The sequence below is a fragment of the Theobroma cacao genome, chromosome 7 (assembly GCF_053813885.1).
Source record: "Theobroma cacao isolate CCN51 chromosome 7, ASM5381388v1, whole genome shotgun sequence".
Taxonomy (NCBI): domain Eukaryota; kingdom Viridiplantae; phylum Streptophyta; class Magnoliopsida; order Malvales; family Malvaceae; genus Theobroma; species Theobroma cacao.
This window is the reverse complement of record NC_142645.1, coordinates 11,003,354-11,074,815: the sequence shown is the minus strand read 5'-3', so window position 1 is coordinate 11,074,815 and position 71,462 is coordinate 11,003,354. Positions and strand designations below refer to the sequence as shown.

At 33.0% G+C, this 71,462-nt stretch overlaps 6 protein-coding genes and 1 pseudogene across 23 annotated transcripts; all 7 read right to left on the bottom strand.

Annotated features, from left to right (window-relative positions):
* Positions 1-24,707: 24,707 nt before the first annotated feature.
* Positions 24,708-25,226, bottom strand: LOC18594571 (MADS-box transcription factor 1-like). The gene has a single exon (XM_007022175.3). It carries the CDS (start codon positions 25,224-25,226, stop codon positions 24,708-24,710), a length of 519 nt encoding a protein of 172 aa, XP_007022237.2.
* Positions 25,227-30,846: 5,620 nt separating this feature from the next.
* LOC18594569 (elongation factor 2) lies at positions 30,847-34,593 on the bottom strand. Its single transcript, XM_007022173.3, has 4 exons — positions 34,476-34,593; positions 34,074-34,124; positions 33,884-33,971; positions 30,847-33,535 (listed from the first exon to the last, which is right to left on the bottom strand). Exons 2-4 carry the CDS (start codon positions 34,074-34,076, stop codon positions 31,095-31,097), a joined length of 2,532 nt encoding a protein of 843 aa, XP_007022235.1. The 5' UTR covers positions 34,077-34,124; positions 34,476-34,593; the 3' UTR covers positions 30,847-31,094.
* Positions 34,594-35,510: 917 nt separating this feature from the next.
* Positions 35,511-38,353, bottom strand: LOC18594568 (PHD finger-like domain-containing protein 5A pseudogene; annotated as a pseudogene). 9 transcript variants are annotated; one of them, XR_016027501.1, is made up of 7 exons: positions 38,243-38,303; positions 37,894-37,973; positions 37,629-37,774; positions 36,962-37,386; positions 36,654-36,861; positions 35,756-35,992; positions 35,511-35,621 (listed from the first exon to the last, which is right to left on the bottom strand). The product of XR_016027501.1 is annotated as a PHD finger-like domain-containing protein 5A pseudogene, transcript variant X5 (transcript). The 9 variants fall into 9 exon arrangements; XR_001928895.2 differs by having other exon boundaries at positions 35,511-35,992; XR_016027502.1 differs by lacking the exons at positions 35,511-35,621; positions 35,756-35,992 and having other exon boundaries at positions 36,450-36,861; positions 36,962-37,002; positions 37,344-37,386.
* A 521-nt stretch (positions 38,354-38,874) lies between these two features.
* On the bottom strand, positions 38,875-40,506 carry LOC18594566 (protein WHAT'S THIS FACTOR 1 homolog, chloroplastic-like). 2 transcript variants are annotated; one of them, XM_007022169.3, is made up of 2 exons: positions 40,282-40,506; positions 38,875-40,070 (listed from the first exon to the last, which is right to left on the bottom strand). In XM_007022169.3, the coding sequence occupies exon 2, from the start codon at positions 39,994-39,996 to the stop codon at positions 38,965-38,967; it is 1,032 nt and encodes a 343-aa protein (XP_007022231.3). In that variant the 5' UTR covers positions 39,997-40,070; positions 40,282-40,506; the 3' UTR covers positions 38,875-38,964. The 2 variants fall into 2 exon arrangements, with proteins under 2 accessions (XP_007022231.3, XP_007022230.3); XM_007022168.3 differs by having other exon boundaries at positions 38,875-40,506.
* A 2,254-nt stretch (positions 40,507-42,760) lies between these two features.
* Positions 42,761-45,222, bottom strand: LOC108662943 (V-type proton ATPase subunit e1). Of its 2 annotated transcripts, none has more exons than XM_018124942.2 (4): positions 45,087-45,222; positions 44,515-44,642; positions 43,959-44,006; positions 42,761-43,114 (listed from the first exon to the last, which is right to left on the bottom strand). In XM_018124942.2, the coding sequence occupies exons 2-4, from the start codon at positions 44,610-44,612 to the stop codon at positions 43,048-43,050; spliced, it is 213 nt and encodes a 70-aa protein (XP_017980431.2). In that variant the 5' UTR covers positions 44,613-44,642; positions 45,087-45,222; the 3' UTR covers positions 42,761-43,047. The 2 variants fall into 2 exon arrangements, with proteins under 2 accessions (XP_017980431.2, XP_017980432.2); XM_018124943.2 differs by lacking the exon at positions 45,087-45,222 and adding an exon at positions 45,056-45,079.
* Positions 45,223-46,308: 1,086 nt separating this feature from the next.
* On the bottom strand, positions 46,309-53,561 carry LOC18594565 (Per1-like family protein). Of its 7 annotated transcripts, XM_088808390.1 has the most exons (9): positions 53,426-53,561; positions 51,806-51,880; positions 51,320-51,681; positions 50,998-51,095; positions 48,784-49,045; positions 48,473-48,669; positions 47,341-47,528; positions 46,744-47,036; positions 46,309-46,623 (listed from the first exon to the last, which is right to left on the bottom strand). In XM_088808390.1, exons 4-8 carry the CDS (start codon positions 51,093-51,095, stop codon positions 46,750-46,752), a joined length of 1,032 nt encoding a protein of 343 aa, XP_088664516.1. In that variant the 5' UTR covers positions 51,320-51,681; positions 51,806-51,880; positions 53,426-53,561; the 3' UTR covers positions 46,309-46,623; positions 46,744-46,749. The 7 variants fall into 7 exon arrangements, with proteins under 7 accessions (XP_088664516.1, XP_088664514.1, XP_088664515.1 ...); XM_088808388.1 differs by having other exon boundaries at positions 46,309-47,036; positions 51,801-51,880; XM_088808389.1 differs by having other exon boundaries at positions 46,309-47,036; positions 51,320-51,635; positions 51,801-51,880.
* Positions 53,562-64,093: 10,532 nt separating this feature from the next.
* On the bottom strand, positions 64,094-65,849 carry LOC18594563 (transcription factor JUNGBRUNNEN 1-like). Its single transcript, XM_018124609.2, has 3 exons — positions 65,599-65,849; positions 64,698-64,999; positions 64,094-64,589 (listed from the first exon to the last, which is right to left on the bottom strand). The coding sequence occupies exons 1-3, from the start codon at positions 65,780-65,782 to the stop codon at positions 64,200-64,202; spliced, it is 876 nt and encodes a 291-aa protein (XP_017980098.2). The 5' UTR covers positions 65,783-65,849; the 3' UTR covers positions 64,094-64,199.
* Between the last annotated feature and the right edge of the window lie 5,613 nt (positions 65,850-71,462).

The following is a 71,462-nucleotide window of genomic DNA, read 5'->3' as shown; positions in this document are numbered from 1 at the left end:
ACGACTTGTCTCATGAATTACTAAAATTGCTACATGGTTAAAAAAAATAGCAACTGTAGTTTGTTTTACAAAACGCCATGAAATAGCCATACCTCTATATGTGAATAAGTAACCTGTCTGAGATCGAGTTTTATGTAGATCGGATAATTATCCTACATTTACATAACCAATTAAATCTGATTTGGATACATTTAAGTAATATAAGCCCATACCTATAGTCCTTCAAAGATATCAAAGTATATGTTTAATTTTATTCCAATGTTTTTGAGTTGGAGCAAAACTATATCTTATTAATAAATTTACGGCAAAAGATCTACCAAGTCCAATTGCACAAAGATATGGTATTTCAGGATCAAGAAGTTTTTCATCATTCTCTTGAGGTCGAAAAGGGTCTTTTTTCACATCTAGTGATTTTACAACTATTGGTGAACTCAATGGATATGCTTGGTCCCTATAGAATCGTTTTAGCACTTTTACTACATAATTTGATTGGTGGACAAAAATTTTATTTGTCATGTGCTCAATTTGAAGACCTAAATAAAATTTTGTCTTTTCAAGATCTTTCATTTCAAATTCTTTCTTTAAGTAATTCATAGCTTTTGATAATTCTTCACGAGTTTTAATAATGTTCAAGTCATCAACATAAATAGCAATTATAACAAATTCATATTCGAATCTTTTATAAAAACATACGGGGTATATAGGATCATTTTTAGAACCTTCTTTTAACAAATATTCACTAAGGTGATTATACCACATGAGTTTACATTGCTTTAATCCATACAAAGATTTATTTAATTTAATCGAATAAATTTTTCAAGAATCCAAATTGTGTGCTTCAGACAATTTTAATTCTTCAAGAATTTTCATATAGAGATCGTTATTAAGTGAGCCATATAATAGGCTATAACGACATTCATTAGACGCATTTCAAGTTTTTCATGTATTGCCAAACTAACTAATATTGAAATGTAATTGCATTCACCATAGAAAAATATGTATCTTCATAATCAATACTAGGCCTTTAGGTAAAACCTTATGTGACAAGCTATGCTTTATATCTCACAATTTCATTTTTCTCATTTTTTTTCTATACAAATACCCATTTATATTCATTGGTTTTACATTATTTGGTGCACAGACTATAAGTCCAAAAACTTCATGTTTTGTAAGTGAATTTGATTTTATCTTGATTGCGTTTTTCCACATTGGCTAGCCATTTTTATTTTTGCATTCTTCAATAGATGTTGATTCAAGATCTTCATTTTCATTTATAATGTTGAGCACTACATTACATGCAAAAATATCATCAATGTTTATTTTATTTTAGTTCCGTCTTTTTCCTGCCATGACTTAATTTATTGAAGTCCCTTTATTTTCATTAAGTTCAAGTACCTAAATCTCTTCTTGAATTATGTCAAGAGTGTCTTCTAAAGTTTTTGTTTTCTCTTTTGACTATCTTGAATACTTGGTCTTTTTCTTTTTCGAGGATTTTTATCTTTGGAACCAATTAGTCTTCCACGTTTTTAGCATGCTCTAGACTCATTAACAATAGCAAGTTGTCCTTTAGGGATATTAATTCTAATTGAAGCATTTTCAGTTAATATATGAGATATAGTTATTCTCTTTAGGTCAGTAAATGCATATGGCAATTGATTTGTTATATTTTGGAAATAAATTATCTTCTGAACTTCAAGTTTACCTTGATTTGTGTGAGGATCAGAACTAGATAATGATAATTCATTCCAAGAAATTTCCTTTTCTAGCTGTTTATTTTCTCTTCTTAATGTTGGAAAAATTGTTTCATCAAAATAACAATTGGCAAACTTTGCTATAAATAAATTTCCTGTTGACGATTCTAGTTATTTAATTATGAATGGAGATTCGTACCCAATATATATTCATAGGCTCCTTAGAAGACCCATCTTTGTGTGTTATGGTGGAGCAATTAAAACATATACCGCACATCCAAATATTCTTAAATGGGAAATATTTGGTTCTTGATCATAAACCTATATTATAGGGGAGAATTTATGATAACTTATTGGCTTGATGCATACAAGTGCTATTACATGCAAAATGGCATGTCTCTAAGCATAAATGGGAAGTTTGGATTGCGTAAGTAATGACATTGCAATCAGTTTGAGGCGTTTAATAAATGATTTTGCTAGACTATTTTGTGTATGAACCTAAGTAATAGGATGTTCAATGATTATTCCAACTGACATGCAATATTCATTAAATACTTGATAAGTAAATTCATCAGCATTGTCAAGACGAATTGTCTTGATTGTATAATTAGGAAAATGTGCTCGTAGGCGAATTATTTGTGCAAGTAATCTTTCAAATGTCAAATTACGAGTTGATAATAAGCACACAGGTGACCATCTTATCGATGCATCGATTAAAACAATAAAATATATAAATGGTCCACATGGTAGATGTATGGGTCCACATATATCACCATAACTACGTTCCAAAAATGTAAAGGATTTAGTCTCAACTTTAGTTGGTGATGGCTTTACAATTAATTTTCCTTGAAAGCAAGCAGCACATGAGAATTAATTAGATTGAAATTTTTCAATGGATGATCACATTAATTTTTAATGATATTTCGCATTATTATTAATCCGAGATGGCTTAATCGGTCATGCCAAATATTAAAATCATTAGTAAAATTTTGATTTACGAGAGTTTGAGTTTCAATCATTCTAATATTTCTGTAGTACATTCCAAAGGATAAGGTGGGTAATTTTTCTAATACACATTTTTTACTTGAGATAATAGATGTAATGTGGAGATATTTTGTATCTTTTTTATTTGTTGTTTCAATATAATATCCATTCATATGAATATCCTTTAAACTTAACAAAATTCTTTGAGACTTAGTAGAAAATAATACTTCCTTGATTATATAACTCTTGTTTCTCTAGGTAGTAAAATATTGGTTCTTCCGAAGTCTTTAATTAATCTTGCACCACAAGATATTGTATTCACATTGGCTTCTTTTAATTTTAATTGAGAAAAATATTCTTATTTTTAAAAATAATGTGTGTTGTAGCACTGTCTATTAAACATATATCTTTATTATTGATCTTGAATCTAACAAAAGGAATATCTATATTTTCTTCAATAAAACTAGACATGTAATAAGAATTTATAAATTAACATAAAAGAACATTATATATTTTAATGTATCAATATATCATTTACACCTAACAATCACATAAAGAAATGCATTTTCCTAATAGAGTAATATTAAAACATACTAACAAACTGATTAATAAATTTCATTTTTGGAAAATTCCATCACCATCACCAATCATAGCATTACCAATCAAATGACTAATTCGTTCTTCAAAATGGACAAAAAAATCAGCAACATCTAAATGTATTACATCAACTTGGCCATCATTTTCAACAAAATTTGTTTTGATATTTTTTCCTTTATCTTTCAGTGATGCTTGATAAAGTTCAACAAAATATTTCGACGTAGGACAGGTATATGACCAATGACCTTTCATGCCACATTGATGACAAATATTTTTCGTATTCTTTTTATTCTGTTCACTTTTGTCTTTTTCTTGTATCCCTCCACTATTCAACCACTTCTGATAGTTAAATGCATTCTTATTGTTAGAATAATGATTATTAGGACTACTATTGTAACACTTCGTATTCTCGTATAGTAGTCAATGTAACCATCCTAGTAAGACGAAGGATTAATTGATGCGAATTTATGTGTTAAAAAGCGATAAAGAGCGAAAGGAATGCTCAAGAGTAAAATATTTTGCACGCGTGGAATTAACAATTAAATAATAATATCCTTGTCGAGGATGAATTAGCAAGCTAAAAGATGAATTAGAAGTGAATCGGGACATAATAAGACGTTTCGAGACTAGAGGAGACACGTGAAAATTTTGGAATAAAATAATATTTTATTTAATAAATTAATATTAAAATATTAATATTTAATTAGAGGTTGGAATTAATCATAAAGAAGGATTATATGGTCAATTCAAGTGGGGGAGAAGAAGTATGAATAAATTTCGGAGATAAATGACGTAAGTGAGACCCGTGTGTTTTTATTAAATCGAGCTAGCGCGGGTAAGTAAATATTTAAATATTATGGTGATACCGCGTTAAAGTGCAACTTCAATATTTTGATTGTATACGTGAAAAGAAAGAAAAATAGAAGAAAATTAAAATTTAATAAAGGTTCAAAGGACCAAATTATAAAGGATGAAAGTTCGGAGGGTCACACGGTAAATAAAGAATAAAAATTAAAACTAGTTTGTATGAAATTTGATTGGTGCAATGGTGGTCAAATGTTGGAAGAATAAAGTGGGGTGATTGTGGTTTGGATGGGACCATGAAAGAATAAATAAAACATAAAGTAGAAATGGTGTAAAGGTTAAAAGAATAAATAAATGAGGAAAGTTTAACATCAAGAAAATGAGCATGCCTTGGGAATTCGCCCATGAGGAAGATAAAGAAGAAGAAATAAATGGCAAATTTGGAACAAAGGTGGAAAGGGTAGCCGCCCATGTGCTAATTGTGTCAAAAAATAATAAAATAATAAAATAATAAAATAGTAATAAAGGGAGAAGAAATGATGATGATGGGGCTAGCCACTTGAACAAAAAGGAAAGGAAAGGGAGAAAAAAGGGAGAAAAGAAAAAAAAGAAAGGTGTCGGGCATAAAAGAGAGAAAAAGCAGAATTTTAAAAGAGAGGGAGAGCAGCGGTGTGTTGGAAGAGAAAGAGGAGAGAGAAGAAAGAAGAAAAAAGAAAAAGAAGAAGAAAGAGAAAGGGGGAGCGGTGTGCCAAAGGAGAAAAAAATAGAGAAGAAAAAGAAGAAGGAAGAGAGAGGGGGAGCGGCGGTGCTGGAGGAGAAAGAGGAGAGAAAAGAAAGAAAAAAAGAAGAAAAAGAAGTAGAAGAGAAATGCCAGCTTGAAGAAAGGCCGGTAGCAAGGGGAGAAAGGAATGGAAGAAAAAGAATAATAATAATAATAATAATAATAATAATAATAATAATAATAATAAAAGAGCGGGAAAGAGAAAGAAAGAAACGGGAAAGGAAGAAAAAATAGCTAGATACACGCACAAACCAATAACGAAGTAGCGTCCTGCTATTGTGAGGTCAGTGGATGCTAAATTTCAAAAACTATATCCCTATAAATATATTATATATATTACATTTGATGGTTGACGAAATTGTAAAAAGCATGAGTTGGTAGAAAGTCTTAGGTTGTTTGTGATTGCAATCAAGGATTTTAAATTCGTTTTTTATATATTATATATAAGTATACATCTACAAGGTTTTAATTACAGGGAAACAAACCTTTGACTGGCTTTTTGCTTCAAAATCATACCTTGCAAGCTTGTGTGATGTTTGGGCCAATGGTCATTACTTGATTCATGGGATTTGATAAAAAAAAATTATTGAGCTGATTTGATGGATATGCCATGCTTTGAAATAAAATATGCATAACATTCAATTTATGATTATATTGCTTTTGATCTGTCATGTTTTGCAAATGCATTAAATTGCAATGATTTTCATTTTAACGTGATTGAGAAACTCTGTGTAAAACCTGACCCTATAAACACATGTCATGACATACATGCACTGAGTAACATGTTATTACGCTAGGAAAGCCCCTAAGAATAGACGAAATTCGGTATTGTACCTAACGGTACACTTGAGTTGATTTAACCTCGAACTAGTTCAAATAGGAATCGTAGGATGAAATTTAACATTTTACAGTCCAGGAATGACTAAAAATGATTGTTCGGAGTTCGAGGGTTCATTTGTAGAAAAATTAAAAATTTTGATGTTAAGGGACAAAATCATCATTTTACCTCCTAAGATAATAATTTGATCATGGAGTGAAATTTTTGACCAAGATTAACTATTTGGAGTATAATTTAACGATAGGAAGTGAAAATTTTCAATTTTCGGCAATTTTTGGAACATAGGGGTAAAACGATAATTTTGTCACCCCGAGGTAAAACCATAATTTTCACCACCAAAAACTTGTCAAAATCATAGGATTTATTTATTTTTGGTATGAATAACTATGGTATTTTAAGTGGTGAAAAAATTAAAGTTTAAAGGATGAAATTTAAAAAAAACGGGCCAATAGAAAAGTGATACATAGCACTTTTTAATGATTTAATATTATTTTCAAGGAAAAATCAGCCCATTTAAACCTCACATCAGGTGATGGTTGGCCATAAGGAGAAAATAAGAGAGAAAATAGAGAGGAAAGGAAGAAAAGAGAAAAACCAAAGGAAAACTAGAAAATTCAAAGGGGAATTCGCGTTTTTCGTCCGTTTAAGCGTCTAACGATAAGATTTTTCGACTTTAGCTTGATTTTTACCTTTCCTATGCCTTTGTTTCCATTTAGCATGCTTGAGGAGAGAGATCAAAAAGTGATACCAAGGGTTGGCCGAATTTCAAGGGGAAGGATTTTGAAATTTTTATGTTTTGATTCTTAGTTAAATTGGTAGTTTTAGTTAGTTAAATGTGTATAGAAATCAAATAAGGCAAGAAAGCATGAAATTCTCACAATACCCACCCTTGGCCGAATATTCAGTGATGTACAATGATGATGAACTGATTTTTATTCTAAGAGAAATGAAGAGAAAATGATGAAAAATGGTTAAATGTGATAGAAAAAGAAAGTGGAAAATTAACCGAGTTAATGTCCCATTTTTGACTGAATTTTCCAAGGAGGAAACTGAGCTGATTTTGGTGATTTTAGAGGGTTATTGGCTGATATTTAATGGTTAGAAATGTTGGAGAGAAAATGGGACAATTTAGAGCTAAAATGGAGCGCGTTAGCAATTTATCGGATAAAGTGTCAAAAATAGATTAATACAGCGTTTAAGCCGTTTTAGGCTATTGCATTTCATACCATGCATTAGTATAGGATTTAAGTCAATTATATAGTGATTTAGCATCAATGTGGTGAATTGTGTAATTTTTGCAATGTGTCTAGGAGGAGAGCCTTCCGATAAAGGTAAGGAAGTCGTACCCGACGAACAATGATCTGGGCACCTAGAAAGCATTTAATTTGTACAAACTGTGAGTAAACCTATTATTATTGTAAATTATCTAGAGTTTATTTTTAAATGCTCTTTATGTATTTTATGAAACGAAAATGAGATTAAAATGAGACTTTTGATGTTTTAGAAATAAATGTGACAAATAAATATATTGTATTGATTATCTGAATTAAGAAACTTTTGATAATGAAATTGAGTAATTGGAGGCTGCCAATTATCTTGAAAAATATATTTTCCTATGAATGGCTTATGATATATGAGTATATGTGGCTATATTTTATAATTGCATTGGGAATTTATGTAAGCTGTCTTTTACTATGCATGCTAGATAAATAAATAAAAGTCACGTTATACTGTCAAAATTTTATTAAAATTGGTGGGTTTAGTCACTGTAGTGACTGGTTTTCGTGGACTGCTTATTAGAAGGGTACGGTAAACCCGATTGCATAGTTACTCCGGTTGTAGAGGCTAGGAGGGTAACTCTCGGAATAGTGTTAGAGCTCACTTCACGTCGAACCCCCACGTGAATGTGTAACTCGACCAACGCCAAGGAACGACTTGTTTTCAAAACTAACATGTGTTTAACATGTAAATATCTTAACAACCTTGGCGGACTCGGTTAGATGCCTCGGCCAAGGTATCCCCGAGGACTAGTTTTTGGCTTGAGCCCTGTTTCTAATAAAAGTCATAAGCCTTAACAACTGTTTTGGTAAATTACAAATATTTTATGGTTTAAGAAATAAATTGAAAACCTTATGAAATGGTTTGTGATTTGTTGTTTAAACTTGCCTTTAGATATTTATAATAATGTCTGTTTACTCATTGAGATTGTAAAATCTCACCCACCCCCTTTCCAAATATTTCAGACCTGTGGTAGCTTGTAGATACCCGATTTTGTCGAGGATTCCAGTTGACCCCTCTATCTCAAAGACAATAGATTAATATCACCAACACTTGGTGTATTTATGGGCCACTTGTCATTGTAATTATTATTGTACATTATAACTTTGTAAATTATTGTATGTATGAATTTATTTTAGTTCCACGTTACAAAAGATTACTTACACATGTTTCTATAAATATTGTTTTATATAAAAATGATATATTTAAATCAATATTTTGAATAGTAATATTTGTCTATAAATTCTTTTAAAAAAAATAATTTTTGTTTTTTGATTTACTTGAGTCGGAAACGACTGGTAATTATTTAAAACGGAATGTTTAACAACGATTGCTCACAGGAAAGGCAAGAAACTGATACGTAAGCCTTGAGAGGTTTCGATTGGCATTCTAGGTAATGAGTGTCAATCGAGACGTCGCGGCGGTAGTTATGGGCCCGATGGAGGTTCTGGGTCGTGACAATTCGGTTGGTATCAAAGCTTTCGGTTTAAAAGCTTATGGTTTTGAAAGAAGTTTTTGATTTTTAAAGTTCTTGGATTTAAAGTTATTTTAAAATAATTTACAATGTCAGTGTGGCCCAGTTAAGATTAGTTAGTTACATGTAGTTGCATATAGAGTCTTAAGTCGTCTAAACCAATTTCGTTCTTTTTGTAGATCATTATGCCTCTTCGACATGAGCTACCACCTATCACTAGATCTACCGGTAGGGGAAAAGGTCGCCCTAGACAAAGTCGGCCGGATTCCATAGAAGAGGAGTCAGCTACTTTTTCTTTTAGAGCAACTCCTATTGTTGAGTCTACTGACATTCCTATACCTCCTCCACCACCTGTTGCTACTCTTGGCGTACCTTCCATGTCACCCGAGGCAGCTCAGGCATTAATGGCTTTTCTCGCTGCTCTTACGGGCCAGGCTCAGACTGGTCCAGTTCCACCCGCTGTTTTCCCTGTAACAGCCCCAGTACCACCACCTCCTATTCCACCCCAGACACCAAACGTCTCCATTTCTAAGAAATTGAAATAAGCTAGACAGTTAGGTTGTTTCTCGTTTACTGATGAGTTAAATGCGACCGTAGCTAGGGATTGGGTTATTCAGGTATCAGAGACACTGGCAGATATAGGATTAGATGATGAGATGAAATTAAAGGTGGTTACACGGTTATTTGAGAGGAGAGCCCGTACCTGGTGGAGTTCAGTAAAGTCTCACTCTCCTATACCGCTGACTTGGACGAATTTTCTCTGAGAGTTTGATGGTCAATACTACACCTATTTCCACCAGAAAGAGAAAAAGAGAGAATTTCTAAGCTTGAAACAAGGGAACATGACCATTAAGGAGTATGACACTCGTTTTAACGAGCTAATGTCTTATGTACCTGAGTTGGTGAGATTGAAGACCAGGTAAACTACTTTGAGGAGGGACTCCGTAATGAGATACAAGAGCGTATGATAGTGACTGGCAAGGAGTCGTATAAGGAAGTTGTGTAGATGGCCTTACGGGTTGAGAATGTCACGACCCGAAACCTCCCTCGGGCCCATGACAACTGCCGTGACGTCCCGATTGACACTCATTACCCGGAATGCCAATCGAAACCTCGTAAGGCTTACGTATCAGTTTTTTTGCCTTTCCTGTGAGCAATCGTTGTTAAAAATTCCGTTTTAAACAATTACCAATCGTTTCCGGCTCAAGTAAATCAAAAGACAAAAATTATTTTATTTATTTATTATTTTTATTTTAAAAGGATTTATAGACAAATATTACTATTCAAAATATTGATTAAAATATAGCATTTTTATATAAAACAATAATTATAGAAACACATGTAAGTAATCTTTTGTAACGTGAAAGTAAAATAAATTCATACATACAATAATTTATAAAGTTATAATGTACAATAATAATTACAATGACAAGTGGCCCGTAAATACACCAAGTGTTGGTGATAGTAACCTACTGTCTGTGAGATATAGGGGTCAACTAGAATCCTCGACAAAATCGGGTATCTATAAGCTACCACAAGCCTAAAATATTTGGAAATGAGATGGGTGAGATTTTGCAATCCCGATGAGTAAACAAACATTATTATAAATATATAAAGGCAAGTAAAATGGAGGCAAGTTTAAACAACAAATTACAAACCATTTCATAAGGTTTTCAATTTATTTCTTAAACCATAAAATATTTGTAATTTACCAAAACAGTTGTTAAGGCTTATGACTTTTATTAAAAACAGGGCTCAAGCCAAAAACTAGTCCTAGGGGATACCTTGGCCGAGGCATCTAACCGAGTCCCCCAAGGTTGTTAAGATATTTACATGTTAAACACATATTAGTTTTGAAAAAAAGTTATTTTTTGGCGTTGGTCGAGTTACACATTCACGTGGGGGTTCGACGTGAAATGAGCTCTAACACTACCCCAGGAGTTACCCTCATCGCCTCTACAATCGGAGTAACTATGCAACCGGGTTTATCGTACCCCTCTAATAGGCAGTCCACGAAAACCCATCACTGCAGTGACTAAACCCACTAATTTTAATAAAATTTTGATAGTATAACGTGACTTTTATTTATTTATCCAGCCTGCATAGTAAAAAACAGCTTACATAAATTCCCAATGCAATTATAAAATATAGCCACATATACTCATATATCATAAGCCATTCATAGGAAAATATATTTTTCAAGACAATTAGCAGCCTCTAATTACTCAATTTCATGATAAAAGTTTCTTATTTCAGATAATCAACACAATATATTTATTTGTCACATTTATTTTTAAAATATTAAAAGTCCCATTTTAATCTCATTTTCGTTTCATAAAATACATGAAGAGTATTTAAAAATAAACTCTAGATAATTTACAATAATAATAGGTTTACTCACAGTTTGTACAAGTTAAATGCTTTCTAGGTGCCCCGATCACTGTTCGTCGGGTACGACTTCCTTGCCTTTACCGGAAGGCTTTCCTCCTTGCCACATTGCAAAAATTACACAATTCACCACATTGATACTAAATCACTATATAATTGACTTAAATCCTATACTAATGCATGGTATGAAATGCAATAGCCTAAAACGGCTTAAACGCGGTATTAACTTATTTTTGGCACTTTACCCGATAAATTGCTAACGCGTTCCATTTTAGCTCTAAATTGTCCCGTTTTCTCTCCAACATTTCTAACCATTAAATATCAGCCAATAACCCTCTAAAATTACCAAAATCAGCTGACTTTCCTCCTTGGAAAATTCGGTCAAAAATGGGACATTAACTCGGTTAATTTTTCACTCTGTTTTTCTATCACATTTAACCATTTTTCATCATTTTCTCTTCATTTCTCTTAGAATAAAAATCAGTTCATCATCATTGTACATCACTTAATATTCGGCCAAGGGTGGTTATTGTGAGAATTTCATGCTTTCTTGCCCTATTTGATTTCTATACACATTTAACTAACTAAAACTACTAATTTAACTAAGAATCAAAACATAAAAATTTCAAAATCCTTCCCCTTGAAATTCGGCCAGCCCTTGGTATCACTTTTTGATCTCTCTCCTCAAGCATGCTAAATGGAAACAAAGGCATAGGAAAGGTAGAAATCAAGCTAAAGTCAAAAAATCATACCATTAGACGCGTAAACGGACGAAAAACGCGAATTCCCCTTTGAATTTTCTACTTTTCCTTTGGTTTTTCTCTTTTCTTCCTTTCCTCTCTATTTTCTCTCTTATTTTCTCCTTATGGCCGGCCATCACCTGATGTGGGGTTTAAATGGGCTGATTTTCCTTTAAAATAATATTAAATCATTAAAAAGTGCCATGTATCACTTTTCCATTGGCCCGTTTTTAAAATTTCATCATTTAAACTTTAATTTTTCACCACTTAAAATACCATAGTTATTCATACCAAAAATAAATAAATCCTATGATTTTGACAAGTTTTGGATGGTGAAAATTACGGTTTTACCTCAGGGTGACAAAATTACCGTTTTGCCTTATGTTCCGAAAATTGCCGAAATTGAAATTTTTCACTTCCTATCATTAATTATACTCCAAATAGTTAATCTTGGTCAAAAATTTCACTCCATGATCAAATTATTATCTTAGGTGGCAAAATGACGATTTTGCCCCTTAACATCAAAATTTTCAATTTTTCCTCAAATGAACCCTTAAACTCCGAACAATCATTTTTAGTCATTCCTAGATTGTAAAATATTAAATTTCATCCTACGATTCCTATTTGAAGTAGTTCGAGGTTAAATCAACTTAAGTGTACCGTTAGGTACAATACCGGGTTTCGTCTATTCTTAGGAGTTTTCTTAGCGTAATAACATGATACTCAGTGCATGTATGTCATGACATGTGTTTATAAGGTTGGGTTTTACAGAGAAGCTCGCCATTGAGAATAGATGGATCCGAGCTGAGTTTGTAAAGAGAAGGAATCTGCCTACGTTCCCAAGTCAGTCTTCAAAGAGAGGCAGAGATTCGACATCTACTGCAAGAAGTACTACCTCAGCGTGTGTGGCATCCACTAGACCTCCATCTTAGCAGTCACAGCTGAGATCTTCTAGATTTGATCAGCCAGTGATGAATAGCCAGGGGGGGACTTCAGGAGGATTGAACAGATGCCGTAATTGCGGAGGATTTCATGTTGGGTCATGTAGAAAGCCTGTAAAGTGTTTTCAATGCGACCAATAGGGGCATATCAAGAGAGATTGTCCTCAGTTGAGACGGGATACAGTAGCTACTTCTACTCCTCTGACTCGTCCTAGTATACGGCGGAGAGACACTTCGGGATCACAGTCCAGACAGGGCCCAGTGATACGGTCAGGCATGGGGAGTAATACCCCAGAGCAGCCATCTTCCAAACCGCAGCCCCAAATTTCGACTGGGGTTTTTGCAGTGACTGAGGATGAAGCCCGGGTTCGACCTAGCACAGTGACAAGTACTATGATTGTGTTTGATAGAGATGCACATGTTTTGATAGATTCGGGCTCCGATAGATCATACGTGAGCATATCATTTACATCATTCTCAGATAGGAACCTGTCACCATTAGAGGAAGAGATTGTAGTGCATACTCCTCTAGGCGAGCGGTTAGTAAGAAATACGTATTATAGAGACTGTGGTATTAAAGTTAGGGAAGAAGAATTTATGGGTGATTTAATCCCTTTGGAGATTCGGGACTTTGATCTGATCTTGGGTATGGATTGGTTGTCCACTCATCGAGCAAAGGTGGATTGTTTTAAGAAAAAAGTGATTCTTCAAAGTTCAGAGGGAGCAGAAGTTGTATTTACGGGGGAGCGTCGAGTACTACCGTTTTGTGTAATCTCGACCCTCAAAGCTTTGAAATTGGTGCGAAAGGGATATCCGACATACTTGGCTCATGTGATTGATATATCAAGGGAGGAACCTAAGTTAGAGAACGTCCCCATAGTAAGTGAGTTCCCTGATGTATTTTCTGATGAATTACCGGGACTTCCTCCCGATCGTGAGTTCAAATTCACCATTGACTTACTTTCAAGTACTGCCCCTATCTCTATTCCTCCATATAGAATGGCTCCGGCAAAGTTGAAGGAGTTGAAAGTACAGTTGAAAGAATTAGTGGACAAGGGTTTTATACGCCCTAGTACATCTCCGTGGGGAGCACCGATTTTATTTGTGAAAAAGAAAGACGGTACACTTCGGTTATGTATAGATTACCGACAACTTAACAGAATGACCATTAAGAACAAGTATCTGTTACCGAGGATTGATGATCTTTTCGATCAATTATAGGGAGCTACAATGTTTTCTAAGGTTGATCTGAGGTCTGGGTATCATTAGTTGAGGATTAAAGAACAGGATATACCCAAGACAACGTTCAAGACTCGGTATGGTCATTATGAGTTCTTGGTCATGCCTTTTAGGTTAACTAACGCACAAGCAGTTTTTATGGATCTCATGAATAGGGTGTTCCACCCTTACTTGGACAAGTTTGTTATTGTATTCATTGATGACATCCTAGTTTACTCGAGAGATAATGATGAGCACGCTATCCACTTGCGTATAGTATTACAGATTTTGCGGGAAAGACAGTTGTATGCAAAGTTTTTGAAGTGTGAGTTTTGGTTACAGGAAGTGGTATTCTTGGGACACGTAGTATCAGGAGCTGGAATATATGTTGATCCCAAGAAGATAGAGGCAATTTTACAATGGGAGCAACCTAAGACAGTGACGGAGATTCGTAGTTTCCTCGGATTAGCCAGTTATTATCGGAGGTTTGTTCATGGGTTTTCCTTAATAGCAGCTCTTTTGACCCGTCTAACTCGTAAGGGAGTTAAGTTTAAGTGGGACGATGTGTGTGAAAGTTGATTTTAGGAGCTGAAGAACTGGTTAACATCTACTCCAGTATTGACACTTCCTGTGAGTGGTAAGGGATTTGTAGTATATAGTGATGCCTCAAAGTTGGGGTTGGGGTGCGTACTGATGCAGGATGAAAAAGTTGTGGCTTATGCTTTTAGACAGCTAAAGAGGCATGAAGCAAATTACCTTACCCATGATTTAGAGTTAGCAGCAGTGGTGTTTGCTTTAAAAATCTGGAGGCATTACTTGTATGGTGAGCATTGTCGGATATTTACGGATCACAAGAGTTTAAAATATTTGCTCACTCAGAAAGAGCTTAATTTGAGGCAAAGACGATGGTTGGAGCTGATAAAAGATTATGACTTGGTGATAGACTATCATCCGATAAAGGTGAACGTTGTAGCTGATGCCTTAAGTCGTAAGTCTTCATCGTCTTTAGCTGCACTTCAGAGTTGTTATTTCCCAGCATTATTAGAGATGAAATCTCTTGGGGTCTAGTTGAGAAATGGTGAGGATGGATCCTTATTGGCAAGCTTCATTGTGCGACCTTTGTTACTTAATCAAATTAAGGACATTTAGAGGTCTGATGATGAGTTAAGAAAAAAAATTCAAAAATTGACCGATGAGGGAGTCAGTGAGTTCAAATTCAGAGAGGATAACGTCTTGATGTTTAGAGACCGAGTTTGTGTTCTTGAGGGAAACCAGCTGAGATAGGCGATCATGGAAAAAACCCATTCATCTGCCTATGCATTACATCTTGGAAGCACCAAGATGTATAGGACTATCAGGGAGAATTATTAGTGGCTAGGTATGAAGCGAGACGTAGCAGAATTCGTAGCAAAATGTCTTGTATGTCAGCAAGTTAAGGTTGAGCATCAGAGGTCAGCAGGTACACTTTAGTCTTTACCTGTTCCTGAGTGGAAATGGGAGCATGTAACTATGGATTTTGTTTTGGGACTGCCACAGACATAGAGGGGAAAAGATGCGATCTGGGTGATCGTAGATCGGTTGACTAAGTCCGCTCACTTTTTAGCTATCCATAGTACATACTCTATTGAGAAGCTGGCTCAGCTCTATATAGATGAGATTGTGAGGCTACATGGAGTTCCCGTTTCTATAGTGTCAGACCGAGATCCTCGATTCACTTCTCGACTCTGGCCGAAATTTCAAGAAGCTCTCGGAACCAAATTGAAATTTAGCACTGCTTTTCACCCACAGACTGATGGTCAGTCAGAGAGGACTATCCAGACTATGAAAGATATGTTAAGGGCTTGTGTCATGGATTTTCTTGGGAGTTGGCATAGACACTTGCCGTTAGTGGAATTTGCTTACAACAACAACTTCCAGTCTAGCATTGGTATGGCACCGTACGAAGCTTTATATGGAAGGAAATGTCGTACTCCACTTTGTTTGGATGAAGTGGGTGAAAGAAAGTTAGTTAGTGTGGAATTGATCGATCTAACTAATGACAAGATCAAGGTTATACGAGAGAGGCTAAAGGTAGCCCAGAATAGGCAGAAGAGCTATGCAGATAAACGGAGAAAAGACTTGGAGTTTGAGATCGATGATAGAGTTTTTCTTAAGGTTTCTCCGTGAAAAAGGTGTGATTTTATTTACGAATCGGGGAAAGCTTAACCCCGAGGTATATTGGACCATTCTGAATCATTGAGAGAATTGGACCAGTGGCTTATCGGTTAGAACTACCTCCAGAGTTAGATCGGATCCACAACGTTTTCCATGTCTCCATGCTTAAAAAATATGTACCAGATCCCTCTCACATCCTCGAAGCACCTCCGATCGAGTTGCATTACGATTTGAAGTTCGAAGTGCAACTTGTGAGTATCTTGGATCGAAAGGATCGAGTATTGAGGAACAAGAGTATTTCATCGGTCAAAGTGTTGTGGAAAAGTGCTCGAATGGAGGAAATGACATGGGAAGCATAGCATCAGATGAGGAACCAATACTCGCATCTATTTGTCGAATCTGGTAAGTGAAATTTTAAAGTCAAAATTTTATTTTAAGGGGGGTAAAATTGTAAAACCCGACCCTATAAACACATGTCATAACATACATGCACTGAGTAGCATGTTATTACGCTAGGAAAGCCCCTAAGAATAGACGAAACCTGATATTGTATCTAACGGTATACTTGAGTTGATTTAACCTCGAACTAGTTCAAATAGGAATCGTATGATGAAATTTAATATTTTACAGTCCAAGAATGACTAAAAATGATTGTTCGGAGTTTGAGGGTTCATTTGGGAAAAAATTAAAAATTTTGATGTTTAGGGGTAAAATCGTCATTTTGCCACCTAAGATAATAATTTGATCATGGAGTCCAATTTTTGACCAAGATTAACTATTTGGAGTATAATTTAATGATAGAAAGTGAAAATTTTCAATTTTCGGTAATTTTCGAAACATAAGGGTAAAACGGTAATTTTGTCACCTCGGGGTAAAATCGAAATTTTCACCACCCAGAACTTGTCAAAATCATAGGATTTATTTTTTTTTTTGTATGAATAACTGTGGTATTTTAAGTGGTGAAAAAATTGAAGTTTAAAGGATGAAATTTTAAAAAATCGGGCCAATGGAAAAGTGATACATGGCACTTTTTAATGATTTAATATTATTTTAAAGGAAAATCAGCCCATTTAAACCCCACATCAGGTGATGGTCGGCCATAAGGAGAAAATAAGAGAGAAAATAGAGAGGAAAGGAAGAAAAGAGAAAAACCAAAGGAAAACTAGAAAATTCAAAGGGGAATTCACGTTTTTCTTCCGTTTACGCGTCTAACGGTAAGATTTTTTGACTTTAGCTTGATTTCTACCTTTCCTATGTCTTTGTTTGCATTTAGCATGCTTGAGAAGAGAGATCAAGAAGTGATACCAAGGGCTGGCCGAATTTCAAGGGGAAGGATTTTGAAATTTTTATGTTTTGATTCTTAGTTAAATTGATAGTTTTAGTTAGTTAAATGTGTATAGAAATCAAATAGGGTAAGAAAGCATGAAATTCTCACAATACCCACCCTTGGCAGAATATTCAGTGATGTACAATGATGATGAACTGATTTTTATTCTAAGAGAAATGAAGAGAAAATGATGAAAAATGGTTAAATGTGATAGAAAAACAAAGTGAAAAATTAACCGAGTTAATGTCCCATTTTTGACCGAATTTTTCAAGGAGGAAAGTGAGCTGATTTTGGTGATTTTAGAGGGTTATTGGCTGATATTTAATGGTTAGAAATGTTGGAGAGAAAATGGGACAATTTAGAGCTAAAATGGAACGCGTTAGCAATTTATCGGGTAAAGTGCCAAAAATAGGTTAATACCATGTTTAAGCCGTTTTAGGCTATTGCATTTCATACCATGCATTAGTATAGGATTTAAATCAATTATATAGTGATTTAGCATCAATGTGGTGAATTGTGTAATTTTTGCAATGTGTATAGGAGGAGAGCCTTCCGGTAAAGGCAAGGAAGTCGTACCCTACGAACAGTGATCTGGGCACCTAGAAAGCATTTAATTTGTACAAACTGTGAGTAAACCTATTATTATTGTAAATTATCTAGAGTTTATTTTTAAATGCTCTTTATGTATTTTATGAAATGAAAATGAGATTAAAATGGGACTTTTGATGTTTTAGAAATAAATGTGACAAATAAATATATTGTATTGATTATCTGAAATAAGAAAATTTTGATCATGAAATTGAGTAATTGGAGGCTACCAATTGTCTTGAAAAATATATTTTCCTATGAATGGCTTATGATATATGAGTATATGTGGCTATATTTTATAATTGCATTGGGAATTTATGTAAGCTGAGGCTGGATAAATAAATAAAAACCACGTTATACTGTCAAAATTTTATTAAAATTGGTGGGTTTAGTCACTGTAGTGACTGATTTTCGTGGACTGCCTATTAGAAGGGTATGGTAAACCCGGTTGCATAGTTACTCCGGTTGTAGAGGCGAGGAGGGTAACTCCCTGGGTAGTGTTAGAGCTCACTTCACGTCGAACCCCCACGTGAATGTGTAACTCGGCCAATGCCAAGGAACGGCTTGTTTTCAAAACTAACATGTGTTTAACATGTAAATATCTTAACAACCTTGGCGGACTCGGTTAGATGCCTCGGCTAAGGTATCTCCGAGGACTAGTTTTTGGCTTGAGCCCTGTTTCTAATAAAAGTCATAAGCCTTAACAACTGTTTTGGTAAATTACAAATATTTTATGGTTTAAGAAATAAATTGAAAACCTTATGAAATGGTTTGTGATTTGTTGTTTAAACTTGCCTCCATTTTACTCGCCTTTAGATATTTATAATAATGTTTATTTATTCATTGGGATTGCAAAATCTCACCCACCTCCTTTCTAAATATTTCGGGCCTGTGGTAGCTTGTAGATACTCGATTCGTCGAGGATTCCAGTTGACCCTTTTATCTCACAGACAGTAGATTACTATCACCAACACTTTGTGTATTTATGGGCCACTTGTCGTTGTAATTATTATTGTACATTATAACTTTGTAAATTATTGTATGTATGAATTTATTTTACTTCCACGTTACAAAAGATTACTTACACGTGTTTCTATAAATATTATTTTATATAAAAATGGTATATTTTAATCAATATTTTGAATAGTAATATTTGTCTATAAATCCTTTTAAAATAAAAAATAAAATAATTTTTGTCTTTTGATTTACTTGAGCCGAAAACGACTGGTAATTGTTTAAAACGGAATGTTTAACAACGATTGCTCACAGGAAAGGCAAGAAACCGATATGTAAGCCTTGCGGGGTTTCGATTGGCATTTCGGGTAATGAATGTCAATCGGGACGTCGCAGCGGTTGTCATGGGCCCGAGGGAGGTTTCGGGTCGTGACACTCTGAGTAGGACCTGTTACTACACCAGGTTAAGTGTGGTCTTTGTGCACAAAGTAGTGATTGTTGGTTATCGATATTTGATTGTAAAGGGCGACCTGAAGCCTTGATTCATATTGGGTGGCGTGGGCAGTTCCCACGAGTAGGTAAAGGGGGACCTGAAGCCTCGATTTATATATGGTGGCGTGGACAGTTCCCACAAGTAAGTGATGATATCTGAGAGAGTAAGCCTAAGGGCTATACTAAACCTACCCGAGGATGATGCTCACTTATGAATTTTTATTGCACAATGCATGGCATTAACACTTGAAATTTACTATTGAATGGCAAGTGAAATTTACATATTCATTGGTGATCAGTTATTTTGCATTTTTGTGTTTGAGACTTTTCATTTTACACTTGCCATTGGATTTACTGTTGACTGGATATCGAAGTGAAAGATTTTCTAGTGCCTTAAATACAATCGTTTTCATATTTGTTTACTTGTGATTTATTACTTTTAAGACTTGCAAGGTATAAAAACAAAATCTCTCAATTTAATGGAGTGTGTTTTCTACGCTTACTCTTGGATTTATTAACATTCCATCTTTATGTTTGTTTCCCCTCCTCGCCTGCTCACAGGGTCAATGATCACTGAGTTTGTGATACTCGCACCCCTCTTATTTTCCCTTTTGCAAACAGAGATTGGCCTAGCGTGTAATCATCGGTGCGTACGATCTACCGCAGATAGGTAAAGGCATCTCATAGCATTTTATCCCAAGTCACTCCGCTGTTAGAGGTCGAGTCATAGCTCTTTGTTCATTAAGTTGTAAACAGATATTGATGTTGATATAAGTAAATAATTGGAGATGTGGATTTCAATGTATAAACTTGTGATTAAATGGTTTAAAGCTTGAATCAATTATTATGTTTATGGTTCAAGTCACGATATGAAAGTATTGTTTTAAGTATCAATATGAAATGGTGATTGTATGTAGAGAACTAATGAGCATTTCGAGAAAGGCTTGTTTGGGACTTGACGGGTCTTTCCCGGAGGTCTCGGACATCTGTAGCGACCGGAGAGGGGTCGTTACAACTACGGTTGAAATAATTATGACAATCTCTTCCATGTCTACTTCCACAACCATGGCCACAACCATAGCCACGATCATAATTACAAAATGATGTCATATTCACTTCAAGGAATGAAGTAGAACCAGTTGGACAAGATTCATGATTTTTATAAGTAGCTCGTTATTTTGCTCAGCCACGAGAAGACATGAAATTAGTTCAGAATATTTCTTAAAGCCTCTTTCACGGTATTGCTATTGCAAAAGCACATTTGAGCCGTGAAAAGTAAAAAGTATTTTTTTTAACATGTCTTCATTAGTAACATATTCTCCACACAATTTTAATTGAGAACTAATTTTAAATATTGGTGAATTATACTCGCTTACGAATTTAAAATCCTGAAATTGTAAATGTATCCAATCATAATGAGTTTTTGGAAGAATTACTATTTTTGGGTGATCATATCTATCTTTTAGACTTTCCCAAAGGTTTATAGGATCTTTTATTATGAGATACTCCGTTTTTAATCTTTCATGGAGATGGTGACGAAAGAAAATCATTGTTTTTGCCTTATCCTGATTGGATGCTTCATTTGTCCCTTTGATTGTGTTTCCAAGGCCTATATCATCTCAATGAATTTCAGCATTTAAAGTCCAAGATAGATAATTCTTGCCAGTAATATCAAGAGCCACAAATTCAAGCTTTGTAAAATTTGACACGGTGAAAACTATTAATAGATAAAAAAAATAAACTATTGTTATCAACAAGCAAATAAAAAAAATTGACTGATAATGAAATTAAAATAAAAAATTGACTAATTATAGATTGAAATATGAGTAAAGTAATAAAGCGACAATTGAATTTAAAATGAAAATTACCTAAAAGAATGCAGCCTTTTAACTTTGAGATGATGATGGAAACTAAATGATATCAAAACTTAAAGATTAGAGTTTTGTGCTGATAAAGTGTTGTAAAATATAATTTTGAAAGAAAAATATTAGAGAAAAGTAATGAAAAGGTAAGAAGATCTTCTATTTTTATTTTTTTTCAAATGTGTATACCATCAACTATAATGCATCTATTTATAGGCTTACATGGATGGAGGGAGAATAAATTTACATAAATAGGGAGAATTTACATAGATAGGAATGTACATATACTGAATGGATCTAGAGGATAGAGATGTACTTACATAAATATGGATCTTAGATATGAGGGGATATACTGGATATGAGAAGATATATTGGATACGATGCAAATACAATAGATATTCACATATATTCATAACATGTTTGACTATTTTCACATTAATGGATAATAAAGATGTTTTGGCTTGGGGAATAATATAATAAATTTAAAATCAATTATTAATTTGTAAAAGGTTAATTAAAATTTGCAACAATAGATATATTTTAAATTAATTGATACAATGTTAATTTATTTTAATAGTTGATCAATTTGACAATAATGAAAAATTAAGAATTAAGAGGACTATTTTCTTGGTTCGAATTAACTTAACAAGTCTAAATGTTCGTTAACAGATTATTTGTTTAATAGTAACCTTACTAACTATTATTTATAAATTATAACTTATAAACTATATGAAATCATAATATTTAAAAGTTAAAATTAATTGATATAATTTTGAACAATAATACTAAAAAAAGAAGAGATTTTTTGGTTGATTTAAATTTTTACACTTGAGTTCTTGAGTATTGATTTTATTTTATATATAAGAATAAAGTATTTAAATTTTATTTTAAAAAATAAAGCAGTAAGTCTAATTACTTAAATACAATTAATCATAATATTCATCAATTAAAGTAATTGATTATTTTAAAATTAAATCTAATTGTATTTATATTCTTACTTATTAGTATACTTTTTAAATATACTTTAGTTAATAAGTAATAATTATTATTTTAATTAAATTTGAAATTATGGTAAATAATAAATCAATCAAAATTTAAATTTAATTAAACAATTCACTTTTTTTCCCCTTCTTTTCCCATTTCCTTACTCTAAAAAATTAAAGTCTAAAAGTAAAAAAAGAAAATAAAAAATAATAAAAACAAAATGGGCAGCCAATGAAAGGGGGAAAAAAGGCCTTTCCAAAAATTTTCCAATTCCTAATTTCTCACTTTTGGAATTTAAATATTCAAATTTCAATTTAATAATATCATTTTTATAATTAATTAGTTTAAATAATAAGGGTAGCAAAAAACAAAAATTTGATACTCATATTTAATGTATCTTAAATTAGTTTCCTAATCCAATTCATAAATTTAACGTTGAAAATGTTGAATATACATTACTTATGTAATTGTATAATAATTTTAAATAATATTATTTTTAAAAAAATATAAAATTTTAAAAATTTTAATTTAAGAAAAACATTATCATTTAATCATTTACACATTTTGGATAAAATTATTTAATTACAATTTGGATATTTTTGAGTTAAAAATTCACTAATTTTCAAGTTATAAAATTTGAGTTTTTACAAGTTTAGGGTTAGATTGGTCTTGAATTTCGGGTCATTATGAGTTTGGTTCACTTCAGGTTCGAGTTAAGTCAAATTTGGATTATGTTGAATTCGGGCTTTTTCAGGTTTGAGTCATATTGTTTTGTATTTTTGAATTCTTTTGCAATCAATTCATATCAGACCTAATTCGACTTCGATTCATCGTTAAGAAAATAACGTTGTTATAAAGCATTGCAATTTCCCATATTTTCCAAAACAAATTAACTAATAGAACACAAAAAATTTTTAATAGTGGCGAATTGTTCATCTATAACTTAGTTAGTTCGTCATAAAGGCTAGAAGAAACATATTTGGTTAATTGATTGATATGTTAATTCGTGTACAAAGGCATAATATTTGTAATTTCCGAATTGATGTATGTAATACATAAGTTAGTGCTGCCCAAGTCCTAAACGATGTCGCATTAATTGTGCAAACAAATTCTTTTATTTTAATTTTTTTTCATCTTTTTAATCATTGGTAAGCAGTTATGTCTACGTTAGACCAACTTATTCCCCATAAAAGGCACTGAGGCTAGCCCCTTTACTTGGTCCACAATTCATAATTCTTTCATATGTAATTACATTGCGCAGATCGGTTGAAGTGGTAGAGTCATGGGTTTCACTCGTCTATGGTTGGCATTCTCTTTGGCTTCTCCTGCCATTGCTAGTCCTCGCTCCTGCTGGTGATCATGGTATCTGAATATGGTTACCATGGGATACCAGCTGTCAGCCACAAGGAGAATATAAGCCTTGCTGTGGTACAAAGCCACAAGAAGAAAAGGCCAGTTATGGTGAAAAGCCTGGTTATTAGAGGAAACCAGAAGGCGAAGAAAAGCCTAATTATCTCACAAAACAATACATTTAGAAACAAGAACCCAAAGCCAGAAGGAAAGCCTGGTTATGACATGAAGCCAGAAGGGGAAGAAAAGCTTAATTATGAAACAAAACAATACAATTACAAGCCAAAGCCAGAAGAAAAGGAAAAGCTTCTCTCGGTTGGTGTTGAAGGGCTTTATTTATGTGAATCAGGTCCCAAGTATATATTATCCAGTTCAAGGTAATGTCTCTTTGAATATTGTCGCTTTCTTTAAGTGAAGGTTTGAGTACTCTGATTCAATTCCATTCATATTTTTACTAAAAATTTTCTCAATTGCCATCTGTAGGGGCTTGAGCAGAGGTAACATGTCAAGCTGCTGGTGAGATTGGGGTTGAGAAAACTCAATCTATTTGCAGCGTAGCAACTGATGCAAAGGGTTACTTGTTTGCAATGCTGTCTTGTACATAAGTCTTGGAAGCTTAAAGACTGCAAAGCTTCTCTTGAAAGCTCTCCATTGGAAACCTGTAATGTTCCTCAACAAATTAAGGGATTAGCGGTGCTCCTCTTTGAGTTCCGTGGGACCTTTCTTCTTCATGTTTAATTACTACTTCTACCATGGATTTACTCTAAAAATATAGACCTTATAAAAGCTTTTGGAATTTTTGTTTAATGGTGGCTTAATTAGTAGGGTTGTTCTGATGTAATGGTGAGGAGTTGGATTTGGGAGAAATGGGATCTCTCTCCCTGTCTCATTGCCATTGTTATAAATGTTGTATCTAATTCTAAAATAACTATAATTCTACAAGTGTCTTAAAAGACCCTAATATTAATTCATAACCATAAAAAAAACTCACTAATTTAGGATCAAATAAAATTTTATTAATTAATTAAAACTTGGTCATCAAGAACAAGACTTGATATATAGTAATCAATGAAAATTTCTTGAAAATCCAAGTAAACCAATTAACTGGAGTTGCAGAATATACCAAGTAGAAGGATTGAAATTTTCTCCGAAAGAAGCATAAGGATCTAGTCTCTACTCCCCTAGTCAAGTTATATTGGATTGTCAATTGTCATAGAACTATAAACCATTCCACTATCCAAAAGCACCCATTGTGCTGCCTTTCAACAAAACTGCTCATCAGGGGTTTTATTCAGATCAAATAAATACTCCTTACCCTTTATCTCCTCCATTCTTGCCGCTACATTGTTCTTCAAATCTACCAAAGCCTCTCCAAATACTTCAATCTCTTGCAAACTCAATTTCCCATCATCCATCTTCTGAATGTCAACCGGTTGTGTCCTCCAAAACCCATCGTCCATAACCCCTTTTCCAGGCTCTTTCTCCTCATCACCCATCATGTCATTATCATCTTGTCCATCATATTTGATGGACAGATACTGATGGATAACAGCATCAGCGTTATCAGAAGTATAAACCCTTCCTTGCTCTGAAATTACGATGACGCCGATTTCTTCCCCACTCAGCATCGAGAGCTGGGCAGCTTTCTTTAGCAAACCCTTCTTACGTTTGGAAAAGGCTACCCAACGTCGGCGTTGGTTCTCAATTTTCTTGATCTCAATCCTTCTACGGCCACTGCCTTTTCTCTTTAGTCTGCTCTTACTTGTACTTGCTCCATCCATGGCTAATACTGATCGATAAAGATGAAACAACCTAAAGAAAACCAGAGAGGAAACTCTCAATTTGCTAATCAAGAAAAAGATTTTAGGGTTTAAACGTGTATTATATAGTGATCAAAAGGTTTGATTTCGTTAGGACTCTAATGGCTTATAAGGAAACACTATTTCAATCGGGCTAAATACTAAATAAAATTTTGAATTATATTAAAAAAATTAATTAAATCTTTGTATTTTTATTAGATTCAATTAAATCATTACTTGTTTTATTTTAAATCAAACAATTCTTTTTTATTTTAAATCAAATAAGTCTTTTTTCACTTATGGTTGATTAGCATCCTTTAATCAATCACACAATTGACATTTTTATATAATGTGATTTGGCATGTGACAAGTTGATCACGTGTTGATATGTGGCGTGGCAATAGAATTTGTCACGTAAAACTTATGTGTTTACCTTTTTATCCCATTATGTGTCTAAAAAGAATTAAAAAAATTAAAATAAATATCCTGGATGAATTCAAAATCCTGATAGATAGCCTTAGACAATTGAAATTCTGAAAATCTCCATGGAAAGTTCAGAGCTTTTCTTCTTAAAATACTTAGATGATAAAATTTTAAATTCCAAAACATAATTAATGAATTCCAATCGATCAAGAGAGAAAACTTATAAATTTGGGAATTGTTCAATGTCCCGTGACTAAAAATAAGAAACAAACAAGAAAAGTATCAATCAAACCAAACAAAAAAAGAAAAAACAAACTGTTGAGAAAACCAAACCAAATAAATATTTTTTTTATTTTGAAAATTTTCAGAAAAAATTCTTAAAAATGAATAGGATAATAATGAAGACTTAGTTTGATGTTTTTGTTTTTTTAATTTTTCATCCAATTATTTTTGCATATGTGACGGGACAAATAGTAAACAGATAACTTTTAGGTGACAAGTTTTATTGTCACGTGGTATTGATGTCATCAAAATGACACATCAATATGCCATTTAGTAGATGACATCGACTAATGAAAGCTAATCAACAATTAGTGAGAGATTTATTTGATTAAAATAAATTTCAAAGATTTAATTGAATATAATCAAAATATAAGAGTTTAATTAACTTTTTTTTGGTATAACTCACTAACTTATTTAGGTACTTAATCTTTCATTGAAATAAGATTGTGGCTACTTTTCCAAAAATAATTAAGAATTATTTCTAAACAACGTGTCAGATAACTTAAGATCAACCTATCATTTTTTAGATAATAATAATAATAATAATGAAGAAGTAATTAAAGCTTAGTCTATTACTATTGTCTTTGATCAAATTATGCATTTAGTAACTGTACTTTATCAAAATGTTGAATTTAGTCTCGTAAAATAATTTGTAAAAATTGAATCATTATATTTTTTAAAATTAAAAACATCAATCTAATATTTTTAAAATTTTTTGTTATCTATATTGATATGACATTTGATTGAGCAGATATGATATTTTTTTTTGTTAATATGACATTGAATCTTATGACATGGTAATAATGATGTGACAATTCACAAATGATATAATAGTAGTGTCGATATTACGTGACTAAGTATTGATATAGATTTTATAAGTGTGGATATGAATTTATCCAATGTGAGCTAATGGTTTTAAATATGATTGAAAAAAAAACAAATAAAAAATATGAATAAGGTTTTAGGGTTTAGGGAAAAAGTGTTGTGAGATAGAGAAGAATTGAATTTCTATATTCCATAATATAAAGTAATGAAAAGAGTGTTATGAAGTAGATAAAAAATGCCATGTTATGATAAATTATAATATTCAATGCCATATCAACAAGAAAATGGTATGTCAGTATAATTAATAAAAAAATATTAATATTTATTAATAATTGGATGGAAATTATCAATTTTTTAAAAAGTACATCACTCAATTTTTACAAATTATTATTCAGATATTAAATTTACCAATTTATCAAAATAAAGGGACTAATTACATAATTTAACTGTTATTTTTTTTTTATCTTGAAGGACAAGCTATATTTTAGTAATCTTAAAAGTCTAGTAAAATTAGTAAACCTATTATTCCTACTCCTATAAAAGGAGATGGGTAGAGGCCCTTTTAAGCTGAAATTGAACTTATATATATATATATACCAGTACCATCAAATCAGGGTTTCTACGGTTAACAGACTATGGGGAAGCAACAAAAAGCGGGCAAAGCAGGCACCTCCAAACGTCAAGGGAATTTGTTCAAGAAAGCAGCTGAGCTTTCAACCTTATGCGGGGCACGAGTCGCCATAGTTACCATCTCGGAGAAGGGGAAAGTATCCACGTTTCCTGATTCGGACACCGTTATCCGACGTTATCTCGCCGAAAAAGTGTCTTCGCGATCAGCTTCCGGCGGTAATGCATTGAGGGATTCGGGTAGAAAGGGGTGCAAGGAAGGAGGAAAGAAGCAAGGCGTCGAGGAGGGTGCGGGTGCGGGCGAGATGAGGCAAGGCAAGGCCGGAGTTTGCGACGTGGCGGCAGAGGAAGGTGGTGGATTAATGTTGAAGGATCTAAATCAAGCTTGGGATGAGCAATGTGATTGAATTTATTGTTAAATTAGTTAGGAAGTATTAGGAATCTGATTAAAGTGCATATAGTTGATAAATTGGTCCCTAGGAAATTAACAACTTCATGTTTGAATCCTGGGAGTTATGATTAGGAGAGTGCTACCTCTTATATAAGAGTGCCTCAAAAATTATTATATATATAAACTTGGAATTGTTTTTTCTGTGGATTTTCTTTATTCTTTGTGATAGATTATAATAAAAAGGTTTATTAATTTGCTTTCCTTCAAAGACACTTCCACTGGACTAAAAAGGTTGCAAGTGAATATGATGATGAAGCTCCAACCTTCAAGTCCTCTTCAAAACCCAATGATGATGATGAGGCTAATTACCAGCACTTGGCAGCATGCAGCCAGGTAAGCCTTACTGCTGCCTTGTGCAGCAGAGGATGTCAGCACTTGGCAGCAGCAGCCTTGCTTTCTGTATTCTGTAGCAGTCATAAGGCTGCCAAAACTTGGCAGCAATCATTCAAGGCCTGTAGCTGCCGGGTGCAGCAGCTTGAGAATGACTATTAAAGCAGAATTTGGTAGAATGAGCAATGAGCTTAAACTCAAAAGAGCAGCCACTCAAGACGTCACTACCCTAATACCCCTTGAAATAAACATATCTAATTAGCCATTATTACCTGAAATCCTATTGCAATACTAGCGAAATTCTTGTCTGGAAACGTCCTACTCAAGAAGTCCTACAAACATGGCGAATTGAGACTGCAACTGCAATCTACTTGCTCTCTCTTGTTCCTAGTTAACTCTCATAGTTATCAATTAAGCAAGCATTGACTGCACCTCAGCATTCTGTTGACAAGGAATCAGTAGCAGAACAACTAGATGGAGTCCAATTCATCCCTAAGCCAAAAAATTACTCAACCAGGACATTCTTTCTCCTTGACTTTGGTGAAGATTAGGTATTCCAAGTTACCAGTGTCATCTTCAGATCCCTTACTTGATTGAGATCACCCAACTATAACTCCCTCACCTTTTCTTATGATACAAGCACGAAAATTTATTTAAAAAATACAATCAGTGATGAAATTTCCAAAAATTTTGCACTCACAGATAGCCATGTTGTGCTTCCACATTCATTATTTTTGTGAATGCCTCTTAAATATCGCAGTGCGAGTTAACGAAAATCTAATTTTAAAAGTAGTATTGTTAAAGGTTAGATGCTCAAATGACTTGGCAGTTAACATATTTTAAAATTTGGTTGTTACACGTTATCTTATAAATAATTATTACACGTCATGTTAAAAATTTAATTGTTATATTCTCGTGTTGAAAAATATAATTATTACACGTCATGTTGAAAATATAATTGTTATACATCATGTTGAAAATTTAATTATTGCACGTCATATTAAAAAATATAGTTGTTATACATCATATTAAAAATTTAATTGTTATATACCATGTTGAAAATTTTAATTATTACACCTAATGATGAAAAAGTTGTTACATGTTACGTCATAATTTGAATCATTTTAACTTAATAGAAAAGACTTTTTGACAAAATTATTCTTTCGTATCTTACACAACAAGTGAGCGTCCATATCATTTACATGTCTTACATGCGTCAAACACTTCTTACCTTAACCGTTAATTATAAAAAACAAAAAAGATTTGGCCTTTGATTGCTATAACTGAAATATTTGATCTTAAATTGACAAAAATTCAAAAAATTTGACCCCAAATTAAACATTTATCCTATTATTAAATGTATCTTCAACCTCTCAGTAAGCAAGAAAAGAAAATCTTTTTAAAAGAAAAATTCTCTAAAATTGAAATAAATTGAAGAAAAAAAAAAAGAAGAAATTATATATCTTACAATATTTCAGGCGACACAACTTTCTTCTTCAATGTTGTAAGTTTAGTTATTTTAATTAATTATTATTTCGTTTTCCATCATTTGTATTTATTTTGAGTCAAGTATAAAATCATATAAATAAAATATAACACAGAATTAAAGTGAAAGAAAAGAGAGAGGATGGCAGACCTGAAATGGCGAAGAAGAAGAATTGAGAAATCCAGGGATGAAACGGCGTTGGGAGGAGTGAAAGACAGCTGTTCGAGGTCATCTAAAACAAGCCATAAATCTGCAGATTTTAGACTTTTTCCGATTACTTGATGTAAAACGCCGGTGAAGAACGACATTTTAATGTTGTACTACAGTTGAAGCATGACAAACGACAAGGAGTGAGGGATTTAGTTAGTAAAAGCTCGCCTCAGGAACATAGCTTTGCATTTGGCTTTGCTGTCCCTACAACTCTCCTGATTATCCCTTGCATTGCTTTTTGTTCAAAACTAAAGGTGTGTAAATGCAAGCTGAACTGAAAAATTGAATGAATCGAAATAAATTCGATTTTTTCGATTTAATTAGTTTAATTTTTTTAATAATTTGGTTATTAAAGTTAATTCGATTTGATTTTAGCTAAAGATTTTCCTAACCAAACTTGACTAAGAATATAATAAGATTTTCGTATAAAAAATAAATCATAAATTATTTATATTTTTTAATTATTTATTATCTAAATGAACATCCATCTTATTTATTTTAATTATTTATCATCATTTTTAATATTTTTTATAATATTAATTTATAAAAAATTATAATATAAATAAATATATATAAACAAAAAAATTATTTTAATTATTTTTAAATATAAATTTAATTATACGATTATTAAATATCCAAAATAAAAAGAATCAATCACAGAATATCCATTCAAATTTTGGAAGAGATAACGAATGGAAGTCAAGCCAATATTTGGCTCCATGTAGAAGCCCAGGGAGGGGAGGGCTTCATAAAAGAGCACTGGATTGCGTTCGTAAGAAAACCACAGCGCCTCAGCCCAGCTGTTACTGAGAGCACTTGGTGCTGGGCCACGGTCCTCATGGACCACAACCATAAGGACACCCAGCCTCAAGGACTGATCTAAATCCTTTGGCAGAGCACCAATTCTACCTATTGTTGCATCAGTAAAACAATCAACCATCTCGAAATAAATCACAAAGGTAGACATATGAAGGTCAAAAATATAACTTGAACACAACCAATGTCGATTGCAATACATAATCAACACGTAAAAATGTAACACCACAGAACAATTCTCGAGTCATTATATAAAAACATCTAAAAAGGACCTTACATGATAAAATGGGTGACAGCACCCAAGAAGCAACTACTACCAAAATATAAAGAGCCAGAAAACAAAACTAAATTGCAGCAGAAATTTTGCCGCACAAACATACCCTCTCCATTATTCTCTAGCTTACAGCTTGTCCTCGAATTCGGAAAGTGGGGTCATCTGCTCCTTCAAACCCTTCCTCTTACGGATATCAGCAACAAGAGTTGCTGCCTGGGTCCCTGGTTCAATTGGATCTGATGACATCATATCCCAGTGATCAAACACACATTGTGGGAATGCCTGTCCTGATGTTGCAGCCCTCAGAGTGCTAGAGAATCCAAAAGACTCAATAACGGGAAGGTATGCCTTGATGTTGTAAAGTGGGGTACCAGGCCTCTGCATCTCCTCAAAGACATGTCCACGCTTCTGGTTAAGAACACTGTAAATACCACCAAGTGCCTGCTCAGGAGCTTGGATCTCCACCAAGTAAACAGGCTCAAGAAGCCTTGGCTTGGCTGTTAGCTGAGAAGCGTAGAAAACCCTCCTAGCAGTTGGAATGATCTGACCACCACCTCTATGGATTGCATCAGCATGGAGAACCACATCACAGACTTCAAAGCAGATACCTCTCATGTTCTCTTCAGCCAATGCTCCTTCCTTTGATGCCCACTGGAACCCAGCAACAACAGAATCCTTAATTTCATTAAGGTACTGAACTCCTTTACACATATCAACAACCATGTTTGGACCAGTGGTCTCAGGGCCAAAACACCAAATCTTCTTAGCAAGATCCTTGTCCCACCCATACTCCTCAGACAATATCTTAGAACGAACCTTAGGATCATCTCTTGGACCAATTCGTCCATCATCTATGGCCTCAGCAAGCCCTTCCTCCATAGGTCGTGCTTCCATGTACAGACGGTTGTGCTTGTTAGGAGACTTGCTCATCACAGTCCTACAAGACCTCTCAAGGACAGTCTCACGAAATGACACAACAGGGTCTGATTTAATGATCTCAGCACCACCCATAAAATCTTCTTGCAAATCCTTGAGACAGATCTCAAGGTGAAGTTCTCCAGCACCAGCAACAATGTGTTCTCCAGATTCTTCAATGGTACAGACAACCATAGGATCAGACTTTGCCAAACGCTTCAGCCCTTCAACAAGTTTCGGAAGATCAGATGCGACCTTGCACTGAACAGCAACACGAACAACAGGAGAGACAGAGAACTTCATGGCACGAATTGGGTGGGCATCAACTTCCTTCTCATTAGTCAAAGTAGCATTCTTGGTAATAAACTGATCCAAACCAACCATAGCAACTGTGTTACCACAAGGCACATCCTCCACAGTTTCCTGCCTCTTTCCCATCCAAATAACAGTTCTCTGTACACTCTTAACATACAAGTCTTTCTTCTCACCAGGGACATAGTTGGGACCCATGATCCTGACCTTCAAACCAGTTGAGACTCTGCCAGAGAAGACACGACCAAAAGCAAAGAACCTGCCCTTATCAGAGGCAGGAATCATCTTTGAAACATAAAGCATAAGAGGACCATCAGGATCACAGTTCCTAATAGCATTGGCATACATATCATCAAGAGGACCCTCATACAAGTTCTCAACACGATACTTCTGAGCCTTGCCAGGAGAGGGAAGGTGAAAGATCATCATTTCCAGGAGAGCATTACTTGCAGGAAGCCAAGTTTGCATTACACGCTTCATTAGGGCCTTCCCCATCAAGTCCTTCTCTTCAGCCTTCATGGTGACACCAAGTTTTTGCAACATGGGCCAGAGCTTATCCTTCTGGTCATTCATACAAGTGTTGATGATCTGCTTGATGGGTTCATAACAAAATTGAACAAATCCACGCTTGCAGGTAGGAGAGCCAGTGTTCTTGCTGGTCCACTTCTTGGTAGCTGGATCAAAAAAGTTCTCACCCCAAAGTCTTTCCATCATTTTCGACTCATCAACTCCAAACTTTGAGGCATACATCTTAGCAAAGTTGGTCAGTGTAAAAGCCCAACCATGCAAACCAGCAGAGAAGGCAACTGTTCCTTTCTCAGGGTAGACTTGAACATCACCAAGAAGAGGATCTTCATAGGTAGCCATGATGACATTAGCATTTTCAATCACTCTCTGGAATGTCTGGTAAGCCTCCTCACCATCAACCTGAAGCTCAAGGAAGCACCTGTCCATCTTGTTAACAGTCAAGACAGGCCTGATCCTTTCACCAAGGGCTTGACGGAGTACAGTCTCTGTTTGCACACAGACACCTTCAACACAGTCAACGACCACAAGGGCACCATCAGTAATACGAAGAGCAGCTGTGACCTCAGACGAAAAGTCAACGTGCCCAGGGGAATCAATAAGATTGATGAGGTACTCATTCCCTTGCCTCTCTCCTTTGTAGTTCTTCAAAGATTCATCAGTCATTTCATAGTACAGAGAGATACCAGTTGACTTAATTGTGATACCACGCTCAGCCTCATCCTGACGGGTATCTGTCATCCGAACATCACCAGCAACTTCTTGTGCAATAATTCCAGCAGCAGCGACAAGAGAATCAGTAAGAGTTGATTTCCCTGCATATCAGAAAAACAATCAGAACTAACACCGACAAAATCTACACTTTACTACAGCAATATAACTTCTACTAACGATTATTGAAAAGTAAAGATCTGTCACAGTAATAAACAAAACAGGCTCTGAATTTGCACCTAAACAAAACTAACATCAATTAAATCCAGACTACATGTTCATATTACTATCTTTTCAAAAATTTAACACAAGTTAAAAAATGAAGCAATTTCACGGAAGCATGACAAACAGACAAATAAATTGGCAATCACTGTCACAGTTGAAATTTACTCAACAACTTTGATCTTCTACATCAGGTATAATAATAACAGCTATGAACAAAAAAAGCATACCGTGATCAACATGGGCAATAACAGACATATTACGGATGTTGTGTTTATAGTCCATAATACGACGGAGCTCATCAGCTGTAAACTTCACCTGTAATATAACAGAACATGAGTCAAATCAAGAGCAGTCATAGAAAAGACTTAAACGAAAACACACACAAAAAAGACAGATTAATATATTCATTCAACTCACCATCTTGACTTGTCTTTAAAATACACCCCAACTATAAATAAGAATCAAAACCTGCCAACAGAAACAAATTCTTAAACTTCCAAATAGAAAACACAGCAACATATAAACACGCCTAATATCAAAAACCCAGAAATCATCCGCTAAAACAAATGAAATTTTCGAGATCTGAAATCATATTAGCTACAATTGTGTGTAGATATTCCGTATTCCATAATCAATACCCAGAAAATTATAAAAATAAATAAATAGATAACAGCAATGATTTGAATCATATTCATCTATAAAATGGACGAAAGGAAAATGGAATGAAAACAGGACCTAGGATTAGAACAAGTAATGGAAAAGAGGATCTAAATCAAGACAGATCTTAACAGAAACGAAAGGAAAAGGAGCAGAGCTTACCTGTAAGAGAGAGAGAGAGAGGAGAGGCGGCGAGAGAAGGAGATGTCGATTTTGATGACTCTCTCTCGAATAAGAGGCACACAAAGGAGGATATGCCTTATTTATAGTCGCTGAGCTGCAAAAGGCAGTGCGTTTGAGAGTGGGAGTGTGAGGGGCATTAGCTAGGGTTTTTCCTTGTTTCTATTTTGGGCTTGAGCTCTGGCTCTTGGGCTTTAGGCCTGGTTTCTAAAAATATCTTTTGGACTTTTAAAAACTTTCCTTTTGAATTTCCCTTTTTATATAGCAGCATTCATGAATTAAAGATCTTGCACGCCAAGTCTCGAACTTATTGATGCAATGTTATTATTTAGGTCGGATTTGATAACTTTATTATAATCTTAGTTAATAAAATTTAAATATTTTATCTAAATATACTGAATTTTTTTTAATCTTTTTCCCTTACATTTTTTTAAACTATATAATGTCAAATCTCATGATAAGTCGTAAGCTTCTAATTTTCATCTGATAGGCATGTCTTTTTAATATAAGTTTTTGGTAAGTGCTATCAAAATCTATCTAATTCTTCACTGAGACTCTATAGGTGAAAAGAACAGTAAAGTAAAATGCTATAAAATCTCACATCATTCAGTAACGAGATGGATCTAAGGTTTATAAATACCAATTTTCTTCCATTTAATCAAAATATCTGTTGAGTTGAAAATGTATACTCAGTGACAATTGCACATCTCATGACAACCAAAATTTTCACATTTCACTTCTTCAAATTATTCCTATAGATAATATATATATATATATGAATAATTTCAATGAATTAAACAAAGGTGAACTTATGATAACAAATAGACAGTACCCTTTCAATAATTTAACCTAGTTACACAGTTCATGACTTTTATCTTTATCTGATATAAAGTCCACAAGGTTAGCTTTCTTTGATCAAGCCACCACCACCAGTCCAGATGAATGCTCATAACAGTTTGAAAACATATAGCATATAATTGTTCAAACATAATGGTTTGAATCCACAAGAGAATCGAATTATTTCCATCTTATAACTTTAACTTCCATTGCAAAATCCAATTCCAGCATCTAAATGAGTTCCAAGTTTCAACCAACTCAGAATCCCAGCGAAGCAAATATCCTTCATTTCTGAAGCATAACAAGAACAAACAAAATAAAAACCTTATACCAGTTAATAAACACAGTCTTCTTACAGCATCAATCTTCCAGGGGGCTACTTGGTCTTCTTAAGGATATTGGAAGTTCAAAACTTTGCATCGTACCTAATAAACTCCACAATATGCAGGTAAGGAGAATAGTGGCGGCATGACAGAAAGCATTGGCATCAATGATTCCTTGCAATGGAGAGGAATCATAGATCTCTAGAAGCTTTGCGAGGCCACCTCCAAGAACCCCCACCCACAACATCCACTGACAAGGATGGGCAGTCTTAGCAGCCCAAATCACCCAAATGAGAGGTTGAGCAGCCCCATTGACAACCCAACCTTTCATATTTCACACTGTATAACGTTTGACCTCATGTCATTGGAACCAGTAAATGCAGGAAAATTATGTGCAGAAACCATTTAGAGAAGGATGTTCGGTCAATAAGAATATGCAACCAGGATCAACATTAATGCACTGCTTAATAGAAAAATGCTTGTCCAAACCAGCAAATAAATTCTACTGAATATAGCATTGACCTATATTTTGAAGCCATATCAAGGTTTGAAGGTACCATCTCAAAAAAATCACTGATATTGTTGATTAGAGAGCCAGCCAAATAAATCTGAAGGGGCAATAGTGGGATAGGGTGGAGAGGTGAACTGAAAGATGCTTACTAACAATGGAAAACAACACTCCAGATTCACGAGTTTATCAACAAGAGCTCATATACGTGCCACAAACTTGCAAACATATAGTAGGCCTTCTTATCTTGTTTTAGAGGTAATTACAGTAAAAAAGGATCAAAAAGGATAGTCAACCATGAAAATGCATTGCTAGGTTGAGTGCAGAAAACGTGAAAGAAGCAGGTTCCTGAGCAGATTAATGGGCCACATCAAAATTAATACTGCAGAAAACTATGAAAAATTTCCAAATTAAACAGAAACAAACTTCATTGAGGTTTGATGCATTAAAAAGACAACTGAATCCCATAAACCTGTGTGAAGGGCCATTTACCATAATTCTTTACAGGTTCATCACCAAGTGCTTCTCCTTTTTCTCCGTCAATTGTAACAGCAATCACTTTGGCAATCCCATTGTTTCCCAGTAAAGTGGTTCCTCCATATACAATGGATAATCAATGGCAAGCCCATCAGAAAAAACTTGCATGGTGGAAAGCATCTTCACCCAACATAACCAGCTTTTTCACATTGTGCCATAAAAGCTGTAAAATTCAAAACATTTCACTAGTAAAATACTTAATAAATGTCAAACTCTAATCAACCCATACACAAAAGACAAAATACTTGAAAGTCCACACCCACCTTCACCTTAACCACTAATCAATCAACATCTCCTTTACATTCTGTTCACGAGACAAACTTAATCAACAGGAAAGCACCAGATTGAAGAACCGAACAGATTACAGAAAGCAAAGCTACCCTAGTAATCAAATAAATTCATTTGGATTCCATCCAGCAGACAAATTGATCACTAATAGGATAGAAGTACTGAACAGGTTGCTGAATCCAAAGTGACCCTAGGAATAACATAAATATTAAAGAATAATGTTGACATATCTTACAAATAGCACTGACATGTCCTGAAGAAAATATCCCAACAATTAGAACTTAAGATTTTCTATTAAAAGGTATTAGGTCCAAATCTTGAGCAAGGGGCGAAGCTTATAAAAATAAAGAGAGTTACTTCATATTGTAAAATCCAAGATCCAATAAGCTTGCACATGTACCTAGCAAAAGGCACAAATAGAAATCCATAAGCATACAGTAAGCTGTAAATGCAAATCAGGCCTGTTATACAGTTAATTTACAGTTCCTGAGAAAACATATTGAACAACAACAAATCCAGAAACCAAAGTCTTAACAATGAATCCAACATTTTTAAATCTATTATTTCCAAATACAAAAGCTGGGGCAAAAGAGAATCACTGAAGGTAAAATATCAAGCAATCATCTTTTCTTGAAACCATACTTCTTACGTTCATAGAACAAGTCTGTTTTGGCACTCCCCAGATTGACGATTTTGGGACAACCATCCCGATCTTTCTCCAGCTGTGTACACTCTTTGCAGTAGTATGCATCAGATATCCCCAGTCCTCCGCAGACAACACACCTCCCCTGAAATGACCCATAGTTGCATTCATCACAAACCCGCACAAGCGTGCAAGGACGCACTAAAGAATCACAGATTACACACTTTCCATCACATTTCTCACAAAGTCGTCCAATGGCAATACCTGGTTGTTTCCGGCACATGATCAAATCAGGATGGTGCTTGGCCATGCTTTAATCAACACGCTGCGTAATTCCTGCAACTCTAAATAGCCAATAAGTTGACAGTTGTTAGGACTTGTCAAGTGCCTATTAATAGAGCAAATATAATCAAGAGTTGGAGTATGCTAAAGATGAATCAATTAGCTTCGTTTGGATGTTGCTTCTTTTCTATAATTTTATTAATTTTTTTAACAAAAAATAGCAGCAATCTGTATCAGATAATAATCAGAAAAATCATCAACAAAAATCTCATTAAAAAGAAAAAACAGAGAAAGAAAGTAATCGGAGAGAAAGGGAAAAGACAGAGCCAACCTGAGAGAGACAGAAGCGCCAATGCAGAGAAAAGATTGTTTACTTGGTTTTTCCCTTTTCTACAGGGGCTGGCCGCCTCTTTGGACTTTTATTTATTCCTTTCTTTCAAAAAGTAAATAAAAATATATATTGCATTCACTAATCAAATTTTTATTTAATTTAATTCCAAAAGAGTCAAAAAGTCTTTTTATAAAAAAAATAAGTCAAAAAATAACAGCTAAATAAAATAATTGATATGCCCTCTGTTCTTAATAATATTTTTCTCCTTCATTTGGTTAGCTTTTGGGAAGAGGTATAGCTATTTTCCAAAATCATGGAATTTTCATTACCCAATCATACAAAATTTAGCTCAACATCTGTATGAAATGAATACCCAATCATACATAGTATCATAAATTCCAAAGCAAAGAAGTTAAGTACATCAAGAAATCCTATGGAGGCATTTTGTTATTACTCTATATATATACCAGTCCTTGGCCATGTTCAAACAAAATAAAGAATGAACAAATAAGAAAAATAATCCATTCTCTGTGGATTGGCAAATGTTTGAAATCATTATATAGGCATGACACTAGTAGATGTTTCAGTAAGATGAAATATTAAGTGGAGACTGAAACATATTGGGAGTAGAATTGTTTGGAAGCTTCATTTTATGCACAACATTTCACATGAACAACTTTGTCAGTAACCCTTTTTCATTATTGTTAATGGAGCCACAAATTTCATGTAACAACTTGTGAAGAATTCACACTGTTAAATGAACTGATCTCATTTCTACCACTAAGTGTAACAAACTTATCATTAAACATCAACATAGGACATTTATCTACCAATCTTGTACCATCATAAGCTTCTTTAAGGAAAACTGTGCTCCTCGTACCTTTATTTGTAATGTAAAAGATACCATGATGCTTTATCAAACAGAGCACTAATTTAGAGGGTAACAGGTACTCTGAATGAAATGCATCCAACTGTGCAGATGTCATCCGCTTCTCCATAGTCAAACTGAGGAGTTCATGAAGCACAGCCACCACTCTTTTCCGAGCTTTCGGATCAGCAACATCAAATCTCCTCGCATTCAAGTATGGAGAAGGGAATTCCATTTTCTGCCACCTCTGAAGCTCCTCAAGATAACTCTTATTCGGTCTAAAACCAGCAGCAAAACACATTTTAAATGCAAATGGACCTAGATAGTTACCATCTTTCATGATCCTAACCTTCTTTAGACCCCCAGCTGATGCCAACACCCCTTCACGTGCGAATCTCTCCTCACGAGCAGTCACTGCCAGCGAAGAATCCCAGTTCTCCAAGTTAAGATAAGCTCTACCATTGACATCTTTTATTGAAAAATATTCAGGATACTTCCAAATCAACGACTTCTTAAAATCCTTAGGCAAACCAAGTTCACTTCCGAAGAATTCAACCTTTTCCAATGGCACCCTACAATCAATGGACAGCATTAACAACTTCCTCAGATTCTTGACCAAAATAGATTCCATTAAAACCCTTGCTTCACGCTCTTCACTTGCAATCTTTTCGGCTTTTCGAGTGAGCGTAACAAAAGGGAGTTGTTTTCCACTACCACCACCAGCATGGAATATTGAAGGGTACTTCTCAATGATTGACATGAAGTTCCACTTTGCCACAAACCCAACTTCCTTTTCAAGGTCGCGCAGAAGGAGGCATTGTTGGTTTTGGGATTGGATAATGGACTTCAACTGCAGAATTAAAGATGGTTTCTTTTGCAAGTCCATGACTTTGTCAAGTTGATAGTCTCTGTGGTATATTTTCTTCTTTGGCCTCTTTCCTCCAGTTGATATCTGCCTCACTGAAACAAACATAGAATCAGACTTTTTACATGAAATTGTTGAAGATGACAACCTTAATATGGATCTTGTTTTCATTCTCAAGTAATATAAAAAGACACTGCTTTTTTGAGCCAAATCCTCGAACAGTTGGTGTGCAAAGTCCAAAACCAAGAAAAATAAAGGATCTGCTTGAAAAAACAAAACAAACCCAAATACGAGAAACAAATTTACATTGACATGCTCACTGTGGAATTGGAGTTTCTGTTGGAAATCATAATGGGGTTTTCTATTGTAGAAAAAGAATCGTTTTATTCAATGCTTTCAAAGTCAAACAGGAGGTTAAACAGGGTAACGAGTAACTAAAGTCGTGACTCAACCGGTTGTTATTAGTCCTAAAATACATCTGTTTATTGTCATGAATGCTCATGAGATTTTTATTTTTAATTTTTTTGCTCAGTATTAATATGAATAAAAAATATATTTAATTATAAATATATAAATATTGTAAAGATTTTATATGTTTTGATACCAACTATAGAAGAAGATGGAGCATCTAAATCCAAGTCCAATGGAGAACATTTGTATAAATTGTCTCAATCTTTGTGGTTGTCCTAATTATCAATGTTAGTGGTTTTTTTTTTTTTCCTTTTAGTTTAGCGTCAATCATGTTATTTTGAATTTGATAATTTTTGACAGCATATTTTCCTGTTTTAATGATGGATTATTACATATACATATATAGCCTTTTTGCTTTATTCTTACTTTTCCTTGACCAGATAAGGTATAATAGGTGATAACCATTATAATACTTTATATATATATATATTTGTTACTAATTTATAATTTAAATATTTAATATGGTTATTTTATTTAATTTTAAAATATTAATATTTTACTTATAATTTAAACATTAACATTTTCAAAAATATTAAGATTTTATTTATAATTTAAATACTCATAATTTTAGTTTAATTTATAAATTTAAAATATTAAATTTTAACAATATATAATTATAATTATAATTATAATTTTTTATCTTTTCGTTTCTTCTACATTGGTCCGTCATCAAAGATGTGGCTGAATCTAGACTTTAGGGAGCACAATTGACACTTCCTACGACTGAATCTCACTGAAAAATGCCAAATTCGACGTTTTCTCAATTGGATTTGGTCGAGGAGCTTCGGATTTAGCCTTAGAGCCACAGTCGTTGTCGTAGTCGCCCTTTTGTGGTGGGTTGAGGAAATTTAGAAAAAAATGATAAGAAAAGTAAATATTTATACGTCTAAGTTTGGAAGTTTCTAAAATAGGTAAGGTATTTTAGTCTAAAATTTTTTAGACCTTAGAATGAAATAAGTGAAAGTATGCAATTAATTTCTATATTCTGTCAAAGTGTTGGATTTAATCACGTATAGTAATTTGTAAAAATTGAATTTTTGAAATTGACAATATCAATCTAATTATTAATAATATTAAATTTTTTTTACTATTTATGTTGATATAATATTTGACTGTATTAATGTGACATCTAAGATGATGCAATGATTATGTCCTTAGACAATAATTGGGGCATCATTATTGGATACCACATTATCAAATTCAATGCATGTCATTAAATTCAACACCACGTCAATACAGTCAAATATTATATCAATATTAATAACGAAAAAAATTTAATACCGTTAATGATTAGATTGACATTGTCAATTTCGAAAACCATAAAAATTCAATTTTTATAATTTATTGTATAATAATTAAATCCATCACTTTAATAGAATTTATGGACTAATTGTATAATTTTACTAATGGAATAGAATTGACTCACTCTTTTAGTTTATTGGGGTCACAGTCCAATTTTACAATAATGATGAGCAAGCTCCTTTCTCATCTAAATAAAATTTGAAGTGAAGACCGAATATGAATTAAAATGTGCAAATATGATTTGAATACAAAAATTAAAAATTAAAATATATGCGTTTTATAGTTAATGCAATGTATTGTCAGTAAATCAAATATTATCATTTTATTAATAAATAAATTTAAAAGATGAATTTTAAAAATATTTTTATATATTCATATAATTATAATTTAAAATTTTTTTAAAAAAAAATATATAATTTTTATTTTTACATTTTTGTATAAAATGACACTATGTGATTAAATGATAAAATATAAATATTAGACACTACAAATTGATAACTTAGCAACCATCAAACACTTTCAAATTGATAACATAAGGTACAACATCAAGGTGCTTAAAAGAGCTTAGCCTTTAACAAAGGTGTCTTATTCAGTGAATTCATACCTTGAAAGCCATTCAAATTTAGCACAAGTCACTATGCAAAATTAGATTTAAAATATATACCATGAAGAAAATGTTGTTCGCATACTGATGACCAAGGGGCAAAGGCCTTCAAGAGTTGGTGCATTGGTTTGTAAATGCTCTTAACTGTTTGAATTTTGCATGGCAATGGTAACAAAGAGTTGCTATAATCAACTGCTTTTCCAATCAAGCCAAAGATTAACCATAAGAGAGTTCTTCAAAGTATCATTACAAACAAAATATGCCTACTCACGGTAATGTTGGATACAATAAATGAAGGACATTACTATTTCCCATTCAACTTACTCTTGCTACAAATATGCTAGGTTCGAAGCTGCCAATCCAAAAAACAAAGAGGAAAATAAAAAGGACAAACGATGACAATAGTAATTGGAGAGAAATGTAATCCTTTTTTGCAATTATTTTTTGAAATTACATAATGTTTGATAGAACAACACTAATTCTTATTAAAACTGAATAAAGGATAATACAACAAATGAGACTGCTAACATCAAGTGCCAACACAATACCAATTCAAAGTCCATGCTCGAATGCGGATTATATACAGAATCAACATGAGAAGACACTGAATCATCCATGACAACTAAATTCAAATATTACTCAGTGGCCAATCCACAGTCTAAGATAATCCTCAAAAAGATTTTGTGTAAAGAACTTCACTCTCCTTCATTCAAAATGGGGACAATGAGCGGTTTCATTTGCGCAAGATATACAATTGCCCACCTAGCAAAGCAAAAGAATTAACATTACAAACCAGAAAGACAATGAAATAAGATATGTTTACTTATTAAATAAGAGATCTACATAAAAGTGACTACAAAGATTAATATCCTTCGAATCACTGGACAAAGATGCATATCCATGCAGTGAATGCAGGACAATGTGAGTATGGATAGTATACAAGCATCCAAGATGGAGACAAGAGTATATTCTTAAACAATGAATATTAGGTTATCAAATCCGAGAGTGCCAAAGGCAGAAGAGTAAACATATTTAGTGTTCTTTTAAATGATAAATTAAAAACTTTATCATGTACCACCATAACCTATGAATCCACCTTATTCCAAATCTATATTTCTACAATCATAGCAACCATCAAACTCTCACAAATTGGTAGCATAAGGCATAACAGGTCAAGGTACTTAACGAGCTCAACCTTTAACAAGGTGTCCTATCAGTGAATTCATAGCTTGAAAACCTATTGAACAAGCTAAACAAGACATTTCATTCAGAGTTTTATGACAACTTCTTTATAAACACCTTAAAATTAGGCTTTTGCAAAGCCATTCAAATTTAGCATAAGTCACTATGCAAAATTAGAATTAAAATATATACCATGAAGAAAAGAAATTTTTCATTGCAGAATGTGAGGAAGAAAAAGCACTGGCATTACAACGTTCATCTTAACCAAAACTTTGGAATGACAACATGGCCAAATGAAGTCCAATGTTAATAATCATAATGCATTTAAGATTTCATGTTGATACTTACTTTATGAACAGCATGTATTTAAAAAATATAGCTACTACTGAAGAAAGAAAAGATGTAAAGCAAGCATATAACTTACATCATCCAACAACAGGCTGTTGCTGTAATGACTAATGTTAAGTGGAACCTGCATAAGAAGACAAGGAAAACGGTTTTCCGATGAGAACAAGGAAAATCAAAAGAGGCATTACACTTATTGGCAAGAGTTAATCAAACATAAGAAAGTTGCCTAGTATCTAGATGACAAACCAGGCCATAGTATATCAAAACATAGTACTACATAATGAAAATCCCAGCAGATCAGTTAAGCTAAACCATTGATCTGTTACCCAATGCAATGAGAGGTTATAAGATTCATTCCAGTTCACAGTAAGCAACCCCAACACAAAGAATTCAGCATTGGTTCACAACGCTAACTATTCTATCTAACAGCCCTACTTACCATACCAAATTAAAGCATATTTCATTTTTGTATACCAATCAGAACACCTTTAAACTTAATTAAGAAAATATTAAACCGAGATTGTGAAAAGGCTGCAATTTTTAGCATATGTACTTTAAAATCCAAAAAATCTTACTAAAAAAGAGCAATTTAAATTCTAAAAAAGAAGAAAAATCCTTAATAGGGCACTTACAGATTAGCAGAGGGACCTCTATTACAGCAGATTCTGGTACAAATCGATGCAATTATCCCAATCACGGCAAAAATTAGGGTCGTTACCAGAAAACCCATATTCCAGATCTCAATTTTACACAAAATTTCCTGCAAAAAAAACAAAAAACAAAAATTAAAGTTCTTTTTTTGAAAACTTTGATTTGGTGCTCCGCAAAAACCAAAAACAAATTTTGGGATCAGATAAAATTCCCCTTACCTTCTGTTCGGTTTGTGAGAAAATGCAAGAAAATAACAAAAAGTGTGATCTTAGTTCGGATTTAAAAGCTTCGTTTCGTTGAGGTTTTAGTTATTAGTTTCGGATCTACGGATGGCAACAGCTATATAAATATGTATATTCCATAATCAATACCCAGAAATATAAAAAGAATTATATAACTGCAATGATTTATTTAAAACTGAATCATATTATCTATACCAAGGAAGAAAGAAAAATGAAATGAAAACAGGATCTAAGATCAAAACAAGAAATGTAAAAGGATCTACATGGAGGCCGATCTTACTGAAGATGAAAGGGAACGGCGCAGAGCTTACCTGAGCTAGAGAGAGAGAGCGGGGCAGCGAGAGAAAGAAACAGATGAAGATTTTGGGAACTTTCACTCGAACGAGGCAGGCCCAGGACGATATGTCCTCTTTGCATTTTGATGAGACGCCGAAGGCAGTGCGTTTGAGAGTCTCAGCGTGAGCCCCCCCTTTTCCTCGTTGGGCTTGGGCTCCCTCTTTTGGGCTTTGTGCTTGGTTTCTAATAACACCTTTTTCTTCTTTTTATTCCTTTTTGAGTATTTTTTAATTTTTACATAAATTTATTCATCATATATATATATATATATATATATATATATAAAAGAAAACTCCAAGCTTAATTACGTGTCGATTTTAGAAGATTTTTAGAAAAGTTAAACAATATTTCTTGAAAAGGTTTGAAATTATTCATGTTAACTGTAAATATATAAGTTTTGAACAGAACATATATGTGAGTAATTTATATTTGACTCGTATGCAACACATGGATCATACTCTAATATAATTAATTTCTATCTTTTCTTTACTTCTTCCTCATTTCCATTTCATGTCTAATCTAATTATAAATATTATAAAGGATCAAGTTTTGAAAAAAAAAAAAAGTTAATTATCCTATGTGAATAACCTAACTAAATGCCATGTGTCTTCTAATCTAATCTAATTTATTAATGAATTTAATATGATTTAAATTAAAAATATAAAATGATTAATTATTTTTATTGATTAATTAAGCCAAGAAAACCGCTTGATTTTGTCCATGACTTAGAAAAGGAAATATAATTTTTTATTTAGTTCCTAATTTTATTTTATTTTTGTGTATTCAATTCATAATTGTTTGGTTCCTACATGCCAAAAGGGAATACGAACGACTTCCCTTTTATTTTTTTAAAAAATCATCTTTATAATTTGTTGCCATGACAAGACATTGTTAGACCAATCATATGAGAAGCAAAATACAATAAATATTTCAATAAACCCATCATTTTATTACTCAAAGAGACATAATTGTTACGGTACTGGAATATTTCGATAAACTATTTTTATAATTTGTATAAATTGAGTTTTTATATTTTTAGAACTTATTAATGTTAATCTAATTATTAACACTATTAAGTTCCTTTGTTTAAAGTTTCTAACATGGCACTGATCATGTTGATTAAAGCGTTGACAAGTACTGGTGTGAAATATTTAGAACATTGGTCCACCTGTTAACTTGGTCAACACCATGTGAAGATGATCAATACTGTAACATGTCTAGCAATTAGCTAAACAGTACCAAGAGGACTAGAAGGAACAAATTACAGAAACTGTATGTTTAAAACTGCAAGTAGTGCATGTGCATGGCAGGACCACCCACATAAATGCCTCGTAAATAAAAGCATGATAACAAAGTGAGTAAAAAGTTCAAGCATAATGAGTTAAATCTACAAAAGAATTGAATTAGTTCCCTGTTACAACTTCGATATTGGTTTCTGAATCCAATTCCAGCAAAATAGGTCTTTCAAGTTTCAACCAACAGGGAATCCCAACTAAGCAATCTCCTCCATTTCTGCTCATAACAAGAACAATAACAGGAAAAGAAATAAAAAATATGAAAACCTTCTGCCAATTAATACGACAGAGTGGTCAAGGTGCGAGAAGAGGATGATGGTTTACAAGTCAGTCTTACAGGGAGCTACTTAGCCTTCTTAAGGAGGACAGATGTTCGAAGCTTGGCATCGTCCCTAATGAAACTCCACCATATGCAGGTAAGTGGAATAGTTGTGGCATGCCATAAAGCATGGGCATCAAAGAATCCTTGATAAGGAGGGAAATCATAAATCTCTAGAAGCATAGCTAGGCCACCTCCAAACACCACCACCCACAACTTCCAGCGAGAAGGATGGTGTGTCCTACCAGCCCAAATTGCCCAAATGAGAAGTTGAGCAACCCCCATGACTACACATACTTTCATGTTCCACCCTGTACAATGTTTCACATCATGTCATTGTAGCCAGTAATGCAAGAAATTTATGTATTGAAATCTCTATGGGCATGATGTTCTTTCAATAAATATTATGCAACCAGGATCAGGATTAATGCACTGGTTGAAAGAAAAGTGCTCGTCCAATTTTATATTTCAAATGAGACATGTGACAATACAAACTGTCCACATAAGCGGAGTATCTTTTGTGAGATAAATAATTAACTAAGAACATATTGGAGTAAACTAAACCCCCCTGATAAAATGCTAAAAGTAGAAACTACCAAAGAACAGAGATGTTACCATAGTCAAGGGAATAGAAGTTGAGGAACAATATATGGGTAGTAGTAAAGGCGAGCAATGGAGCAGCAACCATGACTCTGGCAGCCTCATCTCTCACATTGAAACTTCTAAGTATAGTCAGAAGAAGAGAGTACCCAAGCAGTGCCACAGCAGATGAGTAGTCTAACTTTTCTGTCAAATCCACATCACTGTGGTTCAAGTAGATATCATAGAGTCAGAAATCAGACCTTCATGTGCATGTACATACAGTCACAGAGAGAGAGAGAGAGAGAGTTCCAAAGCATGTGTGTGATTTGTGAGTAGGCCAACTTATCAAAATATTTGCCACTCTAGACAAAGCATCAATAAAAATGCAATATGACCACGTGCACCAATTAACACACAGAACACATGCACCTGAACATATAAAGGGTCGGTGACATCAGTTCAATAAAAAAATCCTACAGCCGCTAGGCATAATTACAAAATATGTTACTCTAAGCATTCTATTTACTAACATTCCCATGTTATTGGACACTTAAACTAGAAATGGTAAAGACGATGTGATACTCTATATATAAGAAAATACCTCCCAAAAAGTTAAAACGTACCATGTCTGACACATAACCAACTGTGACACTCTGAACCTGAGTACATGCACAATGCAATCCAGTATACAGACCCAAGTAAGGAGAGATAAGCAAAAATGTAGAAGACTAGGTTCTATTTAAAATGCCAGTTTTAGGAGCTGACTTTGACGAGGCAGTATTAGGCAAGTAGCATCTCATTTCACCGGATTAGTTTTTCTTTCAGTTCCCTGTCTAAACTATTTTATTTATTTATATTACTAACAGTTAGAAATGTTATTATCTGCAGGTCTGCCTATCTTATAGAAAATCTACCATTTGCTGGTTCCTTGCCTTTCCCCTACTTATCTTGGTGTTATGCAGTGTTTATATTTGCAGAAAATATCTCATCAAATGAACAAATAAACTCTATTCCATGTAACATTGACCTATTTTTCAAAGCCAAACCTAGGTTTGCAGGTAACATTCAAAAGAATCACCCATGTTTTTTATGCATAGTGCCAGCCAAATTTATCTGAGTGGGAAAAAAAGTGGGGGCTGGAGAGGTGAATGGAAAAAATGATTACCGACTATGGAAAACAGCACTCCAGAACCACGAGTTCATTGCCAAGAGCCCATATATATGCCACAAGCTTGCAAACTCATAGTATGCCTTCTTATCTTGTTTTAAAGGCAAGTTGTAGTAAAGAAGGATGAAAAAGGATAGCCAACCATGAAAATGCATTGCTAGGTTGAATGCAGAGAAAGCTACAGAAGCTGGTTCCTGAGCAAATCAATGGCCAAGCCAAGATGAATACTACAAAAAACCATGATAATATACCCAAAAAATCCAAAAGAAACCTTTATTGAGGTCCAATGCATGAAAAAAAAAGCAAACCTGAATTCCAAAAACTCGCTTGAAGGGCCATTTACCATGATACTTGACAGGTCCATCACCAAGTGCTTCTCTTTCTTTCTCTCTATCAATCATGCAATTGTAACGACAATCACTTTCGCAATCCCATTGTTTCCACTTCAAGTAAAGTGGTTCTTGCATGTACCATGGACCATCACTGGCAACCCCATCAGAAGGAAACTTGCAGTGGGGAAAGCATCTTTCCCCAACACATCCAGTTTTCTCACATTGTGCTACACAAGTCCTAAAATTCAAAACATTCCAAGCTGTAACTACTTAAATGCCAAATTCTAATAATCAGGAGTAAATTAATTTTAAGTCAGAAAGACAAGAGTGTGAAATGATGCAATCCATAACAATACGCATGCAAGCCCCATTGCAAATTATACAAAGAACTAACGTGTGACTCGTCACTTTATTCCTTTATGTTTTTATTCTTTCTTCTCTCTTGTTTTGGACCGCTTTGAAAATGCAAAATGCTGAACTCCCCCAAACTATAATGATATATGTGCACTTCTTCAAAATATAATTCTCCCAAATGATTAGACAAAGGATACTTTTTGGCTGACTTTGGGTAGAAAATACAAGGTGCTGATGACCACCACAAATTCCCAGCAAATTGGCAACATCGAAATACTTAGAACCTAGGAAGCTCATCAATGATCCATATGAAGTACTCCCCTAATAATATAGACAAGAAATAGCTATGGTGCTGAGAGAAGGTCACATCACCTACCTAATGCAATTACCCTGGCACTGAAACTTTGAGCAGAGTCTAAATAGATTCATGGAATTCCTTGTTCAATTAAAAAAGAAAAAGGGAAAATGAAAAAGGATTAAATCTATAGAACTTCTTGGCAGTAGAGTGCAGCCTGCAGCCAACTAGAAGACACAATGACAGACAACCATATAAATACCACCAAGTCTTATATTCTGCTTTGATTCAAAAAGACCAATCCAATGCTTAGTGTCTCACAGGGTATTGATTAATGGATATTATATCTATATAAAGACTGAAAATCATAAAAAAAAGGCATATTTAAATGAGCCAGTTTTAATTTTATCTAATTGATGACCAAATAACTGAATATCCTATAAAGTAATTGTTAGTTTCAGTGAGGTGCTAATCTTGATAACCTATCACCTCAAGTAACATGCACAGCTTTGAGTGCCTTGCCTTAAGGGTTTTAGGGCATTTTATATAACACCTTATCTCACCACACAAGCATCTAAGTACCTGCCAGATTTCTTTTGACTACAATGATGAGTAAAATAACTTGGTATTCTTCTCTCATTAAAATTAAAACCATTGAATCTAAAAGAAATAATACTAATGACTTAACTCACTGACGCAAACAATTGCAACCAAAAAGGACTTTGATATAGTGACCAACATAAATTTGCCTTAGACTTCAGAGAAAATTACTCTTGATCTAGCCAAGGGCCATGCTATCAACATGGCATCACCTTAATGAGCATCCTTTAACCATTTAGTTTCTTTGATTTGCAATAAAATTTTCATATTTGTAGATGTGCATTTCCTAACTTTTATTTTACTCAAAGCTGGTTGCCCGTACATCCTCAGGGTTTAACATGAAACCTTATAATAAAAAACATTACCATTCCTATTCTTACCAATAACCCATACGAAGAAGGTATAATAAACATATACAAGGAACACATAAAGCTAACTTTTGAGGACTAAAAACAAGGAACACAAAAAGCTAACAGTCAGCGGAGTTCCTTTCTCAGCTTTGAAGGTAGCAACACAAACACATCACATTTTGTATCCTACAGCAAACCTTATCTGAAAGACCTGCCCTTAATAGTTAAGCACATGAACGGTATAATAAAGCAATTACCAAAATACATGCCCATTCCAATCTAACAACTAAGTAATATAGATGCTTATTGTCGTAGATATTGTAAGTCCCAAACTTTATAAGACTTGATAACAACTCGAGATCCCTCAGCATCAATGTCGAAAATCAATAACCAAGTTAGTTTGCGTTGAAAGGAATAGTAACTCATACAATTTCCCCAAGATAATTGGAAATTGAATTTTTTTTTCTACTATGCAACTAACTTATATAATCCATAAGCTACAGGTGTAGCATCCATACATTAAAAAAGACAAACAGAAAGCAAAAGAAATGAATTATGGGTAATGGGGGAAGAAAGAAAAGAAAGACAAACCTGTAACGTGGATCAGAATCACCAGCACTAGCATCCAAGACTCCAACAAGAAATGAAAGCACCAGAAACAAAGCTATCGAAGAACGATCTATCATCATCTGATTGGAAAAGTATCGTTAAAAAGAAACAAATGTCAGTAACCAAAAGAAATTAAGCAATGAGAGCTTATAAAAATTTGATGGGCAAGTTTAATATATGGGTTGTTTTATTTATAAAGAAAGATGGGATGAAGAACATCAAGAAAGTATTGCAAGATCAAAAAGGGTCTAACAAAATGGAGAACATGAGTAAAAAAAAGTAAATTTCATTTTCCTACTTTCACCTTTTCTTTGGAGAATCCAGTTGGCCTGCTCAAAAGGTTGCAAGGTTGAATTTTGAACAATAAAGAATTTGAGAAATGAAGGGAGTTGGCTTCTTTGGACTTTCAGATTGGCTTTGGCGAAGAGAGAGACAGAAGAGAAGGTTTGAATGGGTTTGAAAGCATAAGTTTGACAAGTTTGGCCTAATCCTTCTTTTATTGGGTTGGCAACAAGCGGATGTTTGGGCCCAATCCTAAGTTTTGGGCTTATCTTCTAAGGCATGATATTGGTTTTGTGGTTAATACTTTCAGCTCCCGCATCAAATCCGACTCGGCAGTGCTACCAAGTTAGCAACATGTTTTCAAGCAAGCCTTTATTGTCCAATCTTTCATATATATATGTATATAGAAAAATATCACAAATCTTATATCAATAGGAGATGAGAGACATGTCTTTTGAGTTAAAAGTGTAAGATCATAACAAATAGTACCAGAACTTACGAACCTTACCTTATATTGATGTTTGGTCTAGTGATTGCTCGACCAGGAAAATTCACTATGCGGACTGGTCATCTGTCTGTGCTTCTGAGAAAAAATGAAGGTTTAGACATTGTGGATCTACATATTAAAAATCAATCACTCCTCAACAAATGGATTTGGCATTTTGGTGATGAAAAGGACTCTTTTTGGAGACATATCATTGTTGATCGGTATGGATCGGATCTTAATTCTCTTGTTCTTTCGAATTGTCTCCCTAGGAAGACGTCTCTTACTTGGAAGAACATTGTTAGTCCTTTATGGGATGCCTCACAGTTTTTTGATTTGACTAAAACTGGTAGTAGTCTGCTGTCAGGCAAGGGTAATTGTATTAATTTTTTGAATGATATTTGGATTGAGAAAATTAATCTTAGAGCTGTCTTCCCTTGTATTTATGCTTTATCTGCCAATAAAAATGGTGCCTTGATTGATTTTGGTTCTTAGATTGATGATGTTTGGCATTAGAAAATTCCTTTAAGAAGGAATTTATTTGACTGGGAAAAAGAGCAATGGAGTCTTCTTATGGAGCCTTTAACTAATATTTTTCTTGACAAGGAGATGTCTGATAAGATTATATGGAACCATAGCTCCAATGGTGTTTATTCACTCAAATCTTTTTGTAAGCATGCTGTTGGGTTCATGAGCACGGTTCGGCTAACCTTGCTCTTTACAAAGTGGAGGTTCTTTGCTGGCACGCATTAAAGGGTCAAATGGTTGTTAGAGCAGAACTTGCTAGAAAGGGTCTCTTTAATAGTATTGCTACCTTATGTGCCATTTTTAACAAAGATATTGAAACGATCGACCATCTTTTTTTGCGATGCTACAACTCATGGAGGTTATGGACTTTTCAGATCGGATCTTGGGATCTTAATATGGTACTCCCCAACAATATGAGATATTTTCTTCTTGCTTAGAATGGTGTCATTACTAATGAAGAAAGAAATTCAATTTGGTGTATGGCTTTCTTCACCATCATGTGGATAATTTGGTATTCTAGGAATGACCTTATCTTTAAAGGTGAACCTTTTGACATCTTTCAATATTTTGAGACTACTAAATTCAGAATGGGGTGGTGGATTAGGGCTAAGCGACTGCTAGAAAATTCTTCTGTTCTTGATGTTGTGAGGGAAACGGCCTTGGCTAAAGCTCCTTTGACACAAAAAAAAAAAAATTAAAGTTTTTTTTTTTGAAAACTTTGATTTGGTGCTCCGCAAAAACCAAAAAGAAATTTTGAGATTAGATATAATTCCTCTTACCTTCTGTTTGGTTTCCGAGAAAATTCAAGAAAATAACAAAAAGTGTGATCTTGGTTCGGATTTAAAAGCTTCGTTCCGTTGTGGTTTTAGTTATTAGTTTCGGATCTAGAGATGGCAACAGCTATATAAATATGTATATTCCGTAATCAATACCCAGAAATATTAAAAGAACCAAATTAACTGCAATGATTTATTTAAAACTGAATCATATTATCTATACCAAGGAAGAAAGAAAAATGAAATGAAAAACAGGATCTAAGATCAAAACAAGAAATGTAAAAGGATCTACATGGAGGCAGATCTTACTGAAGATGAAAGGGAAAGGCGCAGAGTTTACCTGAGTTTACTGAAGATGAGAGAGAGAGCGGGGCAGCGAGAGAAAGAAACAGATGAAGATTTTGGGAACTTTCTCTCGAATGAGGCAGGCCAAGGACGATTTGTCCTCTTTGTATTTTGATGAAAACACCAAAGGCAGTGCGTTTGAGAGTCTGAGCGTGAGCTCGCCCTTTTCCTCTTTGGGCTTGGGCTCCCTCTTTTGGGCTTTGTGCTTGGTTTCTAATAATACCTTTTCCTTCTTTTTAAAGTCTTTCCATTTAAATATTTTTCCATTTTTACCTAAATTTATTAATCATATATATATATATATATAAATAAATAAAAGAAAACTCCAAGCTTAATCATGTGTTAATTTCAGAAGATTTTTAGAAAAGTTAAACAATATTTTTAAAAGAGATTTGAAATTTTTCATATAAGTTGTAAAGATATAGGATTTGAGCAGATCATATATGTGAGTAACTTATATTTGACTCGTATGCAACGTATAGGTCATATTCTAATATAGTTAACTTTTTTCTTTTCTTTACTACTTCCTCTTTTCCATTTCACGTCTAATCTAATTATAAATATATTAAAAAATATAAAGTTTTGGAAAAAAAGGTTAATTATCCTATGGGAATAACCTAACTAAATGCCACGTGTCTTCTAATCTAATCTAAGTTATTCATGAATTTAATATAATTAAATTAAAAATATAAATGATTAATTATTTTTTATTGATTAATTAAGCCAAAAAAATCGCTTGATTTTGTCCCTGACTTAGAATAGGAAATATAATTTTTGATTTAGTTCCTAATTTTATTTTATTTTTTGTGTATTCAATTCATAATTGTTTGGTTCCTATATGCCAAAAGGGAATACGTATGACTTCCCTTTTATTTAAAAAAGAAAAAAAGAATCATCTTTATAATTTGTTGCCATGATAAACATTGTTAGACCAATCATATGAGAAGCAAAATACAATAAATATTTCAATAAACCCATCATTTTGTTAATCAAAGAGACGTAATTGTTACAATATTGGAATATTTCGATAAACTATTTTTATAATTTGTATAAATGGAGTTTTATATTTTTAGAACTTATTAATGTTAATCTAATTATTAACACTATTAAGTTTCTTTGATTAAAGTTTTTGACATGCTTTGACACAGAAAAAAAAAAAAACAAATCCATGATTGATTAGGTTAGACCATGCTTTGACAGCATAAAATTTAATGTTGATGGAGCTGCGAGAGGCTACCCAGGGGCTACGGGTATTGGGGGCACTTTGAGAGGCAACGATGGTAATATTAGAATCCTTTTCTCTAAATCTGTGGGCATTATGGACTCTAATCTTGCTGAAATTTTTGCTATAAAAGAAGCCTTGCTTCTCTTGCTGCTTTCTCTAAGGTTAGCTCTCATGAGTTCATTGTGGAATCTAACTCCTTCATGCTGTTAAATGGACAAATGACCCTTCTTACACTCCATGGTGAATGAGGAATATTTTGTGCTTGATCAACATTTGAAGTCTAAACTTTTCTAATGGTTAGTTGATCATATTCCACAATCTACAAATCATTTTGCCGATCGTCTTGCTCAAGATGGTGTGGAACGTTTGGAGGATCTTGTTGAGATTTTCGACTAACCTCTCTTTCTTTGATTTTGTTGCTGTAGTGTTGGTTTTGTTTTTGATCTGTTTCTTTTGCTTTGATCCTTTTGTTCCTATCTCTTGTGGCTCTTGCTTTGTCTGATTTTGTCGTTGCTGTATTTTTTCTTTTATGCTACTGTTAGTGTTTGCAGCTTTTTCTTCTTATCCTGTTCTCAGGTACTGTGTTTTTCTTTTGAGACACTGCTATTTATTAGCAGTTTCCTTCATTAATTAAAATTTGCCATTAAAAAAAAAACCTTTATTGATGTAAGACCTTTCATGAGAGATATCAAGGTCAAGATAGGCTCAAACAAAGGTGAGTCTCTCTGTGTGACAAACGGTATTAGAGTTTACCCAATCCTTCATTGATGTAAGACCTCACATTATACATATTAGCGGCTTGGGCTATGGTGGGTCCTTTCCTTTACGGGTGAAAGAACTAGTGCAACGAGGGTGATGCACAATTGGATGGGATAGAATGTTGCAGATCTCATATTAGTAAGAGATGAGATAAGTTTTGGTGTGAGGAGTTTCCTCCGTCTAATAAACATGTCTTTTGAGTTGGAAGTGTGAGTCCATAACAAGTGACAAAGACAAAACTCTTTCTGAGTGTTGCCACAAGTGTTGATTCATGCTCCACAATCTTGAACCTATAAAGGAAATTTGGCAAGAATACTTTGAGAAAAACAGCTGGTTGCAAAAAGGATATTGATATCAAGATATATAGTAACTATGACTTTGCCATGCTTCAATGGGACTTTAGTGCTAAACTCTAAAATTTTATATTTAAAGGAACAATGTAAGAGTGATCATTAGTGTATACTTAATGAAATAAAATAGCACTTGAGAATTACTTTAGCACAAACTTAGCCTTTAGTCACTTCTGCATATAGTGCAATACCACAATAAGCTTTTGATCACTCTAAGGTTCTTGGAAGAAATCCCAACTACAACCTCATTAAATCATATTATTATATACCATACAAGGATTTACAGAAGGGGGATGGAGCAAACTCTACAACTGATTTGAGTTCATCCTAGTTATAATACACAAAATATAATATGTCAAATATGTCTAAAGACCTTTATACTGTAAACACTAACGAATATTACAAATATATTTGTAAAGGGGGTTCTTGTGATAGGGAGAGGAAGCGTTGCAAACAAGTAAAAGGATGCGCCAGAGGAGATAGAGAGAAAGATTGGAGCAGTTCCTGAAATATTGAGTGTTGTGGTAGGTGGAAGAGAACAATAAGAGAATTAGGGAATATAAGAGAATTAGAGAGATAATTTAAAGAGAGAAGCTCTCAAGCTGAGAATGTGTTACCTCGGAGGGGGGAGATAAGCTCTCGAGGAGAATGTATTAGCTTTTTTTTTAGGGAGGGAAGAGCCCCTTTAAATGAATTGCGAGGCTCTATATATAGTGGTTAAATTGACGATTACTCAAAAATAGACTTTAATGTGCCTAATGAATGACATTATTATGAAGAATATTAATGTGAGTAATCGTTACTGTAATTGGATGTAATAAGACTTGTTTTCAAGTAAAAGGTAATAGAAAAGAGGTGTACAATAATAGGTACAAGAGAAGAAGCTGTACGAGAATAGGTACAAAAGAAGAAGCTGTACGAGAATAGGTACACGAGAATAAGATAAGAGAGTGAAACACTTATACTTAAGGAAAAAGTTAAGAGGAAGACTTCTTAACTACCTCTATATCTGAGCCACCAAACCAAACAATCTAGAACATCTCAAGATGAAAGTAACCCATGAACCCTGTCACTTATTTCGAGTTACTTTCACTATCATCTAAGTGAAGTGGTTATTCTATTCAAAATAGTTGTTCTACTTGTATTAGTTGTTTCATATGGAGTAGTGCTTTACTTATTCTAGTTGTTTTGCTTTAAGTAGTACTTCACTTATTCTAGTTGTTTTGTATGAAGTAGCACTTTACTTGTTCTAGTTATTCTGTGTGAAGTAGCACTTCACTTGTTCAAGTTATTCTTTGTACAATATTATGTTGTAGCATGATTCTTTAGAGAATAGGTATTAACCAAAATCAAGTATCTACAATATTCAATCATTTATCTTAATTGGAAAAGCTTGAAGATGATGCCATAGATATTGAAGGTTGAGATATGCTTCTCAATCGGTCTAAATATGGTATTGGCTTCTTCCATAGAAATAATCATTGACAAGTGGCTTCTCATATGGTAATGCTAAAATGAGTTTGGAGCAACGATAGAATGTGATGCAAGATTGGAGTATAACCCACGTTCAACTTCATCCCCAGCAGGTGGAGTGCCAGAAACTAATATCTTATTCCTACCTAACTAGCACTACTCCTTTAGTAAAAGCCAGAATCAGTCATAGCAATACTAATTTGAAGATTGCAGAACCTTAATACGTAATTCTTAAGCAATGCGAATTGTTGTAGTCAGCAGGTTAAACTAAGTACTACTTCAAGTCAAGTAAGAGGTCTTGACCCTAATTTAGTAATGAACATCCAATTAGAATTAAGCCTAGAAAGAGTGTTGACAGCTCCAACCAATAACATGCATGACACACCATGTTTTGGTAACGTAAGAGAAAGTTATGCATTACCAGGGCCCAGGGGGAACACTTAGTTTGTTTTAAAGTTTCAATACGCCAAGACAAGGGACAGAGGAGACTAAGTAAGTCAATTGGACCTCAAAAAGTTCATGGCTATGTTCAGCAGTGGCAGGAAAGAATTTCTCAACTAGGTCCATTTTCTATTCTTGTGATAAGGGTAGTTCGCTTTGACATTAAATATTCGATCAGAAATTAGGTGGAGCAAGTCTTTCATTAGACTTGAATTCCACGAACACCCTTTATCATTTTTCTTTTTCGTAGATTAAAAGAAGTTTAATTTGATTAAGATAGAACACAACAATTAACATAAATTGAATATGTACGAAAAACAAAATGCATACGATCTATGTATATAGAACATAAGAATACCAAAATAATATATAACCAACTCAGTAAGAGACAACAAATTTAGACAAGTCAGATCAAAAAGCCTATCCCTAGAGCCTAGAGGGACACATTTCTAATGTTAGTACAACTTGTGCCGTTAATTATTAGGTCTTAGGTTTAAATCGTGGGATGGAGTAGGAACTCATTTTGTAACTTACTTGACGGTCCTATGAATCTTCATATATGTCAAAAAAGAAACAAGAAAAAAAAAAAAAACCTAGACCAAAGATATCTAATAAAAAAGAAAAAGAGGCAAAAGTTTGAGTATCAAATGTATAGCTAATAACTCCTATGAATATTTTATATGGATAGATCTCTTTTATATAATCCAAATAATTTATGTAAAAAAACAAATTAAAAAGCTTTCTAGAGGTTAGTGAGCAATAATTGACCTAAGATAAGCTTGGTCAAAAGGTAATCAAATAGGTTATGAATATGGCGCCTATAAGAAATTTGTAACTTTGACGTGACATTCACAAAATTTCTTTCGTTCAAGTTTTATAGACCGCATGCTTAGGTTAGCAAGAAAATGCGTAAACTAATTTAACCGTCAAGTAACCATCAAGCTGAGCCAAGATTGTGGAAAGTATATTCTAACCTTCTAATAGAAAAAATAATTAGTTGGCCTCTAAACTTAATTGGTCGCCCGTGGGTTAGTTAACCATTACCAAAATTAATTCAGGTGTACGGTAAGAGGTAGGCAGGAAACTCGTCAATTAATAATTTTAAAAAGAAAGAGAGGAAAATAATATATATATATATGGATGATGATCTTGGCATATTGCTCATACTTAGGGTTCCTTTATTTTGATGTACAATATTTTTTAAAAAATGTTTTCAGGATTTATATTTGTTTAGTAGACAGAAAATTTATTCCAATTGTAAAATATTTTATCAGTTAATAGAAAAAATACATATTGACCACATAAAATGTCTTACGTCTTTAAGAGACGTAAGACATTTTCCGGAGAACTGAAAAACACTCTTATACTAAAACTAATAGTATAGGTATGATGAATATTAATATTTAACTTTAAATATTAATATTTAAATTATTCAATACTATTAAAATATTTTAAAAATATTTTTTAATGAAATCATTCAATGCAATTAAAATTTTATTTATAAAATGAATAAATCCTACTAATAATTATAATAAAAAATATTTCAATGCTTGTCACTTAATGGATACATATTTATAAATATAAATTTTGGATGTTTTACATAATTGATAAATATTGATATTTTTATAAAGTTATGGTAAAAAAAATGATGAGATGGAAATTTTTTCTAAAAGTTAGAGTTTACTTTCATTATAGATATGTGCTTAAATGCTTTGAAAAATGTTATTATTTATTTTACCCATTTTCTTAATTTTGATCCAAAATTAGTGAGAATCAAATGGTACTATTGTTTTGTAATCAATTCCTATTTATTATTTTAACACTCAATTAACTCTACCAGTGATGATGGATCCAAACAATAAAAAATGTTTTCAATAGTTTATTTAAATAATATAAAATATTAATTTTTCCTATAAAATATTTTACACAGAAATTTTTTTTCCTCAACAAGTTTTTTTTTTCGATCACCAAACAAACCTTTAATGTCGTAACTATATGCATGTTGGGCTTGAACTAGTTATAATTGTTTAATAGGATGGATCATATTATATATATATATATATATATATATATATAATGGTTTTTTTTTGTACATAAAAGATATATAAAAGGAAAGTGTCCCATGTTAGATCTCAACTCTCTTAAAGAAGGTGATAACAATTAAGTGAAGCTTGAGTTGTTAAAGATATATAGTTTTGTATTTAAGTATTTGACTCCATGATAAGTACATGTAATTTATGCTTAAAGAATTGAGTTTAAATTTTTTGTTCTCAAGTCATTAAAATGAATAATTGCTTTCATGAATTATAAAACCAAAGTTTAATATAAAATAAAAAATTCACAATACTTCCAATAAAAAAATTCAAAATTCTTGTTATAAAATCATTATTATGAATTTTTTTTGCCACTTCAAAGACTTTTTATGATATTTCATGTAAGGTACATATTAGGGCAGAGCTAGCGAACTTTTGTTGGAGGGGCCAAAGACAAATAGGAATAAGGGGAAAATTTTTTTAAAACTAATATGCTGAATTTAACCTACAATAAAAAAAATTCATAATATATAATAATTTTATATAACATATATATCAAAAGAAACAAGAAAAGAAATACTTACCATAGTTTTTTAGGAAAGTTGTGCTTGATGATGTTTTTTAGATTTAAATTCATTAATTATTAACTTTATACTGAAAAGGTCAACAATATTTTTTTCAACATAAATAATTAAATTATCTTCAAAAAACTCTTCATTCATTTTATTTCGGAGTCTTATTTTCACAATTTTTATTGTTGAAAAGGCTCTCTTAATAGTTGCTGTATAAATCGAAAAAGTAAAGATAAGGAGTGATAATTTCTTGACTTTCTTTTTTTTGCTAACCTCTGGCACAATTCAAAAAGTATCTTAATATTTTCAAAACCTTAGTGATGAGGTATAAAGGTCGTAATGCCTCAATTATAAGCTCAAAAGAAGTTTTTCTTGCTCCTTAAAATCCTAAAAATAAAAACTCTCTATTAACTTTCAGATATCGTCAATATTAAATGATTTGTAATTATTAAAATAAAAGGATAAAACTTAAATTAAGGTAAAACTAAGTAGAATTTGTAAAGTCATTTTATTATTATTTATTTGTATTAATTATAAAATAAAAAAACTATTTTAAGGGGAACAAAATAAAAAATTTCAAAAATTTTGGGAAATCATTGAAAAATATATAATTAAATAAAAATTTCAAAATTTTTGACCCCTCCCATTGACACACAACGCTCCGCCCCTGGTACATAATATAGTTTATTTTTTATTACATATGAAGATTCTCTAATCTCTATTGAGTCTTAAGTAAAAGAATGAGAGGCAAACCTCTCCCATCCTACATATAAACCTCACATTTCTTATCCTAAAATTGGAATTAAAGGTTTTCCAAGTCATAATCTCTCAAGTACCTTCACACCCAGTCCTTGGCTTAGCATCATACTCTAAAACCTGTTGTCAATCACGTGCATATTTATTTATTAATTAAACAACATCGATATTACACAAATATTTCCCCTAAGATTATATTTATTTTGTGTTTATCAAATTTCTTTTTATATATTTTTGGGTGGTGCGACGTATTTGGACCATTCATATACACAAAGACTTTTTAGTCCATAAAGTGATGATGCACTGAAAGTCTGAAAGGTACACGCGATAGTCGGAGAGCTCAAAGTCATTAAACCAAATACAAAGATCCAGCTGATTTCCAAGGTGTATTTTTGTCAAAGGATTGAAATTTTAAACAGTTTTGACAGTCATATACATAGAAGCATGAAAATCAAAGTTGGTAGGAAAAATGTCAAAGCTTAAGCAAGAAATTAAGAATTGGGAGGAGTTTACTTAATTTCTTTTAATATTTTTTTAAGTCATTCAATTGCAAAAATGCTCCAATAAGGACAAAAAAAGAGCATTCAAACTGCAATCTGGACTAAAAGGAAAGATTAATAAGAAGTTTTTACTATTTTTTTGTCTTGTATTTTGGAAGCATAATACTTAAAGCTCTTGAATTATTTTAAAAAATTTAAATAAGTTTATTATTTTTTATTATATTCAACTAATCTCTTATATTTTTGTTTTAAGCCAAATAAATCTTTATAACTAATAGTTGATTAATTGTCATGAACTTAACTTGTCATCTTATGCCATGTGGTGTTGACGTGATATGTTGACATATCATAATGAATGATGATGTAATATGTTGACATATTATAATGAATGATAATGTGATATATTGATATGATCATAAAGCATTTCTCATTCTCCATGTTAAATAGTATGCATAAAATAACAAGTGACATTTTGACTCATGACAATTAGCCAACTATTAATCACAAGAGTCTTTTTGATTAAAAATAAAAAGTATAAAAACTTGATTCAATGTAATAAAAAATTAAAGACTTATTTAAATTTTCTTAAATAATTTAAAAATTTTATAAGCATTATGCCTATTTTGTAATAGACCTTTAATTACTATCCTCGTGTATAGAGTTCATAAATTGGAGAAATCATATTTGTCAATAGAGACTCAAAGTGTATCGGAAAGTAATAAACCCAAAAACTACTGAAATGGAGCTCAACCCACTCTTTCAAATCTATACATGAATTAGATTTTATTAACTTTAAACTATAATATAATGTGTAAATTAAATAATGTCAAGGTCTATTTGAATTCGCTTATCTCAAAGCATGCTAATTATCTATTCCTATTATAACTTCACATTATCAACTGTTACTCCATCCCATTCAATTTGAAAAGTCATCCTATTTTTAACAAGTCAATTAGTTTTAATTACACATCAAATGTAGAATCATTAAATGATGAAATATTCTTTCATCAAAGTACATTAATAATGTGTAGACAAGCCTTTCAAAAAAAGAAAAGTGTAGGCAAGTAATTGGAACACTTAATTTGCCAGACTCATGCCAACACCCTTCATTAACATTTGAGATGGGCTCGAGTTTTATATGGGACTAATTAATTAAGCTCTCGAGCCTTCGAAAATTCATGTGAAAACTTCTGGAACTAAGTTCGTTGAATGGTTATTTATGTTATATGATTTAACTTATCATTTGGATTATCACTTTATTCATATTCGTATAAAGCCATTAGCTAATTTAATAGATAATGTCACATTGAAGTGTGGTTTGTTAAGTTGAAGGTTTTAATATTGAAAGCTAAGAGTTGAATTCCTTTTATTACTTTTCAATATATATTTTTTATTATTATTTAAACACATATGATTTAGTTATAAATTATAAATCTCACACGTATGAACGGTGACTAAATGTGTATTAAAAAGTTAATAGACACAAAATTTAATAAATTATTATTAAAAATTATACTAAACTTTTATTACTAAATTTGTATTGGTACACTAGTAAAACTTAAATTAGATGCTAAATTATCTTTAGTAACATTAATTTTCTAGAAGTAGATGTACATGTATGATTTTGTCAAGATTTTATACAGACTTTTAATAATAATTTGAAGAAATTTAAATACATACATTAGATTGATTATCTCCTTTTTAAAATGTTTAAATGAAGTTGAAAAAAAAACCAATGAAAATAGAAAATTTGGATTATTGACAAATGGAACAATAAATAGAGAAAAGTGGAAATTATGTGCAAAAATTCAAAGAAAATTTAAAATTAATTGAAGAAGTGATCAAATTTTGTTGGAAAATTGACGTAGACGTCTAGCAGATAATTTCTTGGAACAAGTTGAGTGTCAAAAGCCAAAACGAAAAGCCCAAAAGTCATAAATAGGCATGTTTATAATTTTAATATTTTCCTTGTTAGTTAGGAGAATATATAGGAATTATAGATATAATAGAATTTCTCTTTTATTTAATTTACTTGTACCAAGATTTTAAGATAGAGATGTTTTAGTTAGGAATTAAATCTCTTGTTAACTACTCTAGTTGTACTAGATAATCGGAAGTAGAGTTTTACTAAGATTTAGGCCTATAATGTTATAAATAGGACCCTTAGGCTTAGTTTTTAGGATCATCGAATAATATTACTAAATTCTTCTTTTAAACTTGAGTTTAAAGTTTCAATATTTGAAACTTGGTTATTAACCTTAAAGGTATAGTCAGGTGCTAGTCTTTATTTTTACGCGAACTCATGATTCACAAGTATTAATTAGCAACCTTTAATAAGGTGCAATCACAGTATTTAGCTAAATAGAGAGGGTTGGATGGCAAAAAAAATAGAGAGGGTTGAGGGGAATACTAGGTCTCCCTTTGATCCATTCCAAAGAATCAAAGACTAATTAATAATTCAGCCTTTTGCTCCAAAAAGTTCATGTAATTAAGGGAGAATTCTACAAATATATTAACAATACAATCATATGTATATTATTAACGATAAACACCATTAACGGATAATTGCAGCTTGAACATTTCATTTATTTGTTCATAGTGCTTATCTTTAATATATGTGAGTTTCAACTACAACAACATATAATTAATTAGAAAGGCATTTACAGAAGAGAGGGATCAAGAGCAAACTCTACAACTGATCTGAGTTCATCCCAATTAGCGTAAGTAACTAAGTCCGTTTCAGGATTCGAAAAGCTTGAAGATGGTGCAATTAATAGAGGTTGAGCCGTGGTGCTCAATTGGTCTGCTGCTGCTGCTGCTGCTGCTGCATGCCATTGGCTTCTACCATTGATTTGATTAACAGCTTGGTGTTGAAGGATTGGATCACCGAAACTTATGTAATTCTCAACATTATTGGATTCCACAGTAAATGTTTGAGAGCTTGTTCTGTTAGTCGAATGACGTTTAGCAGCAACTTCTCTCCAATCTGGTGTGTATAACTTTCTATGTGATGCGTTCCGCTTGAAAATTCGACATATGGTCCATACTTCCTGGAATTAATCCCCAAAATTAAAGATTTATTAGGATTAATCAAACACTGCCATGGGGAATAGAAATGAAATCAATATATATTGCTACTTTTATAATATATTGCTTACAGCTTCTTGGGCATATTGGGGATCGGAAAGGCTTGTGTTATTATCATTGCTGGGAAGGCGAAACTCATGCATCATCCAGTCCGTTTTGGTTCCTTTTCCTGCACTCCCGCGGTAGTATACTAACGTTTTCTTTAGCCCTATGCACACATGGCCTTCACCTCCATGTGAATAAACAGGCTTGTCAATGCCGGTTGCCTTCCAAAACCCAGATCCTGTCACTCTATTTGGTCTAATGCTGTTTCTATACTTTCTTCCCCTTTTGCAGAAGAAATATGAGTCGCTCTCTCCCTCACTGCTAGGCTCTGCATGATTGATTAGTTATGATATACAATATTAGAGTGAATAAAATTATGAAGGAGATCAGATATGGCCACAGGGGCTAAGACCTAATTTTTCTTTTGCATCAAAGAACAATATGTATATTGCACTAGCAAATATATGGATAACAAACCCCCCTTTGGATGCAAAAATTAATACGAAATCTTCAACTAATACTAGACGAATTACACATCTGAGCAAAACTTCTGCAAAAATAATTATATGATTTCAAGTCAAGGTAAACACAAAGTGCAAAACTTATGAGAACAAAGAATTATCAAGCTATCTATTTCATTTTTCAGAAGAGGCTTGATGATTTTGTGTTAGAAGGCTTCCTTCTTAAAGAACACACCATAAATTTGGACAGACCCATCGTATAACATAAAAATTAAGAAATAATTATATGAAAAAAAAAAAACTGACTTAACTTGATGCTATAAGGCAGCTTGAAACTTCTTTTATTTAAAAATTTTGGATCTTTTAACCAAATAAACCTGAATCTCTTTCACTTATTGAAAGATAGGTAGAGAAAATATTGATGAACATGCATAAAAAAGAAATTAAAGTAGATAGTAAATCATACTTGGAAGGTCCCAAGGATCACATTTATAGATATCCATCTGTTTGATGAGTTCGATTTTGATGGGTTTCTTGTCAACCTTTCGTTGAAGATAAAAACTAAGAAGCTCTTCATCTGTGGGATGGAAACGAAACCCTGGCAGCGGAACATCTTCGTCCATCATGGCAGTACCATCTTGGACGTTCATCTTTCCTTTGTGTCCTTGAAAAATTCCAGGTGCAGTATATGAAACGAAGAGCTTAATTGTTTGTAGTTTGAGCTTCGGAGAACCTTCTTAAATACTCTTCAGTTAGAAAAAGTCAAGTCAATGGTCTTGACTCTTTGATAACGAGCATCCAATGAGATAAGAAAGAGTCATCAATGTCTGTCTAAATGTCCATATATATACAAACAATTTCACATAAACAAAAAATTAAATGCAACAACACGGTTAGCAGGGGACTTTTACCAGGTTGCCCCTTGGTAGGCTTGGCTTATCATTTTGAAATTTCGATAGGGACTGAGTGGCTCATTGTGAATGAGGAAGCCCCAACTAGCCCATGCCATGCTGGCCAAAAGCATGGACTTCTCATGGTCAATGCAATCACTGTTCATGCATTTGCTTAGTTTACCACAGAAGTTGTTCAAAGTAAATCCTACAGTGAACAAACTTTCATCAAATTTCACGAGATCCTATGTTGGATTTGTCATTGACCTAGCTGCAGCGTTAGTGCTTCATTTATATGTAAAAAATTTCTCAAATTTCATGGAGTTGAGTTAGAACTCAGAACCCAATTGATTGCATTAAGAGAATTATTTTTAATAATTAATTAAGTAATTTAAGAGAATTATTTTTGATAATTAAATAATGAGAATGGACTCATTTTGAAACAGCATAGATGATAAAAATTTATCTCATCGAACAACTTAACAAGATTTAAATTAATAACATCAACCAACCTAGAAAACATTTTCTTAACAAAATCTATCTCATCGTGCAGTACCCTGTCGATTCTAACGTCATTAAGTTTCTCTCTTGACAAATTATGAAAATTGAATTTGAGACGACCACAGAGAGGACATGACGAAACTTTCTCAGGCTTCTTTAATTTAGCTTAAATCATAATTCTAAATATATAGCGTTTCAATGATAACTAAAGCTATCAAAATTAATGGATGAATAAAAAAACTTAACTAAAGACTTGTTGTGGCACATCTGGTAATGGATGAATAAAAAAATACTTTTCAAAAAAAGAATGATAAACTTGTAAGTTCAAATCCTCTTTTTCTTGGGTTTTTTTTTTTTGAATAAGACCCTTGACAGGAAATTGGAAACCATGACAAGAGAGTATATAACAAAAAACGTTAGATCAATGGTTCATGCTAAAACATAGAATAATGAGATTTGTTACGTATTATGGAAATTAAAAGTCCAAGGATCAAATGGTCCTACATGTCTTATTTTATACAATTACTTTTTCTTTTCTTGTCTTCAATAGAATTCTTCTTTTGATAAATCTGTCCTTTGAAAGAATCTAATTCCTTGCTAAATATATATATATATATATATATATATATTTTATTCCATAAGTGCTTTGCAAAATCAAAGTAAAAGGATTTCTAGAAGTTGAATGCACAATATTTGACCACAAGAGTTAAAAATATTTTCTTGAGCGTACATAAGCATAATCCTCTTCCCATTGCTATCAAGGAAAATTTCACATGGTAAATGAAGTATAAAGCTAGTTGTTTTGACTAGCCATTCACTGTATTTCCTCCTACAGTAATTGTCTACCTTTGAACTTTATTATTCTTAGAATTATAAAAAAGGACTTAACAAAGCACATTAATTAATTTGGTTAAGAGATTTAGTGGTCAATGGTCTTCTTTGTTTTAAAAAAATTTTTTTTTGGACGACAAAATGCACCTAACGATGCAATGAAAATGACCTAATTATTATCAAGCATTGACATCTGACATCTAGAGAGCCTCTTTGTTTCGTTCAACACACACTTGTACAGGCATGTTACCAAGAAGTTGAACATTTGACATGTAATCTAGAACAGAGTACAACTTCCAAGTGCCACTATAGTGTTACTCATTTGTTTTTATCATATTTGGAAAATTATTGGGTAGATCATTGTGATATGATCACATCATCATAGATTTGATAAATTAAAACGTGACATGTAATGAATTAACAAATTTTCATTTTTTTTTTATTTTTGAAAGGTGAATTAATGCTCTTCATTAATCAACAGGGAGTAGAGAATTCCCTAGAACAAAACTACATAGAAACATACACCTGAAACACAAGATGGAGCATACCAGACCCACTTCACAATCAACAATACACAGCCAATCTGTACCCAAAAAATCAACCACCTAACTATACATCAGCCAAACCAAAAATCTTGCCACCACCTCAACACTGATGATGCAGAAAGAACCCCTGCGACCACCTGGATGAAAAAAGACGCACGGACCATCTCCAAAACATATCATGTCATTGCCAAATCCAATAAACGGCATAGCAGTAAAAGTCCTCTCAAAACCAGATTTACACTGAACCAGGAGACACAGCCTTGAATAAATAAATCAGCAAACAACCCATTCCAGGAACCAGTGGTGAGGAGCCTGCAGACATGTTTCCTTCTCTCTGTCTATCTCTTGCTATCTCATCATCGACTTACAGACCAAAAAATATGGCATGGTGAGTAACAACAGCTTTTTAGGTTTATTGATGTTAAGTTTTTCAATGATTCAAATTTGCTATAACATGTCTTAGCATGTAACAAAGTGATTCATGCCTAAAGCTTTGGCCTTGGTCTGTAACGTTTAGTGCTGAAGCTTTGGCCTTACCATGTAATATCTGGTGCTGAACCTTTGACCTTGGTGTGTAACATTTGATGCTAAAACTTTGACCTTGATGTGTAACATTTGTTGTTGAAGTTTTAGTGTGTAACATTTTTTTACACATGATGTGTAACAACAACATTTATTAAACATGGTATATAACTTGCTCATTTATATTTTACTCCAACATAATTAAAATGTGTAACAACTTTTTTTCAATTGTAATAATTTTTTTTGAACATGGCATGTAATAACAACATTTTTTAAATATAATGTGTAATTTGTTCTCTATTTTGTATTTCATGAAGATATAAATTCTTGTAGTTAAACATCTTCACGATAAAGATCAAGTTTAAAATTAAAGAGGAATTTGATATGAAAATGAAGATGTATTTAAAAATTATTCAATGTCAAATTGGGATAAAATAGATTTGGATAAAAAGGTATTAGTGTGAAAAATTATTCAATGTCCAACTGAGATAAACTGGATTTGGACCAAAATATATTATCCAAAATCCTTGGATAATTAACTTTTTGGTTATTTTTTTTGTTATATTTTCAATAATCATAAAAAAAAATGACGTTTAATATTAGTAGGAAGAGGAAAATTAATAACAGAGAGTACGACACTTTGAATATGAGGAGGTTTTATTAATGATAATTTTGTCCAAAAATCATTTTTCTTGACTATACACCGTTAAAATTTAAAAAAAAACCTATTTTTAAGAACACCAGCTAAAAAAAATCATCCCTTCAATAAATTTCTTTTTATCTTTCCAAAAAAAAAAAAAATCTCTGCAAGACCAAACGTTTCTGAAGGAAAGGTCTCAAAATTAACGCGTTATTAAGTACCAACTAAAGCGAAGTAGTGCTTAAACTTTGACCTTGTTATCAACATGTCTACAGAATTCTCCTTGACCCCCAAACTTGCTAACAATTAACCTTACGCCCTATAAACATTACATCAAGGGATCGAGGGAAGTCATTAAATATATTTCCATCACCTATCTGTCACAATTTGTGTTTTTGCATACTTGGTCCAATTGGGCATGCACGTTTTATAGAACATATCAATCTCGAAATTAATAGCAAAATGAATGGCCATTGGCCAATTATCACCTAACCTTATTAAAAATCCATACTAAGAATTGGGTGTATAATAAAAATGATTGAACCTTCCAACAATTATGGAATGATGTAAAATTAATGGTATTTAAAAGCAGATCTTTAGGTGACAGTTGTTATTGTGTTTTTTCTTTCCTTTGTTTTTTTAGTGAGAGGGTGGAAGAAAGAATTGAATGGTAGTATTTGAGTGCATATAAATATATTGGTCAATTTGTATTTAGAATAAATTAACTACGATTAGGAGGGATGTCCAAAGGGATCCGATGAAAGGATATAAATATATCCAAAAAGAAACAAAACATAAACATCTCTCACCTTTTCTCTGAAAATTAAACATTATTTTACAAATGTGAATAAACTATATATATATATAATTAATAGGTTGCCCCAACTTCTTTATTTAGTAAGTCAAGGAGGATCAATACCTGTCAAGTCGAGGTCAATTTTGCAAATTACTGAAACAAATTTTAGCCAATAAGTATGACTAATTCAATTCAAAGCTAATCTTCTTTTTTGTCTTCTTCTTACATTGAATTATTTTATTATCTTGTAAAGTAATGATCTTTACAAAATCAATAAGAGACTTTTCTTGATCAGGTTGTTTTGTTCATACTATAAAACCGTTTAGTGTTTTTTTTTTTTTTAAGTAAAGTGTGAGATGGGCCTTTTTGATTAGTGATCCCTCTTTTCGGTTTCAAGCATACACATTAAGGGTTAAAATTTGAGATTTTGTTTTAGAGTATTTTCAGTTTCAATGTTAAAATTAGGAGGGTGAGAATTAGAAGATAGGAGAGGGATAACTTTCATTATACAGCTCAAGTCCCAGTATATCAACAAAAAATTATGTATGCATATGTAAAGGGATATTTCAATAGTTAGAATTTGAAGCTTTCAATTTATAATTTTTATGTTGAATGTTGATGCGAGTTTGAGATCAATGGATTGGACAGAGTTATCTTCGCTTGTATAATTTAGTTGCATCAATTTCACTGCGTTGTCTTACTTGTTAACTAGCTACCAATTATAAAATTGCTAGGATTCCTTGGTAAGTTTTAAAGAGTGAAGGGAGGAGTTGATGTCAATGAATTCTGGAGGCTGATAAGATTGGGGGGAGGGGGCTGAACTGAAGGGAGTCAAGGGAGAGGCTGTGTGGGGTCGTCTGATGGAAGGGAATGGATGGCGTTCCTTGGTTTGATGCGTGTGGCATGCGCTTGGTTGCCTGTTTATGGCTGGAAGCTCACGTTCCCTGCCCTGGCTTTCTGGGAATGTTTTTCCTGTGACTTAATTTCTGGGTTCCCTTGCGTTTTTGGGACTGACCAGTGGCTTTTTGCTCCCAAGTGAAGGATGAGTGTGGTTATTAACTGTAAAGGGCTTATGTTCATCTCTGAAACTAGCTAGGAGTTTCTTCAATTCATGGATTTAATTTAGCTTTGCTTAATAAAAATCATTCCTTGGTATGTTTTATATATGATTCAAGAGAAATAAAAATGAAAATAAGATGCATTTTTTCAATGTTCCATTGAAAGTTGCACATAAATAACATCCAGACATTTGGTTTGATAAATAGTGCATGATCTCATACTCAATAAACATTATTAGAATCCCATCTTCTCAAAAAATAAAATAAATGAACTTATTATATAGACCAGACCTAGCAAAGTCTCATCTCTTATCACATCTTCATCACACAAAAAGTTTGCTTTTCCATTCCACATAACACTTCTAACAATTAAATAAAAAACCAAGAACTGGTTTACTCTCTAACATCCTATGGTAAAAATTATGGAGGAATTTGGTTTATTTTCCATTATTATCTAGAATGAAAAGGATATAAACAACTTAAGTTCTACCATTTTACTAATATAAATGGTCAACTTTGCAATTGCCAAGTCTTAAGAAAAAGTGTG

Coding starts and splice junctions, on each gene's coding strand:
- LOC18594569 (XM_007022173.3), bottom strand. Junction 33,536..33,883: donor TATTGCCCATGTTGATCACG/GTATGCTTTTTT, acceptor TCTGATATGCAG/GGAAATCAACTCTTACTGAT.
- LOC18594565 (XM_088808388.1), bottom strand. CDS start 51,095: ATGATGATAGATCGTTCTTCGATAGCTTTGTTTCTGGTGCTTTCATTT. Junction 48,670..48,783: donor AGCGAGTTTTTGGAATTCAG/GTTTGCTTTTTT, acceptor TGATTTGCTCAG/GAACCAGCTTCTGTAGCTTT. Junction 47,037..47,340: donor CTTCTATTCCCTTGACTATG/GTAACATCTCTG, acceptor AACATTGTACAG/GGTGGAACATGAAAGTATGT.
- LOC18594566 (XM_007022168.3), bottom strand. CDS start 40,146: ATGAAAACAAGATCCATATTAAGGTTGTCATCTTCAACAATTTCATGT.
- LOC108662943 (XM_018124942.2), bottom strand. CDS start 44,612: ATGGGTTTTCTGGTAACGACCCTAATTTTTGCCGTGATTGGGATAATT. Junction 44,007..44,514: donor AGAGGTCCCTCTGCTAATCT/GTAAGTGCCCTA, acceptor CTTCTTATGCAG/GTTCCACTTAACATTAGTCA. Junction 43,115..43,958: donor ACAGCCTGTTGTTGGATGAT/GTAAGTTATATG, acceptor TTGCTTTGCTAG/GTGGGCAATTGTATATCTTG.
- LOC18594571 (XM_007022175.3), bottom strand. CDS start 25,226: ATGGATGGAGCAAGTACAAGTAAGAGCAGACTAAAGAGAAAAGGCAGT.
- LOC18594563 (XM_018124609.2), bottom strand. CDS start 65,782: ATGAACGTCCAAGATGGTACTGCCATGATGGACGAAGATGTTCCGCTG. Junction 65,000..65,598: donor TGATCCTTGGGACCTTCCAA/GTATGATTTACT, acceptor TCAATCATGCAG/AGCCTAGCAGTGAGGGAGAG. Junction 64,590..64,697: donor CCCAATATGCCCAAGAAGCT/GTAAGCAATATA, acceptor GATTAATTCCAG/GAAGTATGGACCATATGTCG.